The sequence below is a fragment of the Sturnira hondurensis genome, unplaced genomic scaffold, assembly GCF_014824575.4.
Source record: "Sturnira hondurensis isolate 20B ecotype Veracruz unplaced genomic scaffold, ASM1482457v3 Scaffold0008640, whole genome shotgun sequence".
NCBI lineage: Eukaryota > Metazoa > Chordata > Mammalia > Chiroptera > Phyllostomidae > Sturnira > Sturnira hondurensis.
This window is the reverse complement of record NW_028081271.1, coordinates 14,158,405-14,230,181: the sequence shown is the minus strand read 5'-3', so window position 1 is coordinate 14,230,181 and position 71,777 is coordinate 14,158,405. Positions and strand designations below refer to the sequence as shown.

Here is a 71,777-nt window from a genome sequence, read left to right as displayed (position 1 = left end):
TTGTCACCTTAGTTAGTGGCTTACGGTCTGAAGGTCACTCACTCAGCCTTAGCCATGGGGGGGATTACAGCTTCTGAAACCAGGCAGGGCCCTTCCCAATACTCCACTCCACCTGCTTTTGCTTTCATTGCCTCCTTCCCTTCTCATGCTTACAATCTTCATTACTGCCTGCAGTTTCATAGGACAAGCCAAAGTCCCTGCCCTCAGTGCAGTTCTCATTCTAGTCAAGAGAGACAGGTTATAAACATGTAAACAAATCATTTCACATCATAAGTGATATGTGAAAAACAAAGTAGTGGAATAAATTCACAACTATGAACAACTGGCTCAAAAAACAACTAAGCAGGGAGCACTGTGGGGGGGTGGACTTGGAGGGGAATAAAAGACAGAAAACTGGACTTGAACAACAATTGAATTAAACAAAAAAACTAGAACAGGAACAGAATCATAGGTATGGAGATCATTTGAAGGGTTATCAGCTGAGAGGCAGGAGAGGGCAAATGGGGGGAAAGGTGCAGGGGTTAAAAAGCATAAAAATTGGTAGGTACGAGATAGGGATGTTAAGAATAGTACAGGAAATGGAAAAGCCAAAGAACTTTGGTGCACAACCCATTGGACATGAACTGCTGGGGATGGGGGGAGATTTCGGTAAGGAAGGGGATATCAGGCAGAGAGGGGCTAAGAGGAGAAAATTGGAACAACTGTAATAACATAATAAAACTCAATTTTAAAAAATGACTAGATACATAAGCTGAGATGTTTTGCGAAGGTCCCTTTGAGGAAGTAATCAACCTAATTTTCATATTCTTATATTTCGATTATATTACTCTGCCATTAATACGCATAACATAAAAATATATCTAAAACTTGGGTTCTGAATTGGGCCAAAAATATAAGGCTATACCCTCCTTTCCCAATGATTCCCCAAAGACAAGGTTTTTAGTAAAAAATATATAAACTTTTAGAGATACACATAAAAGGTTGAAATGTTAATTGTATGTTACACTAAATTTTTTTTTAAATTTTAACAAGTTGTAGAACAGTTTCAGTGTCTTCTCATACATCTTTGACACCAACGTTTGTTATCATTACATCCTTTTTGAGCCTCTGACAGAGTTTACCAAAGCGTATCATATCCCCTTCTAAATTGTTGGAGGTACATACTTGTAAAAACTGAGTTCAAAATTATTTTTGATCTTAAGTCTCCCAAAGAGAGTAAGGCTTCATGTCCTTTTCAGTGGGGGTAACTTTAAGTGGGAAAAAATAATTTGTATTCAGGTATATTAAACCTTTTTTATAGGCTTAGTTTGATTTTAATTCGTAATACTAATATTTTCTGAGTACATGATAAACTCAGGATTATTCATGCAATTTGAAGAACAGGATTGGGGAGGGAAAATTATTTTTATAGAACAACTTTAAATTTGTTATAATAAATGCAATTCTAAGAGCAATGACAGCAGGTGCAGCTGCTAATGAAAAACTGAGAAGGTAAGGGGCTGATTAGTAATGCAGTGTGGAAATCAGATTTAAAAGAATTCAATAGAGGTATTTCCAAGGATGTAAACTCTGCTGTCCGCTTTGTTGTTTTTATTTCTGAGTCTTAAAACCATTATAGAGTCCCTCTGGTATTTGTTAGAAGTCTCCTTTGAACTGTATCCTGTGGAACAGTTGGTCTCAAATTATACTGCATTCCAATTTGTCGTCACAGGAAACTGCATTTATCTTAGGATTTGTAACTCCTTTTATTTTAAAGCGTATTTTTTTAAATTTGGTAAGAATAATTTAGGTGTATGACAAGAGTCACTTCTTTCTAAAAATGTTAGAATTTGTTTTGAGGAAGGTGGTCTAGTCAATTGGTTACTGTTTGATTAAAGATTGTATTTACATTCAGTCAGTAATTACTGAACATCTGTCTTGTGCTGAAAGTATGCTATTTTATTTATTTATATGTGCACATCAACTGTTCTTGATACCATCCCTGTAAAGGGTAGTATTTGCTTACTTTATAAATGCACTCATTCAGAAGGCCCTTTAAGATATTTTTGCTAAGTCATTTTTGTGAAGATCAGTTAGTAGTTTCCACTGTTGTTTGTTTGAAAAGAATATAAGATGTCTTAAATCTCTCTCCTTTGATGTGTTACCTGCTTTTTTAATTCCAGACAATTTGTGTACCTGATCTATAATCCCTTCTTGTAAAATTAGAATGTGCAAAGAGCAGTAAAGTAGTTTGAGATTTTTGCATGTTTGATTAAGAAACATGCGTGTTTGCCTGTTTGATTTGAATGACTCTATGAGGTGGGACCAAAAAACCACAGAATTTATTTATTAAAAATTGTGTATTTATTTTTACATGTTTCAACTTGTCACCTTCAAAGTACTCTGCATTTGATGCAATACACTTATCAAGGCATTTTTTCTGCTGCTCAAAAAGTTTTGAACAGTTGATTTTGATGCCTTTTAGTGCTTCTGACCTTTTTTTGTTTGTTTCACCTTTTCCACAAGAGCAAAACATTTCCCTTTGAGGACTTTTTTTTTCATTTTTTAAAATATATTTTATTGATTATACCATTACAATTGTTCTATTCCCCCCTTCATTTCCCTCCACCCTGCACACCCCCTCCCCCACCATTCCCCCCCTTTCGTTTATGACCACATGTCTCAAGTTCTTTAGATTCTATATTTCCCCTACTATTCTTGCCCTCCCCCCTATCTGTTTTTTACCTACCATCTATGCTACTTATTCTCTGTACCTTCTCCCCCCTTCTCCTCCTCCCACTCCCCTGTGGCTAACTCTCCATGTGATCTTCATTTCTATGGTTCCGCTCCTGATCTAGCTGTCCTCTTGGTTTGCTTTTGTTTCAGGTGTTGTTGTTAGTAACTGAGTTTGCTGTCCTTTCACTGTTCACATTTTTTATCTTCTTTTTCTTAGACAAGTCCCTTTAACATTTCATATAATGGCTTGGTGATGATGAACTCCTTGAATTTGACCTTATCTGAGAAGCACTTTATCTGTCCATCCATTCTAAATGAAAGCTTTGCTGGATAAAGCAATCTTGGGTGTAGGTCTTTGGATTTCATGACTTGGAATACTTCTTTCCAGCCCCTTCTTGCCTGTAAGGTCTCTTTTGAGAAATCCTCTGACAGTCTGATGGGCACTCCTTTGTAGGTGACTGTCCCCTTATCTCTTGCTGCTTCTAGGATTCTCTCCTTCATTTTAATCTTGGCTAATGTAATTATGATGTGCCTTGGTGTGTTCGTTCTTGGGTCCAACTTCTTTGGGACTCTCTGAGCTTCCTGGATTTCCTGGAAGTCTATTTCCTTTGCCAGACTTGGGACCTTTGAGGACTTTTTTCATCTGGAGAAACAAAAAAAGCTTCACCAGTGGGGCATGGGGGTCATGCTGCTTTTGGTCCAGAACTGTTGAGCAGTGCTCACCTCGGCAGCACATACACTAAAATTGGGAAAACACAGAGAAGATTAGCATGGACTCCGGGCAAGGATGACATGCAAATCGTGAAGCGTTCCATATTTTTGTGTGGTGATTGCTGGGGGCAGGGATAAAAGAGGACTACATGGTAATGGGAAAAATATATAAAGATTACATTTTTATAAAAAACTGCTGGACACTCAGCACAGTGTGGGTGGGTGCACTCATAAATCACCCATCGTGAAATAGGCAAATGCATTGAGTCTTCCAAAAAAATTTCACTGAAGCCGAATGCGGCCCCTCATACCACCACCAGAGATGGGTTCCTAGAATGCTCACCTGGTATGGGAAGCCTGTACTACAAATGGCCTACCCTCCTGAAGATAATTCTAGAGTTGTTTGGGTACCCCCCTCATATGTGGACACAAATTTTTCTAGTTCTTCGGCTAAGTTTGGGTTTTTTGCATTTGTTTTATTTTAATTTTTTATTATATTTTTCCCATTACCCTATGTAGTTCCCTTACACCCACCACCCCGCAGAGTCATTATACTGTTTATGTCCATGAGTCCTCCTTCGTTTTTGCTCAGTCCCTCCATCCCCCAACCTCTTTCCATCCTTTAGCTGTCATCCTCCTCTTGGCTAGGACTATTTTAGTTACATTAAGAAGTGCATGTGTTTTCCATATTGGGAGTTAGCTAAATTAAATCACTCATGACTCCTAATCCACTGATTCCCAACCAAGATGTTTTTTATACCATGCCTGAATATTAATGAGAACATCACTTTCCTCAAAATGGACCCTGTTTCTACCTTATCTCTTCAAGTACTGTCCTGAAGCTTGTTCTGTTCTGAATCACTTACGAGAGGCATGCGCGCTGTCTTCCATCCCTCCTCATGATTTTGAGAACTATCCCAAGACCATTAGCTTCCACGACAGTTTCCTAGAACTACACCCACCCTCTTAACCTTTCTTATACTCAACTATACAAAAATAAAACAGTATTTCAAAATATGCCATGTATTGAATATGAGCACCTAGAACCTGCGGAGTCAGCTATGTTACTTTTGTGTTCTAATACATTTTCAGGGCAAAATATTAGAACCTGTTTTATTTTGTTACCCTGTTTTCTGGGTTCTTGATCCAGAAAACAAGAACAAAATGCAATAACGAAAAAATTTCTCCACTGTAACCTTGACAGTACTCATTCAAAGAGCAAAGAAGAAATAATATCTATGAGTAGTGAATAATACCTCCTCAAGAGTGTTTCTTTTTGATAGAGTAAAAAAATTCAAAAATGATTAGAGATTAGGAATGATCATCATTTGCTTGCTTTTATAGAGACGGTTAAAATCCATTAATGTATTCCATTCAATGTAAATACACTACCAAGTTATGAACAACAAATGTGTATCAAGCACCTTCTGTTGCCGCACTCGGCAGTATGATGGACATTTGGGACTGAAAAAAACCCACGAGGCATTTCTGGCTGCAAAGGACTTTATATTCTGTGTGGAGTGAGAGAGGCATGCAAGAAACCAGCTATTAAAATAAAGTGAGGTAAATAGTGTGATAGATTCTGTGCTTGGTGTTATAGGTCTTAAGAAGAAAATCTTTCCCTCTTAAGTCTTGCTGGATTTAGGAATACTTAGAAGAGTAAGACAACCCTAAGTCAAGTCTTGGACAATCTGAGTCATACAAGGTGAAAAAGTGAGAGTGAGGTCTAGGCGGAAGGGACACATGGAGATAGTATACCTCAAAACATCCCCCTGACACTGTGTGTGTGGGTGCATGTATTGTGGGAAAGTGTAATTCCATCTTCCATGGAATGAATTAAGTTGATAAAGAGAAATATCTTTCATGTTCTTGACAAGATACCGATCTAGCATAGTACTTGGTATTGCATTTTCTTTTGGCTCAAACTCTGGGTTTGCCACAGAAGTGAAAAGTACAGTCATCTGTCAGCATTCACGGGGAACTGGTTCCAGAATCCCCCACGGATACCAAAATCCACAGATGCTCAAGTCCCTTATATAAAATGTTGACTTTGCATGTAACCTGTGCACATCCTCCCCACACTTTAAATCATCTCTAGGTTATTTGTAGGACCTAATAAAATGTGCCCTGGCTGGTGTGGCTCAGTGGATTGAGCGCCAGCCTGCGAACCAACAGGTCGCCACCTATTCGATTCCCGTCAGGGCGCATGCCTGGTGGGTTTTGGGCCAGGTCTCCAGTTGGGGGCATGTGAGAGGCAACTGGTCGATAGATCTCTGATACATTGATGTTTCTCTACCTCTCTCCCTCCCTTCCCCTTTCTCTAAAAATAAAGTCTTTTGAAAAAAAATAACCTAATACAGTGTAAATGCTGTCAGTAGCTGCTAATTGTTTAGTGAATAATGACAAGAAAAAAGTCTGTACGTGTTGAATACAGACACAAACGTCCTAGGCCTAAGTACATGCTAGCAAAAACATTTTTCCCCAAATCCATGTTTTAGCACTGATTTGGTAAGTGATCTCTTTTGTTTCTGAAAGTCAATTTTCCCATTACCATTTAGTCTGCTTATACCCCCTACCCCCTCTCTCTCACTGCACTGTTGTCCATGTCCATGAGTCCTTTTCCTTTGCTCCACTCCTAACCTCCCTGCCACCTTAGCTGTCATCTTGCTCTCTGTGAGTCTGTGTCTATTTTGCTTGTTAGTTCAGTTCATTGGATTCAACCAAAAAGTGAAATCACATAGTGTTTGTCTTTCTCTGACTTATTCACTTAGCAAAATGTTCTCCAGGTCCACTCATACTGTCACAAAAGTTAAAATTTTCTTCTTTATGGCGAAGTAGTAGTCCATTGTGCAAATGTCCTTTGGTGGTCTTACCCACTGCCCTACTGATGGACACTTGGGCTGCTGCCAGATCTTGGTGATTGTAAATAACGCTGTAATGAACACAGGAGTGCCTATGTTCTTTTGAATTAGTGTTTTGAATTCCTTTGGATATATCCTTAAAGTGAGATCACACCACCTGTCATGACACTATACTATGAGACCATAGTAGTCAAAACAGCATGATACTGGCATAGAAACAGAAACATAGATCAATGGGACAGAGCAGAGCCCAGAAGTAAAGTCACACCTTCATAGTAAATATTTAATAGGGGAAGCAAGCACATACACTAAAAATAGTTTATTCAATAAATAGTGGGAAAATTGAACAGGTGCAGAAAAATGAAACTATACCACCTTCTTATACCACACACAAGAATAAATTCACAATGGATAAAAGACTCAAATGTTAGATGCAAAACCATAAAAATCATAGAACAAAACACAGGCAGCAAAATCTTGGACATTGCTCATAGCAATGAGCAATATCAAATATCTTAGATATTTCTCCCCAGGCAAGGGAAACAAAAGAAATAATAAACAAATGGGGCTACATCAAACTGGAAAGTTTTTGCACAGCAAAGGAAAACAACAAAGAAAAAAGACAACCCATGGCGTGTGAGATAATATTCACTGATACATCTGCTAAGGGGTTAATATCCAAAATTTATAAAGAACTTCCAAAACTCAACAAAAACACAACCCAATTAGAAAATGGGCAAAGGACTTGGATAGTTCTCTAAAGAGGACATACAGTTGGCCAATAGACACATGAAAAGATGCTCAACATCATTAGCCATGAGTGATGCAAGTTAAAACCACAATGTAATATCTCACACCTGTCAAAATGGCTACGTCTATAAATCAAGTGCTGGCAAGGATGTGGAGAGAAGGGAACACTTCTGCAACGTTGGTGGGAATGCAGACTGGTGCAGCCACGGTGGAAAGCAGTATGGAGTTAAAAAGTTAAAAGTGGATCTGCTTTTGACCCAAATATTTTTAATTGCTGGTTGGGGTCCATGGATGTGGAGTCCACAGATACAGAGAGCCAATTCTACAGGCACATCCCACAGAACATATTCCTGATGAAACTTTTTTAAATCTTTATTTCTTTGTAGTGAAATATACATAACAAAATCTACCATCTTAACTATTTTTACGTGTACAGTTCAGGTGTGTTAAGCATAGTCACGCTATTGTGCCACCATTGCCCACAACGTCTACATTTGGCAGAAATGAAACTCTGAACCCGCTACACAACTTCCTTTTCCCACTGCCCGGAGTCCCTAGCACCCACCATTCTGTTTCCTGTCTCCATGATTTTGACTACGGTAGATGCCACATAAGTGAAGTCATACAGTATCTGTTTTTTTATGTCTGGCTTATTTCATTTAGAATAATGGCCTCAAGTTTCAGCCACGTTGTAGCATTCCTTTATAAGTCTTAATAATATCACATTGTGTGTATATACCAACCACATTTTGTTTACCCAGGCATCCATCCCTTCATGGACACTTGGCTTCCTCCCACCTCCTGACTGTTGGGAATAACACTGCTGTGAATACTGGTGCAAAAGTGTATCTTGAAGACCTTGCTTTTAATTCTTTTGGGTTTATGAGAAGTATATCCAGAAGCGATATTGCCAAATATATCATTCTATTTTTAATTTTTTTGGTGGAACTACATACTATTTTCCACAGCAGTCTCACTACTTTACATTCCCAACAACAGCGCTCAAGGGCTCCACTGTCTCCACATCCTCAACAACACTGGTTACTGCTTTTTGCAAACAGTGGCCATTCTAACACCTGTGAGATATATCATTGTGGTTTTTATTAATTTTCATTTATTAATTTTATTATTAAATAAATTTTAAAATTTATGTATTGATTTTTATTAATTTTCATTTCTCCAATGATTCTTGACTTTTAAAACCCAAAGTTCATATCATCTATATCCCTTTATATATTTTCAGTTACTTTAGTATTAGAAAAAATATTTATGTCCCCCAAACGATGTGATATTTTAACAACATGATGTACAGGAGGTCATGTTACCTTCCAAATACATAGATAGAACGTTACAATCACAGACATTTTTTGAAGTGCCCTGAGTGTCAAAAACAGGACAGGTGTTTGATATCACAGCAAATACTCATTGTGAACTCTGTCAGCTACTGTATATGCTAAAGGCTTTTTTCCACATTCAGCCTTTCATGTGTAGCCCCGGCTTCCGTGCTGTGTTATGAGTCCCATATCAGATGAGAACACACTGAAGAAAATTGTGGAGAAAGAAGCAAAACAAGTAAGACAGTGATTATGATAGGCAAGAGGATAATACTATACACGAATGTATTATTTATTAAAACCATATTGTCCAGTGGTCTGAAAGCTATGATTTAAGCATTTTATATTCAAACATGGTACCTTGTTGTTATACATGGATAACTTATGTTTTTGTTACATTTTAGGAAATTGGTTGGAAATTTGGGGTTGGCATGTGCATTGTAATTTTTCCTATTTAAAAATAATTGGGAAAGTGGGCTCCTGTTCCTGAAGAATGACTAGTTTTCAGGAAAGGATTACTGATTTTTACCTCTATTTGGAACTGAAAAACACTATTTTTGAAATAGTCACAAACTTACAGAAGATCTGGAAAAACTTTTACCCTGACCCATTTAAGAGTAAGTTGCTGAGTTGATGACATTACTCCTAAAAACTTTAGTGGTTCCTACAAAGAAGGAATTTCTACATAAGAATACAATCATCAAAATCAGGAAATTGACAGCAATAGATTACTACCATCTAATCCTGGGACCCCATATAATTTTTACCATTTGTCCCAGTAATGGTCCTTGTAACAAAGGGACCCAAGGTAGAATTACAGGTTGTATTTCATTGCAAGGCCCCTTTAGTCTGGAATATTCTCAATCTTTTCTTGACTTTTATACCTTGACATTTTTTAAAATTGTTAAGTGAATTTATACAGTGTTCCTTAGTTTGGGTTTGTGTGAAGTTTCCTAATGATTGTATCTTTGGCTGGACCCCTATATACAATGAACAAATGTATACCAAGAGCTAATAAAACTAAAATGCAGGCTCTAGGGGTAAGAAATGATTTAAGACCCTAAAAGCACAAAAAGGAAAATAAAATGGATTTGACCAAAAAAATGTCTATTCACAAACCCCCCCAGGGGTTAATATATAGGACATACTCCCTGAAATTAACAAAGAGAATATTGAGCATCCTGTGATTTTAATTGGCAAATCACAGAAAAGGAAGCCAATGGTCAACAAATGTATAATGAGATGTCCAAACTAACTACTAAAGGGGTAATGAAATTATAATGAAATACCACTTTACACTCTTCAGAACAACAAAAAATCAGGTAAAATCATTAGGAAAATGGGTAAAACATAGTGAATTCATACAGTGAAATACATTAGAGCATTATAGGAAAAAACATTACAAGCCCATGATACCAAAACTAGATTTAATACCTGGTCTAATTGCAGATTCAACTTCTCCCAGAAATGGAGTCTGAATCAACCAATAAGGTGATTTGTTGCTGTGGATTCTCTGTCACTCCTATAGAAAAAAGAGGCAATCTCCATTATTAAATAAATAAACAAACACTTCCCGCTTCCTTCCTTCGAAGAAAAGGTGTCCTGGCCCCCAAATAATCCCTTTGTTAATAGTTCCCTTGCTCTACCTTCTTATAAAAATCCTCCATTTGTACAACCCCTTGAAGTGCCCCTCTAGTTTCTATTTATATGGATGCTGCCCAATTCATGAATTGCTTTAAAAAGTCAATTAGATCTTCAAATTTACTTAGCTGAATTTTGTTTTCAACAGAGGTTAGTTGGAAACTACTTAAACTCAAATACTAGGACTTCTGGCCAAGACGGAGGCATAGGTAGACACATTTTACCTCCTCACACAACCAAAAATGGACACCAAATTTAAAAACAAAAAATAACCAGAACTGCCAGAAAATTGAACTGTATGAAAGTCTGACAACCAAGGAGTTAAAGAACATACATTCATCCAGACCAGTAGGAGGGGCAGAAACTGGCAACCGGGTGGAGTGGACTGGGGCAGGCAGACCCACATTTGCATGTGGATAGACTGGGAGGAACAACTGGAGAGCAAGACAGGCCATTCAATCCAGGGTTCCAGTGGGGGGAAATAAAGGCTCAAAACCTCTGACTGAAAACACCTGTGGGGGTTGTGGCAGTGAGAGAAACTCCCAGCCTCACAGGAGAGTTCATTGGAGAGACACACAGGGTCCTAGAATGTACACAAATCCACTCACTCAGGAATCAGCACCAGAAGGACCCAATTTGCTTGTGGGTAATGGTAAGTGACTGGAATTCAGGTCAGAGCTGAGCAAGTGGCATTGTTCCCTCTAGGACCCCACCCTTACCTACAGCACCGTGATGCAGCCATGTAGGTTGCCCTGCTCTGGCAAATACCTAAGGCTCCTCCCCTTAATACTAACAGGTCAGCTGAGACAAAGAAAATAGGGCTCAAATGAAAGAAAAGACCAAAGCTCCAAAAAGAGAACTAAGCAATGAAGAGATAGCCAACCTATGAAATGCAGAGTTCAAAACACTGGTAATCAGGGAGCTCACAGAAATGGTTGAGTATAGTTGCAAAATAGAGGAAAAAGTGAAAGCTATGAAAAGTGAAATAAAGGAAAATGTACAGGGGACCAACAATGATGGGAAGGGAACCAGGACTCAAATCAACGATCTGGACCACAGGAAGAAGTAAACATTCAACCAGAACAGAATGAAGAAACAAGAACCACCAGGACAACTTTAAACATTCCAACATTTGTAATAGGAATCTAAACAACAAAACAAACAAGCAAGCAAAATATGACCAATGACACTGAAATACGGAACAGGCTGACAGGGTCCAGAGAGGAGAGGGGAGAGAATCATAGGGGAAAAGGGGAGGGACTCACATGAATAAGTATAAAGGACACGTGGACAATAATTAAGGTGGGGGGAGGAAATGGGAGGGAGGTAGGGAGCACTGGGGGGGCAGAGCAGGGAATATGAAACAAAACTGTACTTGAATAAGAAATAAAAAAAACATTCCAACATTTGAATCACGGGGGTGTCAGAAGGAGAAGAGAAAGAACAAGATATTGAAAACTTATTTGAGAACATAATGAAGGAGAACTTCCCCAACCAGGCAAAGGAAATAGAAGCCCAGGAAGTTCAGAGAATCCCAAAGAAGTTGGACCCAAGGAAGCACATGCCAAGGCACATCATAATTATATTATCCAAGATTAAAAAGAAGGAGAGAATCCTATAAGTAGCAAGAGAAAAGGAGACAGTCACCTACAAAGGAGTTCCCATCAGACTGTCAGCAGATTTCTTAAAAGAAACCTTGCAGGCAAAAAGTGGCTAGAAAGAAGCATTTAAAGTTATGAAAGGCGAGACCCTACATCCAAGATTACTCTATCCAGCAAAGCTATCACTTGAAATAGAAGGGCAGATAAAGTTCTTACCAGATAAGTTGAAGTTAAAAATGTTCATCATGAAACCCTTATTATATGAAATGTTAAAAAAGAAGACCAAAAATATGAACAGCAAAATGACAGCAAAATCACAATTATCAACGATCAAACCTAAAAACAAGAACAAGAACAAAAGTGCACTAAGCAAACAACCAGAATAGGAACAGATTCACAGAAATGTAGATCACATGGAGAGTTATCAGTGGGGGGCATTAATAAGGTACGGGAAATAAGAAGCATAAATGGTAGGTACAAATAGACTGGGAGAAGTTAAGAATAGTACAGGAAATGTAGAAGCCAAAGAACTTATATGTACGACCCACAGACCAGAACTAAGGTGGGGGAATGCAGGTGGGAGGGTACAGGGTGGAGGGGGATAAAGGGGATAGAAAATGGGAAAACTCTAATAGCATAATCAATAAAAGATATATTAAAAATAATATTTTTTAAAGCACCATATACTCAGCCTCTGGTGTAGTAAGTAGCACAAAGTATATATTCAATAAATATTTAATAAACACATGACTATTATTACTTTTACTAGTTGAACAGTTTGAACCAATATGATGTGGGTTAGTTATCTTAAAGACTTACTTTCTAAATGTGATGAAACAAGAAATTTCCTGAAAATCCGCAAAAAAAGTACATTTGATATGTTACCTTTTATTTGAGAAATAAGAGGAAATATATATGCATATATTTGAATAAAAGAACACAGGAAAACAAGTTGATATGAAATGGATAAGGGAAACTGACATTTTTCTGAGTTCACATTTTTGGATAAATTTTACTTTTGGAAGCTTGGGCAATGTTTCACATATCAAGAAAAAATTAGGACGCCCTGGCTGGTGTAGGTCAGTGGATTGAGCGCGGGCCTTCGAACCACATGATCACGGTTCGATTGCCAGTTAGGGCACATGCCTGGGTTGCAGGCCAGTTCCTGGCAGGGGCAAGTTCCCAGCAGGGAATGCACGAGAAGCAACCATACATTGATGTTTCTCTCCCTCGCTCCTTCCCTTCCTCTCTAAAGATAAATAAATAAATAAATATTTTTTAAAAAAAGAAAGAAAAAATTAGGAAGGGTGGGAGTAATTTAAACTACATGCAGGCAGAAATAAAACTAACCATTAAATGAATACCATCATCACACTAAACTGAAGGGTTGGGAGAGACCAAAACTTTGAAGTTGCTTGAAGATAGCACTTTGGGTTATAAACTCTCATTCTAAGAGGATTTGATTGAATCTAAGGTTTCATTAATTGTAAGATGGGACTGAATTTCAGAAATGTTAAGCTGTGGCGAAAAAAAATGGTATCTCAGAATCAATGAAATATGATACAACATCGGAAAATGCAAATCAGAATGAAATCGACCTAGATTATTCAAGAGAATTAGAGTGAACATCACATGCTTCTTTAGGGCATCAGGCCAAGGGTACTTCTGAGTTTGATGACAATACATAAAGGTACAGGTATATTAAGGGGTAAAGGCAGCCATTGTTTAATTAGCAGAGTTTAATTGGATGATGAAAAAGTTCTGGAGTTCAGAGTGCTGAGGGTTCAACATTTTGAATGTTTCTAATGCCATTGAGTTGTAAGCTTAAAAGTGGTTAAAGTGGTAAATGGTATGTTTTATCAAAATAAGAAAAATAACAAAAAAATTACTGTGAGGCAATTTTAGTGAAAAAAACGACAGTAAATTATATATTTCACTTATACGTTTATATAAAATACATAATAAAATATTCATATACTCTTGGGGCGCAAGAGCCTTTTTAAAAAGCCTTAAAATTAAGGCCCTGGCTGGTGTAACTTAGTGGATTGAGCACAGGCCTGTGAACCACATGATCACAGTTCGATTCCCAGTCAAGGCACATGCCTGGGTTGCAGGCCAGTTCCCAGCAGGGGACTCACGAGAGGCAACCATACATTGATATTTCTCTCCTTCCCTTCCCCTCTAAGGATAAATAAATGAAATCTTTAAAAAAATAGAAAAATAAAAAGCTTTAAAATTATTGGCAGAATTGGTGACTGTGGAACATACAGACTAGAGAGCTACTAAGCTTCCTTTCCCAGCTCCAACTGGGTGACCTTGGGCCAGGCTCTTACCTCTCTGCCTCAGTATCCTCATTTGAGTAATGGGAGCAATATTAATAGCACCTACTTCATAAGGTTGTAATGATCAGAATAAATGAGGTACTCAGAAAATACCATTCTCACGTTCATTCTGAGCTTTCTAGGTTTAGCTGAAGTTCAGCCTCCTTGAAGCCTTTAGAGTCTAGCCTCTTCAGAGACGGCAACGTCTATCACGATCACACAGTTGCCCCTTCTCTTCAGTATTGTTTCATCGCCTTTTCATGGTTCATTCTTCAATTGGTTTGCTGCTATTTACAAGTTACTTGCGAACAGGAGTTCTGCCAGTTTTGTTTCCCACCCTGTGACCTATTTCTGTTTGATAGGAGTATTTATATAGCTTTTCCACAGACAATGGTCTTTCACACATTTGTCCTTTCCACAAAGCATAACAAGACAAACAAAAAAAAAATCCTTAGAACGTTTTTTCCTCCACTCCAGGCAGCTTCAAGTTTTTGCCCTGGCAGAATGTTCAAAATTCAGTTCAAATCCACCGTTCTAAAGCTTTCTATAGCTGTTGCCTAGGAGGAAAAAGGCAACTAACATATTTCTTCCAAACTGAACCATTGTGGGCGCTTGTAAAGTTTAATCTTCACAATCTGAAAAAGTCTGCCTTATCGAGTCCCTTCAACCGAAGAGGAATCCGAGACTTCGGGAGATTTGGGGATTGCCCAAGGATACACCTAGGAAGTTGGCAAAGCCAAGATTGGTAGGTACCCTTGCCTTCCCTTGCAGGATGTCGCCTTGCTCTTGCGTTCAGCGCCGTAGTACATGCCTCCAATAGAGGCAATCTGCTTGTTTGGCATTTACTCTTCAAGGAATCTGGCAGTTAGTGTTGCTTGATAAATATTTATTGAATGAACAACTTAGAACATTGCCTAAACTGCGGTAACGCAGTAAAGGATACTGGAGCAGGAAGGGGCACGGATTGATGTAATGCTGAGCAATCATATTATCCTGCTGATGCTGAAAGGGGAGATTTACGATGTTACGGCCCCACAGCTGGTTAGTGGCAGAGGTAAGGCAAAAGAAATTCATTTATTTACTCAAACATTGAATGCTTGCCGGATCTGGGGAGACAATGTTGTTGAGGAAGGCATGACCTTCACCGATCCCTCTCCAGAGCGCCGAAGAAGCACTGCTGGAGAGACTAAAGTGGGGACGAGGTTCCTAGAGAAAATGAAGAAAGAAGCAAGNCGGCGCCGTAGTACATGCCTCCAATAGAGGCAATCTGCTTGTTTGGCATCTACTCTTCAAGGACTCTGGCAGTTAGTGTTGCTTGATAAATATTTATTGAATGAACAACTTAGAACATTGCCTAAACTGCGGTAACGCAGTAAAGGATACTGGAGCTGGAAGGGGCACGGATTGACGTAATGCTGAGCAATCATATTATCCTGCTGATGCTGAAAGGGGAGATTTGCGATGTTACGGCCCCACAGCTGGTTAGTGGCAGAGGTAAGGCAAAAGAAATTCATTTATTTACTCAAACATTGAATGCTTGCCGGATCTGGGGAGACAATGTTGTTGAGGAAGGCATGACCTTCACCGATCCCTCTCCAGAGCGCCGAAGAAGCACTGCTGGAGAGACTAAAGTGGGGACGAGGTTCCTAGAGAAAATGAAGAAAGAAGCAAGAGACCTGGGAAAGAATTAGAGAAGGGAAGTGGGAAGAAGCCGGGCGACCACGGGTCCTCTCGGACCGTTTCTCCGCCAAGACACACGGCGGCGCTGCATCCCTTCTCGCATCCTTTACCCCCGCGGTGCCCCCGGCTCGCCTTTCCCGGCGGAAATGCCCAGGCGATGACGGAAAGCCGGAGGGAGGGCAGAGAAAGACCGAGAGAAAAGGGGGAGGAAACTGGGAGAGGCCTGCGAGCGGGAGGTGGTGGAGGTTGTGGAGTTGGGTGGCCACCGTCCGACGGAAGGTGCGCTGAGGCCTCGCGCAGCGCTCACCCCACCTCCCCACGCCCGGGGCGCGCGGCCCGGCGGCCTTGGGGTTTCCTGGAGGCCGCGCACTCGGAGCCGTCCGCTGGGCTTGGGCGGGGCGTGAGGCTCGCGGCCGCGCTCCGCGGCTCCTTCTTCTCCCGCAGGGAGCTGGCGGCGGCGGCGGGAGCGGGGAGCGGCGCCGGGGCCGAGGGTGGGTGGGGGCGGGGAGGGGGGAGGGGGATCGGGCCGCCATGGACGACAAGGCGTTCACCAAGGAGCTGGACCAGTGGGTCGAGCAGCTGAACGAGTGTAAACAGCTGAACGAGAATCAAGTGCGGACGCTGTGCGAAAAGGTGAGATAGCAAAGGGGAGAGATGCGGGAGCGCGGGCGGGGGGTGGGGTAGTGGCTCTTCCAGGGCCTGGGTCCTGGAGCTGGTCTTTCGGGTTCCTGTGCCTCTCCTTCGAACACGCCCCACAGCCCCCGCCGGACGCCCGCGTTACTGGCCTGTAGGGTCCGTGAAGATGGGAACGTGGCTCCCGGGGGTCCACGCCCTGGGATTGATTAGGGACGCTGATCCTCTTCCCGGGAGTTATTGACCCTCCTGCGTTTCGCGTGTGAACTAGCAAATCTCCTCGCTTTAGCCAGTTCGTCTAATACAGTCTCTTATAGAAAATACACTGAAAATTAACCTGGGTGTTGTTATATTGACGGACTTATTACAAAACGGAGGGTTTTTCGCCAGTGAATCGGGCCCTTCAAAAAATCACTAACTTGGAATGTGTCAAGCGTGCGTTTGTAGAGAGGTGGGTGTGATGGGAGACTGGGACTGCGATTTCTAAATAGAAGTTGAGTCTTAGTTGAAACAGATGGTGATTAGTCTTCACGTTAAGAGACCCTTGGAAGCAAAATGCTGGTCTTCAGAAAGAAGCCAGCAAGCCTTAAGTTTGGCTAGAGTGCTGGCTTAAAAGGATAAATAGGTATGCGTTTTTCGTGTGGGGTAGCACTCTTCAGAAAGTTCTTTTCCATGTGTGTTATATGTAATTTTTTGTTCCAAACTAATAAAATATGTATGTGGTTAACTGTTTATAATTCTTGATTATGTGATCTTAGACAACTTTCTGAAGTCTGGATCCATTGTTTTCTTAACCGCTGGCATTATTTTGGACTCTCTGTCTTACTTTAAATTGTACAGTTTTTTCTCATTCATCTTTTATAGTCTTGGGCTAAATAATTTGTATGTATTTTTATGTAAAAATGCCCCATGTGAAAGAGTAATGAGGTTATTTGTTCTTTAATACTCTTGGGTTGGTTCGTATTTTTAAGCCATGATCTATAAGAACTGGTCATTATGTTTGAAGTCAGGATGCGTCACACATGCACTGGAGAACGAAAGATTTCGTCAATGTTTTCAATAGGGGCACTCTTAAAATTAAGCAACTGACTTAAGGGTGGAGGAGACATGGCTAATGGTAAATTAACATAATGTTTTTAACAAGTGCCTTTTTATTATAAAAACAAGTAGTTATTAAAATTGGAGAAGTTATTTCTGTAAATAGAACTGCCAAGCAAATGGTATTTTTCTCTAAACTGTTGACTTACAGCTTCAAGTAAACATTCAATTTTCTTGTGTGATAACCTGTAATTTCATGACTTAAAATTTACCTTTTCAATCTCTCTCGAGCTCTAGTATCAAGTGAAATATCCAGTTTTGGAATTAGCTGAATCAGTTAACTTCACCATGAACATTATATATAGACTTGAAGTTACGGACAAAAGTGGAAGTTGAATCTGTTTTCCTTCTGACTCCAATTTTAAGATGAATTCCTAGAGAAGAATACTGTTCCACTACTCAGTCACACTTGAGTCTTAATCACTTAGGGAAACTTTCTGTATTTGCCAGGAGAGGTTACTTTTATTTACTTCAGCTCCTAAATAAATTGGACTACCAGTCCCTGGGACCTTATAGGTATATTTAGCTTATACTTTTTTCTTTGAATATTCGTACTTTTCCATTGAACATGACTTTGTTTTTAGAGATTTTATTAATTATTTTTAGAGGAAGGGGAAGGGAGGGAGAAAGAGGGAGAGAAACATCACCGTGTGGCTGCCTCTTGCTTGCCCCCAACTGGGGACCTGGCCCACAACCCAGGCATATATATGCCCTGCTTGGGAATTGAACCAGCGGCCCCTTGTTTCACAGGCCAGTGCTCAGTCCACTGAGCCACACCAGCCAGGCCCGAACAAGACTTTTTAAGCGGAAATCCCTTGTCCTATATCTTTCTTTGCTCTCCATCCATTTGACAGACTTGCCAATGGGGTGGAGAAGTACAGTAGGATTCCTTTCTCTCTACCCTTCTAAGCAACGCTTAATTTTGCAGCTTTCTTCTAGGAACTTCGACATCCGTCTTCCAGGCACAATCTAGTTCTATTTTGTATCTCTGCCCTATCATCCTCTTTCCTGACGAGTGTAGTGTTCATGGATTACAAACTCAGCAGTCAGCCTGGCCCCACAGCTTGATGGCTGCCAGTCTCTGTCACTTCTGACTCCTTGCCTGTAAGATAGGGGTAGTAATACCTGCCAATCTCCGTGGATAGTTGTGAGTATTAAGATATTATCCATGTAAGGTCCTGACAAGAAATAAGCACTTAATGAATATTAAATGAAAAAGAAAAAGTTATTTCATCTTGTTTTAAACTTGTCACTCCATGTTCTTTTAAAAAAAGGTGCAAAATAAATAGATGGGTTAATATGGCTTTTCTGGTGAATGTACTTCAAGAGAGTTTTCTAGAATGGACTAGAAAACCCTAAGAAATACCGTTTCAGTATTTCTTGTAGTCACTGTTATCTGAAGCATAAAGTACTGGGATTAGTAGCAATTTCGTGAAGTAACTTATTGTTTAATTTTTTGTGGCAGATTTTTAAGGGTTTTTTTCCCCTAACAAGGTTTTTTTGAAGTCTATTGGAAATACTACTCTGTAGAAAGTTACTTTATATGATACTTTTTTTCCCTAAAAATTAAATTATCCTAGCTCAAATTGTGTAAAAACTGAAGGAAGCAGCTGAAATGAAGGCCGAAGTGTACTAGTAAAAGCCCTTTTTAAGGTACTAGTAAAATAATGCCAGTTGGAGAATAACTTTTAAAAAAATGGGTACGAATGGATATGGTACTGATGTCCAGTCTTCAAGGTTAATGTCTGTCTAGAGAAAATTTGCATAAAATAGTAAAGGCGTATCTTCTGAGAAGTCTGGCTCTTAACATTAAATTAGTCCAGCTTTTGAAGCTAATTGTGAATTTGACTCCTTTCGTGTGTATAGAGAAACCACTTGTGTTGTTTATTCCTGCGACAGCGGCGTGCGCAGTACTTTTAAAAGATGGTGCGCCGAGAGAGCCAGCCTGGCGCGCTGTTCAGGACGTTCTGTGACCAGAACTATTTTTAACTCTTGGTAAGACACTCTCTGACATGATAAACTTTTATTTTGAAGAACCTTGGTGGTGCTACTCTCAGTAAGGAGGGAAACTTAGCTTGTTTGTATGTTAGCTGCTCTCTATTCAGATTATAAAGTTCCTACTTAGAAAAAATTTGAGGCTTGGATGGGAGTATACATATGTAAATTTTATATTGGACTACTCAATCTGTTTCTGGTCCTGGCCTCAGCCTTGTAATAAGCAAGAACTATCTTTAGGATAGTACTTCATTAACATGAAATACCCAAAACCATCTTAATGAAAATTAGATCCTGAGACAAATGATTTTTGCGAGTTGAGAAAAAGTCACTTGGATTACTTTTTTTTTGATAGATTGTAGCTTTTTTTAAAAAAAGTTGTTTTTAACAGCCCAAATCCCTGTTACTATTTTACCTTCTCTTGATATTTAGAGTCCACAACATAAAAACCTTTGTGTGCCCTGGCTGGTGTGGCTCAGTGATTTGAGTGCCAACCTATGAATTGAAGGGTCGCCAGTTCAATTCCCAGTTGGGGCACATGCCTGGGTGGTGGGCCAGGTCCCCTGTTGGAGGTATGTGAGAGGCAACCGCACATTGATGTTTCTCTCTCTCTCTCTCTGTGTTTCTCCCTCCCCTCCTCTCTCTCTAGAAGTAAATAAATTTAAAACAAAACGTTTGTGTGTCTAGAGTTCCCAAGGCCATCCCCAGGTTTGGTGGTGATAAAGACCCACTCACGTTTTAGCCTAGAGTCAGACTCATGGCTGTGATTTGTTACAGTAAAAGGTTACAAAGCAAAACCAGCCAAGAGAAAAGGCAGAGAAAAAGGCACGTGGGCCAAACTCCCGAGCAATTTAAATGCAAGCTTCCAAGAGTCCCCTCTCATGGAGTCACAGAATGCACCTAATGCCTGCAGCAACACACCTGAAACGCTGTCCACCAGGAAAGCTCATCAGAGAGAGACTAAGTGCCCGAGACCGGGAGCTGGTCACTTGGCACATTCTGCCTGGCCTGTACCCAGACTGCACACTGGCAGAGAGGAAGCACGGATGCAGCAGAGAGCACGTTGCTTGCATAAACGGTTTAGGCACAGTGAGCCCTTCTTAACAGGGAATGGTAGAAACGTTCCCCCAAACCAAGGTTTCAGATACCAGCCCAGGGCAACTTGAACTGAGGCCATTCTAAAGAGAGTGGTTTCAGGATTGCTGTATACAGCTTGTGATTCTGTTTGTAATTCTCATGAATGTTTTTGAATGTGATTTAGCGCCCAAAGTTTAATTCTCTCTAAGATATGGATAAGACCAAGTTTAAACATGTGAGGTGAAGAACTGTGGTGACAGTAAGTGCCACCTTTTTTTTTTCAAACCACAAGGAAATGGCAGACATACGCCAGGCAGATGGCTGTTACAGCTGCAAGCATTGCTGTATACCTTACTCATTCAGACTTCTTTCCTTTCTTCACCCATTTAAGACACATTCTTGATGCTATAAATCAAATCTATCTCAGGAAGAGAATTGAGAAAATGAAGACTTGGGAATGCTATTCACATATAGTAGGATGAGCAAAGTATTTTTACCTTCTATCCATGTTTAAAGGAATGCAGAATAGGTAAATACACTCAAGACTCCCCCGCTGCCCAACAGCCAGCAGTCTGTACCTATTTTTGTGCTGGTGCCCATTGCCTGCGTCGTATTTACAAAAAGCCACTGCATTTGGTTTTGGCAGAGTGCATACATATTCTTTTTCACCTCTATTTAGCACATGCCCATCTGTTATAAAAGATTATAGATTATCTCTTACACTCTCGCAAATTAATCGTAGGGAAGACCACAGAACAAACTGATGTACAATATGAAATGAAATGAAGTTAGAAATTCTACAAGGCCAGGTTAATTTAAGAAGGGTGCTTGACCTCCTTTAGTTAACAGGTTCTTCAACCAGTGACAGCTGACCTTTTTTTTTTTTTAAACTACAAGGAAATGAGCCTTTCTTTTTATTTCAACAAGTCAAGTGTCTGTACGCCAAGCAACATCCAGCTTGGAGTAATACATCACATACCCTGGAGATTAAGAAAGAATGAGGTATGTGTATGCACACAGGCCAAGATAGATTGCTCAGTGAATATTAGACCTATGATTCCATTCCAATAAAAAGTACCCCACAAACGCCTACCCCTTTCCCAGCACGTTTCTCTGCACACAGAACAAAGCCTGGCAGACGACATGACTATCTCCAAGGAGGAGGGTGGGATGGGGAAGTTGCGTGCAGTAGTGGTGAGTGTGTGTTCTTTTCCCTACATTTCTGACGTGTGTGGGTTTAAAAAATGTGTGTGTATTACCTTTTAAATCTGAGAAAGTAACTTTCTGGACTTCATTCAAATTACAGATGATGGAAAATTAATTATAAATACAACCACAGCTTTATATCCACATAACGTCACCGAGCCATAAAAAGGAATGAAGTACTGATATGTGCTCTGACATGAAAGAATTTTGAAAATAATTCTAGAACATGCCATTCCATAGAGACAGAAAGTAGATTATTAGTTACCAAGCAATGGGGAGAGCAACTGTTAATGGGCACGGGGCTTCTCTTCTTGGAATAATGAACATTTCTGGAATTAAATAGCAGTGATGGCTGCGAAACGTTATGAATACACTAAAGCCACTGAATAGTGCACTTTGAAAGGGTACCTTTAATAGTATGCAAATTACATCTCAATAGAAAAAATTCTGTACTGGGATAAAAAAGACTAAATGTGAAATACTGTTGTAGGCCAATGGAGTTAGAACAGGATGCCCGGGCACTAAAGAGAGAAACCAGGCACTAAATCACATTTGAAAACACTCATGAAAATTACATACAGAATCACAAGCTGTATACAGCAATCCTGAGACCACTCTCTTTAGAATGGCCTCAGTTCAAGTTGCCCTGGGCTGGTATCTGAAACCTTGGTTTGGGGAAGGTTTCTACCATTCCCTGTTAAGAAGGGCTCACTGTGCCTAAACCGTTTATGCAAGCAACGTGCTCTCTGCTGCATCCGTGCTTCCTCTCTGCCAGTGTGCAGTCTGGGTACAGGCCAGGCAGAATGTGCCAAGTGACCAGCTCCCGGTCTCGGGCACTTAGTCTCTCTCTGATGAGCTTTCCTGGTGGACAGCGTTTCAGGTGTGTTGCTGCAGGCATTAGGTGCATTCTGTGACTCCATGGGAGGGGACTCTTGGAAGCTTGCATTTAAATTGCTCGGGAGTTTGGCCCACGTGCCTTTTTCTCTGCCTTTTCTCTTGGCTGGTTTTGCTTTGTAACCTTTTACTGTAACAAATCACAGCCATGAGTCTGACTTCTAGGCTAAAATGTGAGTGGGTTTTTATTACCACCAAACCTGGGGATGGCCTTGGGAGCTCTGGACTTACGAGGTTTTTACACTGTGCATTCTATTCTAACTATCAGGTGAACTGTACTTCTCCCAGTCCAACACATTTTTTCCCTTGAAGGCAAGTGGACGTTATCTCAAAATAAGAATCACTTAGTGAGCTAGGAATTGGAATAAAGGGAGTGCGTTAATATATCAAGTGTTTAAAAACAGCAGGGGATGTGTAGAGTGGAAATAAAAATTGGGAAGTCAGAGTGCCTCACACTGACTTGATAAGTATATTCTTCATTACTATGTAGATAAAAACTCAGCCTTTTATAAAAACAGACACACACACTCACAGTATATCATACACAGTCGGCTCCCCAAGACCCCTAGTCCATGCCTGGAACCTTGGACAGTCCCAAACCATACATATGCTATGTTTTTCCTGTACAAACATATGTGTGATAAAATTTATAAATCACAGTAAGAGTAACAGCAATAAGTACTACTAAAATAGAACAATTATACTAATATATACTGTAATAAAAGTTACGCGAATGGCTCTGGGCCATTAATAAGTAGAATAGGAGCAACCATGATACTGGGATTGTTGGTCAGATCACGAAGATGGCTGGTCATGGCTAGCTAGTGTATTCAGTCTGGACACACTGGACAAAGGGGTGAGCCAGGCTCTGGGGCGCACTGCCTGTGACTTCATCTGCTACTGAGAACGACTCACAATTTGAAACTTAGGAATTGTCTATCTCTGAAAATTTCCCATTTAACATTTTCCAGCCTTGGTTGACCTTGGGTAACTGAAATCCCAGACAAGGGGGACTGCTTACTGTGTCTGGACCTTCCCAGTGGTTCTGTAAAACCTGGGCTTGGTTAGGCAGTATGTGCTCACAGGGACAACTGAATTGGGTGTTTACATTCGAGTGCTTCTTATTTTTTTATTTGAAGTAAGATAGTAAATGATAGTGGTGTATAGGAAGCAGATTTTCTTTTCAGACTTGGAACCGTCAGCTCAGTTGATTTTATCATAATAAATAGAAGATGTCAGCTGTGATTGAATTTCTGATGATTTGTGCTATTCAGTTTGATTATTTTTCGGTTTGATTATTTTTCTGAACAGAATTGAGAGGCTGTCTTACAGAATAAACTCAGTTAAAATGTTTCGTTTCTGAGCCATTTGTCAGACCTTTAGGAGATACTTGATCATCTCTAAAATTCCTCTCAGTTCTAATTGGAATTGCACCTTTAGTGACTCTGCCCTCATTCTAGTCACATTTATGATCCATTGCAACAGCAGATATGGAAATCAGCTGGCCAGTGAGATATGACAAGAGTGGCCCCGTGAGACTTCTGGGAAAGCTTTGTGAGATTGATAGACTGAGTTGGCACGTACCCTTTGGTCTTTTGCCCGTTCTGCTTTCTTGCTCACTCAGTAGGATACCAGATACAGGGCCCAGAGGTGCACCACCATCTGTGGCCATGAGGTGGTGATGCCCTTTGTTAAGGGTGTCAGAGAAGGTGGGTGGAAAGGGTCCGTTGCCCTGATGGCCCTTACTTAAGAAGCTCTGCCAGGCCAGGGCTGCCTAGCTCCGTCATCTTGTTATGTGAGACACATTAACCCGCAGTTTAAGTCTTCTCCTCCCAAAAAGGTAATTTCAGTAACATGATGATAATAAAATAGTGTATTTTGTCACACAGCAAAGACTGATTCCTTAAACAATTTGTTTATAAAATAGCTATTTCCACATTATACACGGGGAAGGTAAGACTTCATGTTTTAGACATGCAGACTCAGAAAGCTACTCTGAATGAGGACGTGAAGGGTACATAGATCTTAAGGTTACACATTAGATTCGAACTGGGAGGCAAACCCAGGCTTTATGGAAGACTTCTGTACCCAGTGTCTCCTCCTGACGAAGGCAAAGAGGAGGAAAAACATGGGCCAAGAGTCCATAGCTCTTGGAAAGCCTGTCAGGCTGATTTGAGCAGGAATGGCGTTTGTTGGAAGAATATTTGGTAGCCTGGAAACAAAAGGAAAGCTAGAGAACCAAACTCGGAAATTCTGTAGAAACCAACAGATTGGAGCCAGTCAAAGTCATACAAAGGTTTTGGGACACGGGTGGGAACATCTCTGTTGGAATAGATCTTGCTATCGTCCCTACTGCTTAGAGTCACTTCAAATTAAAAGTCTGGGTTGAGTGCACCCAGTTGGCATAGATGGATATGAAAATAGACTTTCTTTGCGAATCCTTCACTGTGTATACAAATTTTCATTGTGAGTTGGTTTTATATATTCTAACATCAGTACTCCATTATTGTAATGTAATAGTCACTGAAAACAGAGACTTCGGTCAAGATGGAGATGAAAGTAGACACGCTTTACCTCCTCCTACAACCACAGAAAGAATTACAACTAGACCCCAGAACCATCAGAAAATTGAGCTATATGGAAGTCTGACGCCAAGGATTTAAAGAAGCCACATTCATCCTGACGAGTAGGAGGGGCAGAGACGTGGAGACAGGCAGGGATGCGGCAGTGGTGGAATGGGAGGTCCCACATTCACAGGTGGTGGATAAGAATCAAGAGGGACACCCTGGGACCACACAGCCCAGGGTGCCAGCACCAGGAAGATAAATCCCCATAACTTCTTGGTGGTTAAAACCAGTGGGGGTTGGGGTAGCGGAAGAAACTGGATTTTCAGGAGTCTCTGCTTAAAGGGCCCACATGGACTTAGACTGTACACAGACCCACCCTCTCTGAGATTCAGCACCAGGGCAACAGCTGGAAAGGTGCCACCCACAGGGAGTGGGTGAAGTGACTGGAAACAGGGCGAGTGCTGGGCAGACCTCCAGAAGCCAAGCAGCAGCACTGTCCCCACTCTGAGCCCTCCCCCAACACAGAGTCACAAAGCAGTGAAGTGGGTTGCATTGCCCTGATGATTAGCTAAGGCTCCACCCCACAAAATTTATAATACCTTTTCTACAGTAGGCCACACTACTAAGATGCAGTCAAAGCAACTGTACCTAGTAGACACAGAAACAAACACAGGGAGGCTGCCAAATTGAGGAGGCAAAAATATATGGCCCAAATGAAACAACCAAAACCAGAAAAAGAACTAAACAAAATGGAGATAAGCAACTTCTCAGATGCAGAGTTCAAAACACTGGTAGTCAGGATGCTGAAAGAACTCACTGAGTAAGGCAACAACATAAAAAAGACAGGAAGAAATGAACATTACTTTAAAGGAGTAAAAAAATCTATAGGGAACCAATAGTGGAGGTAAGGAAGCTGAAATTCAAATCAATGAATTGGAACATAAGAAATAAGCATTCAACCAGAAAATCAAGAAGGGAAAAGAATTTTAAAAAACGAGGATAGCCCTGGCTGGTGTAGCTCAGGGGATTGAGCACGGGCCTGTGAACCACACGATCACGGTTCAGTTCCCAGTCACGGCACATGCCTGGGTTGCAGGCCAATTCCCAGCAAGGGACTCATGAGAGGCAACCATACATTGATATTTCTGTCTTTCTCTCCTTCCCTTCCTCTCTAAAGATAAATAAAATCTTTTTAAAAAAACCTTCTCCCCCCCTCCCCCCCAAGGATAATGTAGGAAGCCTCTGGGACATCTCCAAATGTACCAATATCCTAATCATAAGGATGTGAGAAGGAGAAGAGGAAGAGCAAGAAACTGAAGACTTATTTGAAAAAATAATGAATGAAAACTTGCCTCATTTGGCAAAGGAAATAGTCATACAAGTCCAGGAAGCACAGAGAGTCTTAAATAAGTTGGACTCAAAGAGGACCACACCAAAACACGTAATTAAGTTGCCAAAGATTAAGTGAGTAGAGAATCTTAAAAGCAGCAAGAGAAAAGCAGAGAGCTACCTACAAAGGAGTTCCCGTAATATTACCAGCTGATTTCTCAAAAGAAACTTTGCAGGCTACAGGGGACTGGGCAGAAGTATTCAAAATGGTGAAAAGCAAGGACCTGCATCCTAGATTAATGTATTTAGCAAGGCTATTTAGAGTTGAAGGGCAGATAAAGTGCTTCCCAGACAAGGTAAAGCTAAAGAAGTTAATCATCACCAAGCCATTATTACATGAAATGTTAAAGGGACTTCTGTAATGGAGGAAAAAGAAAAAAAGATCAAAACTATGAACACTAAAATGGCAACAAATTCACAGCAATCAACCTGAATCTAAAGAAACAAACTTAACAAACAACCAGAACAGGAACAGAATCATAGACATGGATGTCATTTGGAAGGTTGTCAGTGGTTGGCAGGTGAGGGAATGAGGGGAAAGGTGCAGGGGTTAAGAACAAAATTGGTAGATGCAAAATAGACACGAGGAGGTTAGGAATAGTATAGGGAATGGAGAAGCTAAAGAACTTACATGCACGACCCGTGGGCATGAACTAAAGTCGGGGACTGCTGGAGGGAACAGGGATACTGGGCAGAGGGGGCTAGGGGAAAAATTGGGACAATTGTAATAGCATTATCAATAAAATAGGTTTTTAAAAAATAGTCACTGAAAACAAGTTGAAATGAATAGGATACCTGTCTTTGTAGAAGTGTGAATCTATTTACCCTTCACATAGTTCCTGTTTCTTTATTGTTACTTGTAGCTCAACAGAACAGAGGGATTAAGAGCAATTTTTAAGCATTTTAGTCTCATGACCCTTTATACTTGTAAAAATTAAGGACTGCAAAGAGGTCATTTTATTGATGTTTACCGTATTGACAGTTAAAATTGAAATTTCAAAAAGTGTTTATTCTTGAACCAGCAATAGCAAATATATTGCATCTGAACATGCTCTTGGTCCCACTCTGAGCACTGCTACATTCATTTACCTGTACATTATGTGAATAAACAGTTTTTTCAACAAAACTTCACCGTCTTGATATTATGTCATGAAACTAGTAAAATCCGTCAATATTACAGAAAATCTCCTTACCCAGACTTCAAAGTCAACTTTTTGATGTTAAAGTACAAAAGAATAGAACTTTACATGGTATGTAAATTGGTTACATAACTATAAAAATAGTTACAAGCCCCCTTTCATTAAACAGTTTAAATGAAGATGGCTAATTTGGAGCTTTATATCCTTGAATGTTCTTTTTCAAGCATATGTATATAGTTTATTAGGACTTCTCTTAAGATTGATGGAATCAGTGATTTTTGATACATATTGTGATTTATTCTACAAATACCTTTATATGGTGGTTATCAATGTGTCCTATTACCTTCTGTGTTACAAACATTTTTCCTGACCTCTCTTTTATTTTACTGTATACAGAAGTGTTTTATTTGGTTAAGCTGGTTGAGGCCAGTGTGTTGAGGCTAGAGAGGGCAGCTCTGGTGCCTGGCCCCAGCGGACCCATGAGAGATGTGTGCTATGTGAATGCATGAGCCTTGCTCTTCAGGAGTATTTTGATATGTTGGGTGATTTCTGTGTATGGTATGTACATAGAGTGAATGCTTTGTCAACTTGATAAATGTTCCGTACAGGTAATATATTTTAAATAATCTTTCCTCTGTTTTTGGTAATGTTTCCTTTGGTGTGTTTTTCTTATAAGTAGGATTAGCTTGTTAAATCGATGTTACATGACTTGAAGAGTTTTAACTTTTTTACTATTTCTGCAAAATCTTATTTGCAAATTGAGTTTAAATCTCAAGATTTTCATAGGACTTGAGGTGTTCTAAAATTTATATGTCAGGCTTGATGAAAGGGCCAAAAATAGCCAAATAGTTTTGAATAAAAGGAGTAGGAAGGGGAGCCTCTCCTCCCAGTTATTATATTTCCTTTTTTAAAGATTTTACTTACTTATTTTCAGAGACAGGGGAAAGGAGGGAGAAAGAGAGGAGGAGAAACATCAGTGTGTGGTTGCCTTTCACGCACCCCCTACTGTATGCCCTGACTGGCAATTGAACCTGCGACCTTTTGGTTTACAGCCCGTGCTTAGTCCACTGAGCTACACCAGCCAGGGCCCAGTTCTTATATTTCTTATAGTAGTACTAGTTAAACCTGTCTGTTACTGACAGAAGGGTGGGGGGCCAATGAGAATGAAACAAGAGGCAAGGGTTAAAGACCTGACACTTTATTTGGGGAGCGCAAGCCCAAGAATGTAGGGTGAAGGGGAAAAAAGAAGGTGGGAGAAGCTGTGAAGCAGTGCAGTATGATACATTACCTTAGAGGGAAATTTCTTTCCCTGGTTCCCTCTTTTCTCCCTGTTCCCACTAGTTCAGGTTCACTCCACGGAGAGGTGACTAACACAATGTCCAGCTCTCAGCACCTGCTCGGGAAGCCAGGTCCCACGCCCGCCTGTGGCATTCCATCCCTGTTTGGAAGTGGAGCAGCAGCTCAGCATAGTTGGAACCAGGGCCAAGCGGCTGGGCAAGGGAACTGTCCAGGGAACCATCTGTGATGGCAGCGGCGGAGCAGTTGGAGAGCTAGGCAGCTCCCTCGGGGAAAAAGGCTGTGAAGGGAGTCTGAGGGGGTCTGCAAGGTTGTGTCCAGGTCTTAGAAATCAGGACACAGACATAGTTCTTTACAAAAGCTGGGCAGAGGTGACATTACAAAGGATGGCACCGTATAATAGATAATGCTGGGCCAGTTGGCTAATCATTAGGAGTAATGAACTTGAATCCCTACATTATGCCATACAACAAAAGATTGTAACCATGCGGTTACAGCTCTGGATTAAAGGCTTGTAAAATGTGAAAGGAGAAACTTCTGAGATGGAAGTACAGGAGTGCCTTTTTGACTTCTGCTTAGGATACAGCTTCTAAAACAAGACCGAAGTAGCACAGACCGTAAAGGGAGAAGAGTGGTGAATCTGGCTATTTTAGAGAGAGTTTGGAAACAACCCCAAAACTTCAGTACCACTAAGCAGAATGAAAACACCAGCCCTGGACTGTGAGAAGATACTTAAAATGCATAAAACCAGTACAAGCTAAATATTTCTAATGCTAGAAATCAACAAAACTAGTACAAATCAATAAGGGACACACAAACAACCAAGTAGGAAAATCAGGCTAATTTTGTGAGTAGGTGTTTCACACACACACAAAACTCCAGTGACCAGTAAACATGACAAGCTGCATTTTAAAAAGTGTCAGGCACAAATTAAAAGGTAACTTGTGCAGTCGCTGATTGACAGGAGTGGTGAAGTGTGTTGACAAAGATACAGAGAAATGGGAGGTTTATGTGTAGAGAAACTGAAAATGCATGTTTCTAGATGCTTTTCAGATTACCAAAGCCCCGGGGGAGCAGAGAAATGTCTGTCCCCAAAATTTCACCCTCCCACCAGTGGTAGCTGTCCTCCACTGCGTTCTGCTGTCGGCCTCATCCTGAGGGTTTGCCTTTTGTCGCCCAGTGTCATTTTCGCTGCCATCACTGCCGTGGGGAGGCTGTTTCCTACTAGTTTGTAGTCTGTGTTAGTCCCACACTTCTTGTCCATCACGGTTTCCCATTGGTGATCTCTCCCAGACCTGGGCATGCGATACACGGCTCACTGCAGTTTTGTACAGGACAAGGAAAGAAACCCAGACTGAGGCCTAATAGATTCTTCTGGGGACCGATGAAAGGTAGATATACTTTTATCATACCTGTTTTATTACAGGCCTTCAGAGGCCTTTTTAAAAAATTCTTTTTATTATTATTTTTTTATGATTCCAGGATCTTTTTCCTGTTAGGCAAAGTTGCTAAATAGATGAGGTGTAGTGAACCTGAATTTAGTCTGTACATTTAATTTGTCTTGTTTATATATAAACTCTGTATAACTCAGGGCCTTAAGGATATATTCTAACTTGTCTCATTAAATATGGAACAGTTGGAATAAAGAAGTTGGAGCTTGGCTTATGAATTGGTGAAAGAATGTGTTTCTTTATAAAAGAACATTAATAATTTGTGTTTTTCTTAACTTATGATTATCTTTTTAAAAAGCAGCTTTATTAAGCTGTAATTCCTATACCATACAATTCACCAATTTAGAGTGTACCGTTCGGTGGCTTTTAGTACATTCACAGGTATGGGTCCATTAGAACATTTTCATCACCCCCAGAAGAAACCCTGCGTGGACCCTTAGCCATTAAGCCCTCCCCCAGACTCCCTAAACCCTAGGCAGCCACCAGTCAGTCTACTTCCTGTCTCTGTAGATTTGTCTATTACGGACATTCATGGTAAATAGAGTCATACAATATATGACAATTTTTGACTGCCTCCTTTCACTTAATACAATAGTCTCCCCCCCTCCTCCGCCACATCCATGGTTTCACTTTCCACAGGTGGTTACCCAAGATCAACTGTAGGCCAAAAATATTACATAGAAAAAATCCAGAAATAAACAATTTGTAAATTTTAATTGTATGCCTTTCTGAGGAGTATGATGAAATCTCTTGTGTCCTTCCAGGATTTGACCCCTCCCTTTGTCCAGCATCTCCATGCGGCACACCCTCCTCTCACCTGAGTCGCTTAGTGGCCATCGTGGCGATCAGATCTACTGTTGAGGTGTCACAGTGCTTGCATTCAAGCGACCCTACTGTACTTAGCAGTGGCCCCCAGGTGCAAGAGTAGTGATGCTGGCAATTCAGACAGGCGTAGGAGAAGTCTTAAGGTGCTTCCTTTAAGTGAAAAGGTGAAAGTTTTCAATTTAATAAAGTGTGGGAAAAAATTATGTACTATGGTTGCAGAGGTCTGTGCTGAGAATGAATCTTCTATCCATGGAATTGTGAAAAGGGGAAAAGAAACCCAGCTGGTTTTGGCATCCCACCTCAAACTGCAAAAGTCATAGACACAGTGTGTGAAAGGTGCTTAGTTCAGAGGGATAAGACATGAAGTTTGTGCGTGAAAGACGTGAACAGAAAACATGTTCCAGTGGATGACATGTTCCAGTGGATGACATGTGCCAGAAAGCTTGGAGCCTATGAGAAGACTCCTGCAAAGAGTCCCCTGAAATGACTGACCCCGTCAACTTGGTTATCACAGTGTATTATTATAACTGTTCTATTTTAGTTGTGTATGTATAAAAAAACACATAGTGATTCTGTAGGCTTTGGTACCGTCGCAGTTTCTGGCATCCGCTGGGGTCTTGGAACCTTGTGGATAATGGGAGACTGGTGTGTCATGGTTCCAACATTGTAGAACTTATCAGTACTTTTTTTTTTATTCCCTGAATAGTAGTCCATTTTATTTATCCATCCACAAATTAATGGACATTTGAGTGTTTTCACTTTTCGCCTATTGTGAATAATGCTGTGCAAACATGTGTAAACATAACTTTTCATTTCTTTTACATATCTCAGAGTGGAATTGCTGGACCCTACGGTAGCTTTGTTTTTCAGCTGTTGAAGACCTGCCGGCCCATTCCACAGTGGCCGCACCGCTGTACGTTTCACCGGCCGTGTGCGCTACCTCCAGTTTCTCCACAGCCGCCTCCGCGCACACTTGCTATTGTCTGTCTGTTTAATTTAGTCATCCCACTGGGGTGTAAAGTGGTATCTCGTTGTGGGGTTTTATTTTTATGACTTTATAAAGCACATCTCAGGCCCCCCACACACACACACACACATTTTATTTTAATACATAAAGAATGATGCCTTTAGGTTTGTGATAGAATCTTTTTTTAATTGTTGATATTCTTTTCCTGACAGGCTAAGGAAATTTTAACAAAAGAGTCAAATGTACAAGAGGTCCGTTGTCCTGTTACCGTCTGTGGAGATGTTCACGGTCAATTCCATGATCTTATGGAACTCTTTAGGATTGGAGGGAAATCCCCGGACACAAACTACCTGTTCATGGGCGACTATGTGGACAGAGGTTACTATTCAGTGGAGACTGTGACTCTTCTTGTAGCGTTAAAGGTGCGTTAATGAACCAGCAAGAGGCAAAAGTGGCAGTATTGTATATTATCTGTTTTATTTAATAATTCATTCAGTTTATAACCCTTAAAATAATAGTTGAGTCTTACATCTTTTAAAAGAGAGATGAGAATAATAAACCTTCCTTGTTACTTCTGGTAAATCCTTCTCTTGGGGAATCCATAGCTGAAGTTCTGGGATCGTTTTTGACTTAGTCGCTTATCCTTTGTGTTTAGTCAATTAACAAGTCTTTTTTTTTTTTTTTTTAACAAGTCTTTTAAAATTCTTGGCCTTGAGAAGTCTGTTATCCCTGTGTCTTTCTGTTTTTACTATCTCCACCTAGATTGTATTTTAGCATTCCACCTTGATTATTGGCAGAGCAGTAATACTAGTAACTAATATTTCTGCTTCCTAGATGTGACCCCTCCAAATTCTCCTCGCCCTTGCATCTGCTGCCTGATTAAATCTCTCTAACACTTTCATCTCGTTACTTCCTTGCTCCCACCCAAATTCTTTAGTGATCTCACATTGCCAGTAGACTCAAGCTCAAAGTCCTCACCCAGCCCTCTGGACTGTAGCCTCAATTTGCCTGCCAGTAGTTGGTAGCAAATGTAATCAGTATTTTAGTGCTCAGTCTGTCTCCATTCAATTTCTTCATGGGATAACTGTGAATTCTTACCCCTTATGCCAAGACTGAACTCCAGTTCTTCTTCCATGAAGTCTTCAACCGTTTTAGCCTTAGTCTTTTACTTGAAATTACTCTGAAGAGTGTTGTCTCGCCCCTTGTTTATGTTATGCAGTGGTGTATTGCCTTCTATTATTTAGTTCACATACCTCTTTAGTGAGATTAGTTCCTGAAGTGCAGAACTCCTGTAGAATGTTGACGTGTGGAGACCTCACCTCATTTTAAGCACCGAGTTTAAGCCTGGACACGTATAATGGATGCTTAGTGAATGTACACGAGTGGAAGTGTGTATTTGCAAGTTTGGTTAATTTGGTTTACAGAATCCAGTGCTTTTTGTGACTTACCAGACATATTCCTAACTAAATAGTATGCTTAAAGTGTGTCTCTATATTTTGTTACGGAAAAGAGATTATTAATACATTTGAAATCTTGCTTAGATTTGGCAAGGGCCTATTTTTGTTGGCAAATACAATCTCATGGAAAATAAAAGTTGAAAAGCGGGGGAGAAGTTAGTCTTACAGGAGTTTGTCTCAGGTCTCTGACCTCCCTTCAGCAGTAAGAAGTCTCACTGTTCTGAGATTGAGATGACTAGTGATAGTTTGAGGATAAAGGTATTTGAAAGAAAGAATCACATACACATTTATTACAGTAATAACAGGTATCAGTTAATAAGGATTCCAAATAGTAATGAAGAAGTATATCTACACAAAATATTTTATCATAATTTAATCAATGGTTATGAATGAGAACATTTTTTACTCTGAAAAAGATTTAACATTTAACTTACTAGCAGACAAAAGATCGATTTAAAGAAATGGGTCATAGGTTAGTATATTTAACGTGTCACTGGTAAAAATAATGGTTTATACCATGTTTTTTTCCTCTTTGTTTTTTGTTTGTTTGGTTGGTTGGTTTTCCTTTAGGTGCGTTACCCGGAACGCATTACAATATTGAGAGGAAACCATGAAAGCCGACAAATTACCCAAGTATATGGCTTTTATGATGAATGCCTACGGAAGTATGGAAATGCCAATGTCTGGAGATACTTTACAGATCTGTTTGATTATCTTCCACTTACAGCTTTAGTAGATGGACAGGTGTGTATGTGTGTGGTTGGGGGTTGGGACGGAATAAAAGTAGGGAAAGATTTTCTCCTAGTAGTTTGGGGTCTAAATTTATATGATGTGATTTTTCATCTCCTTGGTTGTTTTGTGTGTGTGTTTTATTTCTTTCTCTTATAAAGATTTTAGAACAAGGACTTGGATAAGATTTATGCATATTGAGACCACCAAATTTTTATGTTATCAGATATGTGTTTAAATCTTTTGGCCAGATAGTATGCCAATATACTTTTTTATTATAATAAAATATGGTAAATAAATGATTAAGACCCTAACGAATAATCCTAGTAAAGCAAAGCTGTTCTTTTAAAAGTATCTTCACATATGAGGGTTTAGTGTCTACCATTAATAACTTTTTATTCCAATTTTCATGGAAATTGGAATAAGTACAGTAAGAAGTAATACTGTATATTACACTTTTTTACTAGGAAATGAGTGCTTTGTTTCTACCTATAACAAGTATTACAGACATACTGTAAAAAATTGTATAAAAATGAAAACATTCACAAGTATAAGAAAAAAATTGTTTCCTATTATCCCAGTTTATAGATGTAATCCCTGTGAGCTTGAACTGGTTTCAATATAAATATAAAACATACTGTATAACTACAGTTTTTAAACTGTAAAATCCCAGAGTAGTCGGGGTGTAGCAGATCCTCTCAGACTGCTTGTGGGAGTGTAATTTGGTTAGGACCTTTTCTTTGTGATCCTGACGGACCTCATGTTCCCGCCTGTGACTTTGGAGTGTGGTAATTAATTTAGAAGGACAACCTTTTGCCTACACTTGCTAAAATAAAACAATATGGTATTTTAAAATTTTTGTTTGTTAACCCAAAACATTAATTGCAAAGAACATAAGCACCCCTATGTTCACTGCAGCATTATTTACAATCGCCAAGATATGGAAGCAGCCCAAGTGTCCATCAGTAGATGAGTGGATAAAAAAGCAATGGAACATTTACACATGGGAATACTACTCGGCCATTAAAAAGAAGAAGAAACTTTTACCCTTTGTGACAGCATGGATGGACCTAGAGAACATTATGCTAAGTGAAATAAGCCAGTCAGAGAAAGATAAATACCATATGATTTCACTCATGCGAAATCTAATGAACAAACTGGAACTAACAAGCAGAATAGAGACAGAATTATAGATGGAGAGCAGGAGGACAGCTAAGGCGGGGGAGGTTATGGGGTGAAGGGATTGCAGGAAAAGGAAAGAGGACTCATGGACATGGACAGAGGTGTGGTGATTGCAGGGGGGAGTGGTGTATAAGGGGACTAACTGGTAATGTAAAAAATACAATAAAAATTTTTTTTAAGATTTTATTTATTTATTTTTAGGGAGTGGGGAAAGGGGAGAAAGAGAGGGAGAGAAACATCAATGTGTGGTTGCCTCTTGCACACCCCATACTGGGGGCCTGGCCTGCAACCCAGGCATGTGCCCTGACTGGGAATCGAACTAGCGACCCTTTGGTTCGCAGCCCGTACTCAATCCACTGAGCTACACCAGCTAGGGCCAATAAAATTTTTTAAAAAAACAGCCCTGGCTGGTGTGGTTCAGCGGGTTGAGTGCAGGCCTGAGAACCAAAGGGTCACTAGTTCAGTTTCCAGCAGGGGTCCCAGGAGAGGCAACCATACATTGATATTTCTCCTTCTCTCCTTTCCTTCCCCTCTAAAGATAAGTAAATAAAATGTTTAAAAAAATTTAAAGACAAAAATACTTTGTTGAAGCTTAGATAAGTAAAATTTCTTGTTTGTTTATTTTATTACAGTTTATGTCCAAGTGAAATCATACAGTATTTGTTTTTCTCTGGCTTATCTCACTTAGCATAATACTCTCCAGGTCCATCAAAGTGATATTAAAGGGTGTTAAATTTAATTAAGGATGTTTTTATTTTAAAAGTCAGCATAATCTTTATTAACATAATTAATGTTACATTTTTAATAAACATTTAGCTCAAAGAATGAAAAAATTATTTTAGAAGGACACTGTGTTGATGCTGAATCTGGTTTTTTAAACGGTACATTAGTAGAGCCTTTAGACTGTGTTTCAGTTATGTATATTTGCTCTCAACCTTTTACCTTCTTTGGGCCATAGATCTTTCCTATCACAGTTCTTTTAAACAACAAAACAGCCAATACACACACCATTGGTGACAGATTATTGTTTGTAAAATGTTATGGGAAGATGTTATATACCTCAAAAGTGAGGTGGATGGAAATTAAATATGTGTACATGGTATATGGACAATGGGAGAAGCTTGCATAACAGATACAAACAGTAGATAGCCTTTGGCTTATTGGTACCCAACAAACAGAAACCAGATAATCTTTCCACATATTCATTCACTCATTTTTTGTTTCCTACTTCATTCCTTTCCATTTATCTATCTACCCCTCTTTTTTTATATTTTATTTATTTTTAGAGAGAGGGAAAGGGAAGGAGAAAGTGGGAGAGAAACATCAGTGTGTGGTTGCCTCTTATGTGTCCCCTACTGGGGACTTGGCCTGCAACCCAGGCATGTGCCCTGACCGGGAATCGAACCGGCGACCCTTTGCTTCACAGGCCCACGCTCAATCCACTGAGCTACACCAGCCAGAGCCCCTCTATTTTTATATCATGTGTTAAGTGACTGTCTCCAATTTTAAGTAGTAGGGCAAAAGTCAGAAATTCAGTAGAAAAGACTAGAAATTCAGTAGAAAAGGATAAAAGAAAAATCTGCTTGAGGACTTAGAGTCTTCAACCTATACACAAAATAAAAAGTGACAACCCAAATAATTTCTTACTCATAATGGAGTGTGTTGCAGGTTGAAACTTTACGATGTAAACAGGGGTGAAACGCAAGGAAGTGCATATTCTTACATTTGTTTTGTACAAAAATAGAAAGGAAATAATGTTATAAACATTTAGCTCAAAGAATGGAAGAGCAAAGTAAACATACAGGATTAATTAAATATAAAAACAGATGTGTATAAAAAGAAGTAGAGTTGATCAATGTGGCCAAAAGCAGTGTTGGAAAGTCTACTAAAAAAGAAATGTAATAGTCAAAACTGATCTAAGAAAAACAAGGGCACTCAGGTCACATAGAACACTGAGAATGAGAAGGCATTACTGTAAATATGGGGGGGGGTGTAGTACAGTAACAGGCCCAGCATTATTTCAGTAAACTTGAAAACTTACGGGTGAAATTTGTTATAGCAAAATGTTAACTATTGTTTTTGAAGAAATTAGATCAGTGTCAGTAGACCACCCAACTTAGAAGAAGCTGGGAAAGCAGCGGGATCTAGATCGTTTCTAGGCTGATCTCACTGTCGTTGAAATACACACCATTTCTGTGTTCCGGGGCGCGGGGGGAAGGGCGGGTGTTTCAGGCCCCTCCATACAGCCGGTGTAGCCCGAACACCACACTAGACATGGCAAGCACAGAGAACCAAAATCAAACCGTAACTACTGGGGAGAAATCCTGTATTATTTACTTAAAACTTAGTTGTTAAAGAGTAAAATAATATAGAATAGATAAAGAAACTTACGTTGACTATACATCTTAGCAAAATATCAGAAACTGTCTCATGAAAATCAGAAAAATTCCCTGTAAATTTTATTCCAAATCCCTAGAGGTTGGGCCTGCGAATAGATGTTTTACAAAAACAAAACACACAAAAACACTAAGTTGCATTATTTAATTTTGTTTTGGAGATTCTAGCCAGTATACTGAGCAGTAAGAAGAATTAAAAGGTTTAAACACTGAAAAGAAGAGAAAAAATATATTTGCAAACATGATTTTGCACTCAGAAAAGTCAGAGCAAACTGAAAAGTCGCTGGGTCCAGGAGCGGGGCCTGTGGGGTCTTTGTGGTGGAGGGAACTTTACACAGCGGCGACCAACGGAGGGTCGGCAATGGGCCACCAGGACCCGGGTCTCATCACCAGAGACAGGGATAAACACTACATAAAACACTTGGAATGTTAAAGGAAAAAGGACCAAAAAATACATTTAAACGTTAGCATCTCTCTCTGATAAGATTTTTTGTTTCCTTTTTCATCATATCCTGTAAATTCTCCACAGTGAATACTTTTAAACTTTATTTTGAAAAGAGCTGTTAGGATTGTCATTTACACTCACTACTTACTTTGCACTAATTTTTAGTGATTAATAAATTTCTTTTGAAATTCGTGAACAGATATTCTGCCTCCACGGCGGCCTCTCTCCGTCCATAGACACACTGGATCACATAAGAGCCCTGGATCGTTTACAAGAAGTTCCACATGAGGTAAACTTAGTCTAAATTAGATGAAGAAGAAATGCAGCCACACTGTAGTAAAGCTTAATTATGACTGCTAATAATTTATAACATGACCTTAATTTTCTTGACCAGGGCCCAATGTGTGATCTGTTATGGTCAGACCCAGATGATCGTGGTGGATGGGGTATTTCACCGCGTGGTGCTGGCTACACATTTGGACAAGACATTTCTGAAACATTTAATCATGCCAACGGTCTCACACTGGTTTCTCGTGCTCACCAGCTTGTGATGGAGGTATGTCCTTTTCCTATGGGAGGGCGATCTTTAAATAAATATATGTCTGTAACGAAGCCTTCAGACCTTAGAATAGCAGAAACAGTCTGCAGCATTGTCTAAGAAGGAGAAAAAACTTGGCTGGCCTTAGCAAGCAGCAAAAGTACTAGTTTGCTGGAGCAAGATTATAACTCACTTTTGAGGTTAATTTAGAGAAAAGTTGCAAAAACGGTACCAAATAATTCCTTTATATCCTAAAGTCAGATTCTGCAAATATAAGCATTTTAATACTTGCTTTGTTGTTCTGTTTCTTTTTTCCTCCCCTTCCCTTACACACACTATTTTCTTCTCAACCGTTTGAACGTCAGTTGCAGATACGGTGTTCTTTTACACCCCGGTTTCCACGTATGTTTTGTAGAAGTGAAGACTTTCCTCTTACATAACCACACTATATTTATTAGAGTCAATAAATTTGCATTGATGTAGTACTATTATCTAACCTAAACACTGTTCAAATTTTAACTATATCACTAATGGCTTTGATAGCAAAACATAATTGGATGTGTTTGTGTAATCTAATCCAGGATCATGCTGCAGGTGGTCTCCTTTGATGTGGAAATAATTCCTCAGATTTTCTTTGTTTTACATAATCTTGACTTTTTTTTAAAGTGCAGACAGTTTATCTTGTATAAATGTTTTTTATTTGTGATTTGATTGATGTTTCCTTACGTCTTTCGTTCTGGGCATGTTTTGGTGGGTAAACCACGTAATGATACTGCGTCCTTTTCTGTGCATCACGGCTGAGGTCACGAAATGTGTTTATCCCACAGCAGGTGGTTTTAACCTGGGTCACTTAGTTTAAGTAGATGCCTGCCAGATTTTTCTACTATGATGTTACTATTTTGTAAATACTAAAGGAAAACAGGATATAGCCCTTCCAAACCAATAGGAAGTAGCTTCAAAATGTAAGGGGACACTTTACAAAGCCAATAAAGGCAAGAAAAGGAGGGAGAACATAATAAAGACCATAAATTCTTATGAAGATAATAGATCTGATTATATCAGTAAACATTAAAAAGTTAAATGGATGGAAATTTTTTTTTTCTGAAAAAGATGAGACTCAAACCATCAAAATTCAGCTGCTTTTGGGATTTATATGGAACTTAATGACACCACACACCAGAAGTGAGGAATCGAAAATGGTGTGTCGGATAAATTGTCAATGTACAGCTAATGATACGAATCAGAACGGGCTCTAAGACAGAGGTATAGTTAGAAATAAAAACGTCACTACTAGAGAAAACTGGCCTGTATTTACCTAATAATAGATTCAAAATACATAAAGCAGAAACTGACATAACTTACAAGGAATCTGCCGCCCTGGCTGGGTCGCTCAGTTGCTTAGAGCGTTGTCAGAGTTGCTGAGATTGCCACTTGGATCTCCAGTCAAGGCACATACAGGAAGCCACTGATGAGTGCTTAAAAAAGTGGAGAAACAAGTCAGTGTTTCCCTTTCTCTCTCTGTCTCTCTCACCCCTCCCCCTTTCCTTTCTCCTGCCCCCCTCCTCTCTCTCTAAAAATAAGTTTAAAAAAAAGAAAGAAAATCTGCTGTAATAGTGGGAGGAATTGAGTACAGATCCTAGCTGACATCGCAGCCGTACGTTAACCCAAAACAAGGCCTGCACTGAGCTCCACATAATAATAAAAGTCTGGGCCCAACAGTGCAGTGGTCCGTGCAGGTGCATGATACTAGTGATGGATACTGCATAAGGTAACTTCGAAGACTGCATTTCCACAGAAAGGATTTGCAGGGTGTATGTTTACATTTATCTGTGTCGAGATTACAACTATAGTGATGATACTTGTTGTTTGAATGCTGCAGGGGTATAACTGGTGCCATGATCGGAACGTGGTCACCATTTTCAGTGCACCCAACTACTGCTATCGCTGTGGGAACCAGGCTGCCATCATGGAATTGGATGACACGCTAAAATATTCCTTGTGAGTAACTGTAAATTTCAGTTGTTACATGATCACTTTTAGAAGGAAAATTAAAAATACAGATTATTAAAATGGGAGGTAGAGGGTTTCTGCTTCTGGAATAATGTAGTGAGAAATGTGGTAAACTCTCTCCCCAATGAAAACAACTATGTAACTGGAGAAACTTATTCTGAACAAGTATTTCAAATTTTTGGAAATTGTCTTAAGTATATACTGCAAATAGAGAAACACTTATTCTAGAAAATCTATTAAATCTCAGTAGTCACAGCCAGAGGTTGTGGAATTTGAGCCCCAGTGGACTCCTACCCCTAGTCTTAGATCCCTCATGTGGACACTCCACTGGGCACCCCACTGTGCGTGGGTGCGGACAGGGAGAGGGGGGCTCTGCCCTTCCCTGGCTCCCTGGCTCCCAGTCTCATCCCCAGGGGCCCTAAGCCAGCGCAGCACGCCTACCCCATCCTGGGTTACAGAAGCTGCATTCCTGGGCGTGCCCACAGGCAGGCTGGGACGCTCTTCCCCCGTCTCGCTCCTGGGGTGGAAGGTCTCCTCCCGGTGTGCGTGGCAGAGTGAGAATGCTGGGACCTCCATGCTCTCTTCCGTCTCCTGCTCAGAGAACGGAGGGTGTCACCAGGAAGTGGTGAAATGGGGGGGTGTGATGTGGAGCATGGGGCTAGTTAATACTGTGCTGTATTGTATGTTTGGAAGTTGCTAAGAGAGCAGATCTCAAAAGTTCTCACCACAAGATACAAACTTTGTAACTGTGTGTGATGATGGATGTTAACTAGACATATTGTGGTGCTCATTTCTCCGAGTGTATATATACACTTATTGAAGCATTATGTGTACAACTGAGAATGGTATGCCCATTACATCTCAATTTAAAAAAGACACAGGTAACAGGACCTATGCCCACTAGCTTCAGCAAAAAGGAAAAAATAAAATAAAATAAAGGGGGATGGAGGCAGAAACAGCGCCAAAGCAACAGTGCAGAAGCTCTGTTCAGGGTGAGAGGCAGAAGGAAACGTTCCTCAGCTCTGGCTGATGGGGACTGATCGTACCTGGAACAGAGGGCAGGGAATCTCGAGCCCAAGTATTTTGTTGAAAACAATGAGTATCATGGGAGAAACCAATTATGAGGGCTTGCATCACCCTCATGACATGATACCAGTAGCATCAAGCGAGGGAGCAGGGCAAGGAGAAGTTTAACAGGCAAAAATAATGAAGGGCAAATGAACAGAGCCTCAGAAACGTGGGACAGGTTCAGGCACATCAGTATAACTGTACAGAAGTTCCAGAAGGAGAGGGAAGAAAGAATATTTGAAGAAATACGGCTGGAAACTTCTTGAATTTGATGATAAACATTAATTTGCACATCCAAGAAGCTCAACTAACTTTAACTTAGATAAATTTAAAGAAATCCATGCCCAGCATGTCCTAGTTAAAATGCTAAAAGTCTAAAAGAAAGAATCTTAGGAAGCAGTAAGAGAAAAATGACTTACAGAAGGGAACCTGAATAGGGTAATCAGTTGACAATCTCATCAGAAAGGCACTGGGACAATATATTCATTCAAAGTGCTGAAAATAAAAAACTCAGCCAAGATCGTACATCCAGCAAAACTTCAAAATGAGTGCAAAAGAAAAATGCTCCCAGATAAGCAAAATTGAGAAAATTCAATACTAGCAGACATGCCAAAAGGTTCTACTCTAGGCTGAAAGCAAATGACACCAGAAAGTAAATCAAATGCACACAGTAGCTGCTTTAGAAGTGCAGTCCCAGTTTTCTCAACTGAGTTAAAAACCAGCCACAGTACACAGTGTGGATAGATTTGTAGTATAGTTGAATTTACGGGAAATACATGCAAATGTAGTATATTCGACAGTAACAGGACAGAGGAGATGGGTGGGAATAAAGCTTATTGCAGTAAAAAAGTTAACACTAGATGGTAACGAATCCCAAGGAAGAGCATGACAAAAATAAAAATGAGGTTAATATGACAAAATCTATAAATATGTACTTGCTCTCCTTTCTCAGTGTGTTTAATGTCGTTGGATTATGTAAAATTACAAGTATTTTGGAGGTTTGTAATGTATGTAGATACACTGTGTATGTAGTAACATCAGTGGCAAACAAGGGAGGGCAAAGGAAAGGAGTTATATATACCACGTAGGAGGCAATTTCTGTAATGCACTGGAATTAAGTCAGTATAAATCCAAAGTAGAATTTCATGTTAAGTTGTGTTGTAATTCTAGAGCAACCACTAATAATGTAAGAAAGGTAATTGTGAAGTTGTTAAAGGAATTTAAATGGTAAACTAGAAAATATTCTTTTACTTAAAAAGAAAGCAAAGCAGAAACCAGGAGCTAAAGAAGACACATTTTTTTTCTTTTTTAAATATATTTTATTGATTATACCATTACAGTTGTTCTATTCCCCCCTTCATTCCCCTCCACCCGCACACTCCCTCCCCCACCATTCTCCCCCCCTTAGTTTATAACTACATGTCTCAATTTCTTTAGATTCTATATTTCCCCCACTATTCTCGCCCTCCCCCCTATCTATCTTCTACCTACCATCTATGCTATTTTCTATGCCAAGAAGACACATTTTTAATGGAAGATATAAATTCAGTCATAGCAATAATACTAAATGTGAGCAATTTAAGCAGTGCAAAAACAAAAGGCAGAGATTATCGGGGTTTTTTTTTTTTAAGATTCAGTGTTTGGATGTGTATAGAAAACATAATTTGCATTTGAAAGTATAGATAGGTTAAAAGTAAAATGGTAGAAAAAGGTAACACCATGCAAATAGCAACCATGAGAACATTGGACCAGATGAAATATCAGACAAAACAGATTTCAAAATAAAAAATTGTTAACCAGCGCCCTCACTGGTGTGGCTCAGTGGATTGAGTGCAGGCCTGCAAACCAAAGGGTGACTAGTTCGATTCCCAGTCAGGGCACATGCCTGGATTCCAGGCCAGGTCCCCAGTATAGGGCACGAGAGGGGCAGCCACACATTGATGTTTCTCTCCCTCTCTTGTCTAAAAATAAATAAATAAAATCTTCAAAAAAATTGTTACTAGACATAAAACATATTTCATAAAGATAAAAGAGTCACACCACCAGGAAGAGAGATCACATATAAAGCATGCACTGAACAACAGAGCCCTGGAGTATATGGAGCAGAAATTAGAAGAATTGAAGAAAGAACGACCTAGACAATTCACCAGTAATTGTTGGAGACTTGATTGTACCACTTTCAGTAGTAAAACTAGGCAGAAGATCAACAAAGAAATAGACTTGAGGAACACTGTACACTGACTTACACCTAACATCCACAGAACGCTCCACCTAACACAGCAGAGCAGTCTTCTCAGATGTGTGTGGAACGTCCTCCAAGATTGGTTATGTGCTAGGCTATAAACCAAGCCTCAAGTTAAGAAGATTGGAATCAACATACAAAGTCTGTTCTCCAGACACCATGGAGTGAAATTAGAGACAACAGAAAGAAAACTGGAAAGTTTATAAACATGTGAAAGTTAGCACACTACTAAATAACCCATGGTTCAAAGAAGAAATCACAGGGGAAATTAGAAAATGCTTTGAGAAAAATGAAAGTGAAAAGAGAATGTACCAAAACTTAGGGGATAACTGTGAAAACACAGTGTTCTTAGGAAAATTTGAAGCTGTAAATGCCTATATGAAAAATTAAGAAAGATCTCACATCAGAAACCTAACTTTCTACATTAAGGAACCAGAAAAAGAAAAGCAAACTAAACCCAGTGCAAGGAAAGTTTAGTGTGAAAATAAAATGGAACAGTAGAAAAACAACAGAAAATCAACGAAACCAAAAGTTGATTATTTTTAACAAAAACATTAATTTTTTTTTTCAATGAAAAAACTGGGCTGGCAAAGAAAAGAGAGAAGACACATTATCAAAATCACTACTGACCTGAGATAAAAGGCATTATAAGGGAATGTAATGAAAACTGTATGGCAACACATTAGGTGACCTGAGTGAAATGGGAAAATTCCTAGAAAGACAAACTGCCAAAACAGACTCAGTTAGAAATAGAGTATCTGAGTATACTTGTAACAAGTAGAGAAATTGAATTCGTAATTTTAAAACTTTCTACAAAAAAAGTCCAGGCCCCATTGGCTTCTGTGGGAAACAGATCATAAAGAGAAATTAAGCCCTGACTCTGTGGCTCTGGCGGTTGGGCATCGTCCCGCAGAATGAAAGGTCGCCAGTTCGATCTTGGTCAGGGCACGTGCCTAGGTTGCAGGCCTAGTCCCTGGTTGCGGCATGTGCAAGAGGTAGCCGATCACATAAGCAGGGGATTACTTCTCATCTCATTCTTAAATGCTTGTATAGCCCTGATACCAAAATCTGTGACATTGTAAGGAAACTACAGCTAAGTACTGTCAATGTATATAGATGCAGATGTCTGCAACCAAATGTGAGCAGACTGAAGGAAGCACTGTATAAAAAGGATGGTACAGGATGGCCAAGTGGGGTTTAACCTAGGAATGCAAAGTTGGTTCAAAACATGAACATCAATCAGGGCAATAAGCTATATTCATAGTTATTTTATTTACTTATCTTTAGAGGGGAAGGGAAAGAGAGGGAGAGAAATATCAGTCTATAGTTGCCTCTTGTGTGTCCCCTGCTGGGGACTGGTCTGCAACCCAGGCATGTGCCCTGACTGGGAACTGAACCGTGATCCTTTGCCTCGCAGGCCCGCGCTCAATCCACTGAGCTACACCAGCCAGGGCTTTATATTCATAGTTTATTGGACAAAAACCACATGATCATCTCAGTAAATCCCGAATAAGTGCTGTCAAAACCCAGCACCCTTTCATAGTAAAAATAATGAATTGGTCAGCCTTTATCTACAAAACACGCACAACTAACATCCTTCTTAATAGTAAATGACTGAATACTTTGCCCTGAAGTCTTGCAGAAAACAAGCACGTCTGCTCTTACCACTTCCATTTAACTGATGATGATACTGCAAACCTTTAATTCTGGGCACTGAGTTCGACATTTTATCTCCTTAAATTTTCGCCGTAGCTCTGTGAGGTGGTTTCATGCAAAGCACCTGCAGTGGTGTGTTCATTGCAGCCATAACATTGATTTGTTTGCTTGCAATTTGAAATCCTTTAACTGTTGGGTTTTTGGTTTTGTTTTTTTGCCACTGACAGCCTTCAGTTTGACCCAGCACCTCGTCGTGGAGAGCCTCACGTTACCCGGCGCACCCCAGACTACTTCCTATAAACTCCTCGGGGGAAAATCCTGCCTTTGTATGTGGAGTATACTGGCTTAAAGATACACACACACTCACACACTCACACACTCACACACTCACACACTCACAGCCACAGCAATCTATGCGTATCTGTAACAGATTGGGAATTGGGAATTGGGCTCTGTCTTGGCATTAAACTGTATCCTGGACCAAAACGTGCCACACTCCTGACGAGCACTTAGCACAATGGTGAGTGCTGAGACTGAAATTCAGTGCAGTTATGGGTGAGTCGGTCTTAACAGTTTGCCTGCTGTATTCGTAGTGAGCATTTTTGGACTGTTAGAGCAAAAAAGACCCCTTCATCTCCTTAGGCACTTATTTGGACATTGTAGTTACGGTGTTTAACTGGCATGGATTAATAGAGTTGGGATTTTATTTTTAAGAAAAATTCACAAGCTAACTTTCACTTAATCCATTATCCTTTATTTTATTGAAATGTGTAATTACCTGAAGAAAAGATTCTTCTTGGAAGTATGTAGTCGTAACATTTAAAGAGATTTCCCTTCATTTAAACTGAATCACTGTTTTATGTTGATCTGCATATTACTGTGTATTTGTCAGACAGCGCTTGCATCCCCTCAGTGTACTGAGCAAATAAACTTTTCATCTTAAACAAAAACGTTGATTTACTGTGATATACTTGAAATGAAACTTTTATTATTTTAAAATTTGATATAAAATCTTGTAATGAACAGTGGCGTTGAGGTAATTTAAATTAATGTTCTTTGTATAAGGCTCATAATGTTCTTTATGAGAAAAAATTTAAATAGGACCTGATATCTTTTAGACCATGAAAAAGCCATTTATAGTCTAAACATTTCACTAGGTAATTTGGGTTACTGTATTCAATGTTTTTAACTATGAATTGTATCTAAAACTGTAGAATATTACATAGCTGGGAAGACTTTTAAAAAACAAAGTATATGATTAATCTCCAAAAGAGTTTAGTAGAAATAGTAGTAATCGTACTATACAAATGTAAATGTAAATTCCAAATAATAGAGGAGAAAACAGGGAGTCAGTTTGGGGGTGAAAGACACAAGAAGAAAAACTAATACGTGTTTGTATAAGAAAACAAGATGGTAGAAATTAAGTGTAAATATCTGAAAATTATAATCAATGTGAATGGACTGACTTCTCTACTTAAAAGACAGAGGGTCAAATATGATTTTTTTTTAACCAGCTATATACCCATGATCAGACACACCAACAGCAAAGTGAATTGGGTAGATTGAAAATAAAAAGATAAAATAGAGCAAGAAAGTCCTGAACAAAGGAAATTTGAAGTGGTTATAGTAATAGTAAATGCATTTGTCATAAAATTGAAGAGCAGAGGGTCAATGCAAATGAAGACTTTCTTTACCGGTGTGCACGTACCAAAATAGCCTCAATATGCTAAAAACAGTAATCCTTAGAAATGCAGAGACAAATGGAAGTTTTTGTTACAATGGCAGGTTTCAGCTTCCTTTTCTATTATTAAGTCAAAAAAGATGTTGAAGATTTGAGTAACACATTTTAATAAGCTTGATATAATGAACATACATAGACCTCTGCACCCGGAGTACACATTCTTGTCAGGTGTATAAAAGTTGGCAATTACTAAAGATCAAAAAACCTTAAAAAATTGATTATGTCACACTAAAATCTGACTGCAATGCAGTTATTTTAGAGGTCAATAACAAAAATAAAACTTTCTGAAAGCCATTTTGAAATTTAAAAAAATGACTCGATCCAAGATGAAATAAAGGAAACTTAAATTCTGTAAACTAGAATTCAGAAAAACTCTTTGTGAAAATATATAAAAATGTGTGAACAAAACATAGAATACCCAAATTTTGAAAAATTAAGAAAATTACATTAATCTCCCTATTTGAAAACTTAACTGTTATAAAGCTACAGTTTTTGAGACAGTATAGTACAGGTGTAAATGGACACACATAGATCAATGAACAGAATCAAAAGTCCAGAAATAAATGCTTAACATTTAGAGTAAATTGTTTTTCAACAAATAAGGCAGTTCATTGAGGGAAGGATTTGTCTGTTAAACAAATAGTGTTAACAGTCGTACATCTGCATGGAAAAGGATGGCTTTAGATGCTTCCCTTGGAAAAATAGTCACCCAAAATGGGTCATAGACTCAAGCATAAGGCCTAATACAAACTTGTATGAGAAAACACAGAACCCCTTTCAGACCTCAGGTTGGCAGAGATTTCCTAAATACACTGAAAGAATGGGAAATGAAAGAATTGATGGATTGAACCTCATAAAAATGCAAAATGTTTGTGCTTCAAAGGATGGAATTAAAAGACAGTACTCTGCAAGAAAGTATTTGCAAAATGTATCTGATAAAGGACTTGTGTCCATGTTTTGTAAGAACTCTGACCACTAAGACAATCCAGTCAGAACATGGGCAGAAGATGTGAATAGACACTTCATGGAAGAAGCCACACAGATGGCTAAAAAGTACATGAAAAGATTGACATCTGCCATCTTGCTATTGGTTTTCTGTTTGCCCCATGTATCTTTTTTTCTTAATTCCTTTGGATTAATGGAATATTTCTCATTTATCTCCTGAGTGGTGTATTAGCTGTACCGCTGTGTTCTGTTACTTCAGTGGTTACTTTAGGATTTTTGGTATAAATCTTACTGTCTTCCTTCAAGTAATGTTGCATAGAATTTAGCATAAGAACCTTGTAATGTAATACACTTCCATTTACCCCCTTATCTCTGTGCTATTGTCATGTACTTTGCTTTTTTACATGTATTAAAAACTCTATATAACATTACTACTTTTGTTTGAACATTAGATTTAAATTCAAAGGAATTTAAACAAAAACTTTTATGTATTTACTCATGTTAATATATACTATTTCCAGTGCTCTTCATGTCTTTGTGTAAATTCATATTTCCTCCTGGTATAATTTTCTTCAGCATTAAAGACTTACTTGACTATCTCATGTAGTACAAGTCTGCCAGTGATGGATTTCTTCAACTTTTGTGTCTTTAAAGTGTTTCATTGTTCGTTTGTTATGGGTATTTTTACAGGGTGTAGAATTTTATCATTACTCAGAGGCTTGGAGCCCAGAGACCTTGAACTCTACTAGTGATGGGCTGGCTGCTGTTACCTTGTGCCTAGGATGGGGCGGGGGTGCTAGGTTTCCCCTGGCCCCCCTTTCCCTTGTCTCCGCATCCCTGTGTCGGAGAGCGGCCTTCCTTCCTGCTCTTAAGCTTTGCCATTTGTAGACTGCTGTTGCTTCCCACTTGGTGCTAGGCTCGTGGTAGGAGCAGGTGAGATGTCCTGTTGTCCCAGCCTGTCTCAGACGGGGCCTTTGTTCCTTGGCCTCTGAGGTGGGGTTACCGTTCCTCCTGCCTGTGGCAGACAAACTGCCCTGTATCTGGGGTGGGTCCAGCGAGGTGGTTTGCTGAGTCATCTCCAGCAGTAGCAAACACCTGTTGTTACCTGCACCTGCTCCTCCCCCAAGAGTAGAGGATACTGTATTTGCTTCTGACCTTTCCCCAGCCACACTGAGTACCTGCCTGTATCCTGGGAGAGGCGAATGGATTTTGCTTTTACTGCTTTTCCAGAAACAGTTATCTGCCAGTGTCCTTGTGGCCACAGCACTTGGCTGACTAATCCCAAGAAGCTAGTGGAGCTTTGTGTCCCTCTTCAGCCCCCAGTCACCTCCCTGTTTGCACAGAGGTGGCTTTCTCTGGTCGTCTGCACACCTCTCTCTCCTCGTGAACACTGATGAAGGCCAGGGGAGAAGAGCTTTCAGGTGAGTGGGAAGTCCTTTTGTCCCTGAGTCCCCCTGCCAGGACTGGCTTCATGATGTGTGGCCTGTGCAGTCACACACAGCCCCACCCTTAGCAGGGCCTTGTGCCGGCTTCAGCGCATTCAGGATGTCACCATCCTGAGCTCTTTAATTTTGAGCAGGGAGTCCTGCCTGCATTTGCGTTTTGCACTGTGACCCACTCTTGGCCTTGAAACGTTAAAATCTTCACTGAATTTTCCTGACTGGCTTATACAGCAGCCACCTTTCTCCCTGGCCCTGCCCAAAGGAAAACTGTCCTGCGTCTTCTGGATGGCGTGTCCTCTCTAGTCCAGTTTCCCTGATTGCTTTGCAGCCTCCGCCAGCTGAGGGCTCAAAACTACTATGATTTTATATATCATCCAGCCGTTTCTCATTGGGGTTTAAGAAACATTCTTTGCCGCTTTCTACATCCCAAGTGAAAGTCCAAAACTGCTCTATGTTTCAAACTTCTTATTTTTAGGCTCTCAATTTCAGCCAGCAGTGCAAACTAATTAAGGCTCGTCCTTCCCTCGCCCCTCACCTTAAAGGGGAATGTCCTGTTTCTTTTACAGTTTTTTTTTAAGGAAAAGATGGCTTTATGCTTTTTCTTCTCTCCCCAAAATACCCTTAATCATTGTCATTAGAATAGAACAATCTAGAATGACCTGTTTTGCAAACAAACAGCTACTGTATCATTAAACTCAAAAGACTTATTGCCCACATCAGTCCATTACAGTGAGGAAGTTTACAAAGAAGCATGACCGGAGATGAAGAGTAATAAAATTAAGGAAAATTCTTTTAAGAATATGTGGCTCGTGTGCTAGAGGTATATAGGTTATCAAGTGTACTCCTGAGCATTTGGACTTTTTTAAAATACCCAGAATATTCTTCAGTATACTGAAGGTGTAGGCCTTTAACATGTTTCAGTTCTACTCTTTCACTAAAGTGGTTTATTAAAAACAATGATAAATGTGCTAAGTTGAAATAGGATTCAAGTTAGTTTTCCCTAACTTGTTTTTTTTTTTTAATCTAAAGCTATTTTAAACCACAGCCTTATTTTATCATTTGGCAATTTTACAAGTCTGCTCCTTTTTTATCATAAGCCTGTTATCTTGAAACATTTTGTCATGGAAAATGATGCAAAAATAGAAGAGTATAAAGTACCCCAACGTACCTTTTACTTGGTTTTAGTATTTGTTAATCTGTATCTCTATCTGCTGTCCCCCCTCCAATTATTTTGAAGTATATTTTGACCATAATTCGTATGTTCTAGTTGGTGTCTTCAGGGAGAAAGATATTCTTTTCCCACCTGTCTTCCCCTCTTCCCTCTCTTTCTCCTAAGCACAATACCATCATCACACCTAAAAAAAAATGATTCCTTAATTATATTTCTTATTTTCCTAACATATGCAAGAGGACTGCATTAACAGAATAGCAGTATTCCCCAAGAATCTAAAGATTTAAGGCATCTGTAGTTCCTTTCCCTAAACTCAGAGGAAGGACCAGCTTTGGCAGCCCACGGAACAATTGATCGCCTCTACTTTCAGGCTTCCAGTTGTACACTCAACTGATGGTGCTTTTTCTGCCTTTAAGGGAACTGTATTGGCACACAAGGAAATGGCCCTGATGATTGTAGGGTTGGAAATTGGGAGCGGGGAAGAACCTTTATTCCACAAATTTTAGGAACTATTTGTTAATTATTGAAATGTTGGCTTTTTAAAAGAAAATTTTTAATGGTAATTATTTTCTGTAGTCAGTAGCCTTGGAAATGGATGTGGGTGAACAGCTGGATATAGAATCTGTGAAAGTCTGATCAGAACAGGTAAATATGACAGTATTTCTCTTGTATTTGTATTTGCATTTGAGTCTGTTCCAAAGCTTCCTGAACCTTCTAAAGGAATCCTAGGGGCTGTTAACATCTAAAGGAACCAAGGGACTTGCCCAGAAAAGTCAGTCATTCCTAAGGACATCTTCACATTGTTGGGGAAAATGCCCTGAATAGTTCTACGCATTACTGCCACATAGATTTCCTCACACATTTTGGCCTAAAACATTTACTTCCTCCCATGGTTTCCAATGGGTCAGGAATCCAGGAGCAGCTTAGCTGGTGGTTCTGGCTCAAGGGCCCGCATTCAGCTGCAGGCACAGTGTCGGCCAGGCTTGTGATCCCAGGGTCTGATTGGTGCCGGAGCATAAGTCCAAGCTTGCTGTAAGCAAGAGGCTTCAGTTCCTTGACTCGTGGTCCTCTCAAGCTGCTACCAGAGGGTCTCCATCAGAGTAATGGATGGGACAGAGAGGAGCAATAGAAGTGGCAGTCCTTTATAATCTAAGAAGAGACATACCATGACTGCAGGTTCTTAAATGTTTCTTCATAACTGTTGATGAAGAAAAAAGTTGATGCCCAGCCAGCCAGGGCCACTGTTGGTGCGTTTATCTCACAGACCATCAGGGTCAAGCATCTGGGAGCATCGTGGCCGGGTGTTTCTGGCCAGGGCGCTCATGAGGTTACAACCAAGCTGTTGCCAGAGCTGCAGACTTTGGACTGAACTGGGGCCGAGGCCCAGCCCCCAGCCTCCTTGTGTTGCTGTTTAGTTCCTGGCACAGGGCTGCCTCGACCCCTGCCATGTTGGGTGAGTGAGTGACCTGAGAGAGCACCAAGATGGCAGTTACAACAGTCCCCTTCAGTCCAGTCTCAGAAGTGACATACACCCCACTTCTGTGAATTCTGTTGGTCCCCCAGACCAGCCCCAGTATCATGTGAGAGAGGACTCCACTAAGGTGTGGCCACAAGGAGGCACAGGTCACCAGAGCCACCTTAGGGCCTGCTTTCTCATATCCTAAGTAGATAATTACTTGTTAGCTTTCACAGTAATCAATTTTTCCAAAGGATCTCAAGTGTGGGGTCTGGGGCACATAAGCTTAGAACAGTCTGCCAGAACATACAGGAAACAATCATCTTAGCCATGTTTATGCCTGGATATTGAGATTATGGGTGATTTGCTTTTGTGCTTTGTGGTTTTGAAATACTTTAATGATTAGAAAAAAAATTTTTTTACATGGGATATTCCTGAAATGAAATTAAAAATTGAGACAACTTATGACTTATTTTCAAACATGTATTAAGCATCTACTATGCACTAGATACCTCTGGAGGGTAAAGAAAAGATATAGTCCTTGCTTTGAAGGAATTAAGTGTTTGGGAGAACAAAAACAGCTAGAATACAATGTCATTCTACAGAAAAGGTGTAACGGAGCCTTAAAGGACCACAAATTGAGGAGTCAGGCTGACTCTCAAGACAGAGCATGGGGAAAGAAAAGGAGTGACTAGAACAAAGTTTACAGCCTTTTAATACTGTATTATAGGGCAAAATTACATAAATCTCAGACATAAATAAAGGTTAATCCCTACCTATCAAAAGAACTTTAAAGCTGTAAAGTGCTTTGAATATTCTTTCAAAGTTTTTCACTTCTAGAAATACAGCAGAATAAACGTTCCAACTTAAAAGACCATGAAGTTTCACTGAATTGTAAAATATTTATAGTGTGATTAAGATGAATTGATGAGGCAGAAACCAAATTCATAGGCTTTGTTCTTCTGATTTTTACTTACTGACTTTTTTAGAGGGCAAAACAGGAAGAGAGAGAGAGAAATCAATCTGTTGTTCTACTTATTTATACATTCATTGGTTGATTCTTCTGTGTGCCCGGACTGGGGATCAAGCCCACAACCTTGGTGTACCAGGATGATGCTCTAACAGCTTACCTAGACAGGGTCCATGCGGTACATTATAAAATGACATTCCAAAAATAATTACGTGCAGAGAGTAGTCCTTTTCTAATCCTTTATGTCCATATATTCTCATGGACATCAACATAAGTGTTACTGGCATGATTTTAATGTGAATCCTTAAGGATTTTATGTAGGACAGGTAGTTCTCATTTCTAGTTGCTTGGCTCTTTTTCTTCCACATTGAGTATGGTATCCACACTTATTCCTATGTCCTGCAGTGTCCTGCAGTGAAGGCCTCCCTCCACTTGCAGAGGCCTTCTGGGAAAGGAAGTGGAAAGGCTGTACAGGGAGGTGTGGTACCCAATCTTCAGCATCCAGTCAAATAGAGCCTAAAAGGTAAGAAACATAGTTGTAAGGCCCAGGGACTACTGGCACCCACAGTCAGCAGAGGCGTTTAACAATCAGCAAAGTCCCAGCCGCGGGGAAAGGTTAACATTTTGGGTAAAAGTGATTTAGATCATAGCCTAAGCCACATCATAATCATGCGAGAACCAATGGGGTAATGGTACAAAGTTAATACCAGCTGCTTTGAAAGCATCTTACCCACCAACCTGTGAAAATGTAATGATAACAAACAAACAAACAAATAAATAAATAAAATGGGAAGAACAAGAAAATTTGCAGGAATCACGGTTCAAAAGACCTGGCATGCCTAACAGCCTAAATCTCTGCAACACCGAACGCACAGAAATTCCCTTTACTCTCAACATGGAGTACATGCAAGTGCTGAGAGGGCCAGACAAGGGTGTGAGAACACCTCTCACACTGTGTGGGAATAAACTTGCCAAAGTCAGTAAAAAACAGGCATGTCCTCACCTGTGAACTGCAAGACTTCAAAAACCTCCTCCTCAGGACCCTCCCATTCGGACACCGGAGAGCAACAGTAACTGCCTGGGCAATGAAAATGTTCAGGTAAGAATTCCAATGCGCCACTCTTTGCAATTCCAAAATACAACATCTGTCATAAAAGCTCACGTGAGGTTTCGTAGGAATTTAGCTTTGAGAGAGTAGACCAACATAAATTAGGTCTGGATAAAATTCACTCTAATCATAGAAATAATTCTTCTGAAACTGAAAAACGTCTTCCTACTGGTTTAGACCAGTGACAGCCTTTGGGAGAGGATGCCGGAGGCTACACAGTGCTGCCTGCGCAGGGCACATCCGGATCGCAGGTGGGCTTCACAAGCGACCCACCAAACCAAGCAGATCCAGTGCCAACTCAGTCTAGAGATGAGAAACACGAGACTGGAAGGAAACAGTTATGCAGCCGGCTCTGTGACTGCGGGCTGGGCCCCTGTCATGCAGGCAGATGGGAGGTGGCCTGCAGTCGGTCTGAGCCCACCTCGAATGGTCCCACTTTGTCTGCCGTACGTGTTGAGTTTCCCCATCATCTTTCCTTCAATAAAGCTGAAAGTCTGACAGCGAAAATGGGCTTATAGCTGCTAGTATATTGATGGACATTCTAAAAAGAAAGTATAATGAACTGGTCGTTTCTTCTGATGTTTATTATTTACGTGTCAGGAAACCCTTTCTTACGTCTTATCATCATACCCTCTGGCAGTTAATGTGAGAACAGCACATAGAAAGTCACAGCAGCACCGATCCCTGCAGGAAGGCAGCGTCAGAAGACACTTCCGTTCAAGTAGGGGAGGTATTTGACTCCCATCCAAACCACCTGAGCTGTTACTACTTCTAGTAAAGAAAAGTTTTATATAATAAAACAGATACAGAATGACTGCATCACAAATTAAAGGCCAGTTTTGCCTATTTTTAGAGTAAAATTTAACTTTTTCAGTGACTTTTTTTTCAAAGAGTGATTTTATAGGAGAATTAAAGCCAAATGCTTTATGAGAAACTAGGGTTAAAATACAGTAAATCAATGTTTTCCATTATGATGAAATGAAATTTGAGGGAAACAGACTATCATCATTTGAAATCTAGCAATTGTTCTGTTATTACAGGTATCATGAAAGTTGGTTGTGCAGTTCCTCTTCATGTTACTGACAATGGAACGGCCCGACTTCTGAATGGGTAAGGGGCCTGGGACACTATCCAGAACTGGAAAGTAAGTCACTGTCGCCAACAGACTTAAATGACATCTAAACTGAAAGGAGCAGCAATAATTAATATTGGGTTTCCAGGCACTCCTGCAAATGAAGTGCGACAGCATACAATATTGAAAATAGTTATGCCCTGGCTGGTGTGGCTCAATGGATTGAGCTCGGGCCTGCAAACCACATGATCGCGGTTCGATTCCCAGTCAGGGCACATGCCTGGGTTGCCGGCCAGTTCCCAGCAGGGGGCACAAGAGAGGCAACCATACATTGATATTTCTCTCCCTCTCTCCTTCCCTTTCCCTCTAAAGATAAATAAATAAAATCTTTAAAAAAATAGTTACTATAGTAATACGGTAACATTATTGATAATTTAAAAAATTCAAATTTTCTTTATCTTTTCAATTAAAAGTAGAACAGCAACATATGGTAAATATTCTATTGTGAATTCTAGACCACCGTGAATTACTTCCTCCTCTCATTTTTAAGTCTTACCATATTATTTGAGAACTCTAGGGACAGTTGTAAGACCAAATATGTAACAGGCACTGAAAGTCAAGGTGTTCTGCTTAAGAAAGAATCGCATCAGTTAGGTTTCACACCCCCTCCCCCCTTATCACAAACCCATGTTAGCCATGAGTTCGCTCATCTATCAGGCTGCTCCCAAATCCAAGCAAGCTTCCACTCTAACAAGAATTTTCTCACACGGCTCATTATCATAGAGTTGTATGTACAGAAATACACATGCAGTGAGAGCGTCACCTGGTTCTGATAACCTTTGGAATGAATGCTAATCCCCTTCCCTAGCAATAGAGGAGCATAAGAATGGCCCTCCGTTCTGTGGGTGACAAGAGACATTTAATGGGCCTACCTTTAATACGGAAAGAGAATTTCCTGAAAATTATAATTTCCGGTATTCTCAAAAGTGAAATTACATTTTTACATAGGTACTTACAAGACAGTTATACAACTTAGGGTTTAAAAATATACTTGTTGTTTTTAAAGTTTTCTTTTTTTAAATTGATTTTACAGAGTGAGGGGAAGAGAAACATTGATTTGTTGTTCCACTTATTTATCCATTCACTGGCTGTTTCTTGTATGCACCCTGACCAGGGATCGAACCCACAACCATGGCATATCAGGACCATGCTCTAACTACTTGAGCTACTCAGTCAAGGCTAAAATATACTTTTTTAAAACCAATTTTTTTATTCCTCACTCAAGCACATATTTCCATTGGCTGAGAGAGAGAGAGAGAAGCATCGGTGTGAGAGGAAAACACCGACTGGCTGCCTTCTGTACGTACCCCAACCAGGGAGCAAACCTGCAACCTAAGCGTGTGCCCCGACTGGGAATCAAACCGGCAGCCTTTCAGGGTGCAGAAGGATGCTCTAACCAAGCCACACGGCCAGGGCTAAAATATACTTGTTTTAGCAGGGACAGGCTTTACATATGATGACATGTCATGATTATGTAATGCGATACACAGTGATTATAATACCAGAGCCAAGCTGTTCAGTTGACAAAACAGGAAATGGTATTTTTTCAGAAAGCCAGAAACAACATGACTACGTCACTTACAAACACACTATTAGGCATCCTGAAATCTTGTGTGACTGTGGCAGCCCCCAGGAGGCCTGGGTTCTCCCAGAAGACACCTCAGAAACTCTTCCTACTCGAGGCTGCAGCTTCATTCGAGGGAAGAGACGGGATGAGTTATTTAGGTTCATTCCAGCTCTGAAAGTCCACTACTCCGACACACACTCTGATGAGTGCATCACAAAACACCACCTCACAAGTATTGGAGAGGGGTCAAGAAAACTAAATGTAACGACAATAAATACTCTGCTGGAGAGGAGAGCCCCATCAGTAGCCTCTGTGGCAGAACCAGAGGTGACAACGTTTTTAGGGCCACAGATCTGAGATTGTGAAGAAAAACACCATCCTTTCACATATAATCACAAAAAGGTATAAACTAAAAGAATTCACTGACAACCTAAGGTCTGTAATCCGTGTATCTTCGGATCACAACAGACAAACTGTTTTGTGGAATGTCGTGTTTTAAAGCCAGAGTAAATTCATAAAAGGTGTTCCCTGTCAAACCAGAGCTATGTTTAAATACTCCTGTATTATGAATTGTTGTCATAGAAACCAAATCAGAGCTTGACAAGAAGAATGTAGAAGTGTCAGGAGGGCTATATCATAGGCATAAATTTATTGCGTATAATGAGGAGGAATTAGAAGTTTTTAAAAAATGGTGTTTCTCCTGTATTACACCCTTTACTATCTCTTTCAGTAAGACTTTCAGATTCTCCTCTGATGTCTGAAGTACTAAACTTACATGTTGCAGATGTGTGGACAAAAACAAGATGCTCCCACCCTGGCTGGTGTAGCTCAGTGGATTGAGCGCGGGCCTGCGAACCACACAATCGCGGTTTGATTCCCAGTCAGGGCACATGCCTGGGTTGCAGGCCAGTTCCCAGGATACAAGAGAGGCAACTGTACATTGATATTTCTCTCCCTCTCTCCTTCCCTTCCTCTCTAAAGATAAATAATGAAATCTTAAAATAATAATAATAATAAGTAACTCATTTGCTGACCTGAACTTTTGGAAAAGCTTATGTATTTTTTTAAGGTGAATTTATTGGCATGACACTGGTTAATAAAATTATGTAGGTTTTGGGTGTGCAATTCTATCGAAAAGCCCATGTATTCCATTTCTGCCTGACTCAGTGGGAAGGCTCCAAGCTCTGAAAACACACTCAGTAGATACGAGGCTTCCAAAACAGGACTTGAACCAAGGGATTGGATATTACACCACATTCAAAACAAGACCTAATTACAGTGCAATCACATAAACGCTTATGCTGCCCTTACTCTCAGACCCAAATTTAGACAGAACATATGTGATGCTAAAGGAAACAAAATACATTTAATTTTCAAAAAAAGAAATTAAGCTTACTTCTTCAGCTGCTTCAGGAGGTTCTTCAGGTAAATCTGGAACCTAAAGAATTGTTAAGTATTAGTAATAGGAATATAAACATTTTGAAGGTGAAAAAGTAATCCTACCCTGGCTGGTGTGGCTCAGCGGACTCAGTGCCAGCCTGTGAACCTAAGGGTCGCTGGTTCAATTCCCAGTCAGGGCTCATGCCTGGGTTGTAGGCCAGGTCCCCAGTAGGGGGCGTGTGAGAAGCAATCGCCCATTGATGTTTCTCTCCTTCTCTTCCCCTCTCTCTAAAAATAAATAAATGAAATCTTTAAAAAAAAGTAATCTCAAGGAGAAGAGTTCCGTTCAATACAGATATTAGATACACCTAAGCTTGATGAAATCTTTTCATTTCATACACCCATGTAAGTTGACAATGAGAATGAGCTCATTAATAAACATTTTTGGGTAAGCAACTATGTGCTAACAAAAGGTCATAAAAATAAGATTGTAGATGACAGCTACCAATCTGTACACATTTAAGTAATTTTCTTTTTATGACATTCCAAGATACTATATAAAATGTACTGTTTAAAAAAACAGGATAAATATTAAGTTCAGTAAGACCTGAAAATTATTTAGGTTCATCCATACATACATTTTGAGAGGGCCGCATACTTTTCTTCATGGCTCTCTTACAGGACTGGTTTACAGCCATTCACTTTGATAGCTTTCATGATTTATTCATCGCTTCCCTATGTTTGTTAATCTATTTTTTTTAATGTAGGAAATAATTTTAAGATTTTATTTTTATTTATCTTTAGAGGGGAAGGAGAGAGGGAGAGAAACATCAATGTATGGTTGTCTTTCGTGCGTCCCCTGCTGGGAGTTGGCCTGCAGGGAACTGGCCTGCAACCCTGGCATGTGCCCTGACTGGGAACCGAACCGCGATCCTCTGGTTCGCAGGCCTGTGTTCAATCCACTGAGCTACACCAGCCAGGGCTCCTATGTCTGTAAATCTATTAAAAACCAGATGTTCAAAACTTTCCTCTTACTAAAATACTTGTTACCAACAATTTCACCTCTAGGGACACTTTCTATTTTTTAATACTATAGACTCCATGTTTTATAACATTGTTTTTTAAGATTTTATTTATTTATATTTTAGAGAGGGGAACAGAGGGAGAAAGGAGAGAAACATCAATGTGTGGTTGCCTCTTCTACGCCATCCACTGGGGACCTGGCCTGCAACCCAAGCGTGTGCCCTGACTGGGAATTGAACTGGCGACCCTTTGGTTCACAGGCCACACCAGCCAGGGCCATGTTTTATAACATTTTATCTAGCAAACAGTAATTGTAGTTATTTATTAAATAAATAGTCTATTTTCCTTTGGTATCAAAAGCATGTGTTAGTCCACTAAAATTTACTATCAGCATGAAATAATCTTTGCTATTAACAAACAGCAAAGACTCTTGAATTTTTAATTAGCTCATATAGTTCATCGGACCTTTTTGAAATATTAGAAATAGTTCGAATGACCAGATTCTCACCCTCAGGCCCCATGAAGGGACCAGGAAGCCTGACTGAGAAACATCATTAGAAACCTCTTGCAAGGACTGAGAAGATAACCTACCAGCTTTCCCCAAGAGTCAGTAAAAACAGCCTTCTTATTTCTAACCTTTGCTAGCTTTAAATTTAAGTTAAGGACTGAAAATTTGAAAGGGAAGAAGGAATAATAAACCTGGGCACTGTGCCAAAGTGAATGGTCACTAACGCACTCCCAAGAAGGGCCATGAGGACAGTGAGACCCGTGAATACCAGCCACTCGCTAAGGAGGGCTGACTCTTGTCTTAGCTGCTACCCACGGGAATGTTTCCTTAGTAAAGACTATAATTTTTATTTCTACATAATCAAATTACTTCCTCAAAAAGAACTAAGTATTTTCTAAATTTACTCTCACTTACCTTCATGGCCTCCTTCTGAGTTTGGTTCAGAACCTGAAGAGTGAGCAGGAAAAGTGCTCAGTGGAGGCGACCACTTACTAAGGTAGTAGGAAGGCGTGACCCGGGTTAAAGCCACGCCCCCTTTACTCTGCACCACCTCATCCCCAGAAGGGTGTTCCCGCTGCACGGCCATGCCCTGCAGCGAGCAGGCAGGAAGTAACCAACCTCCTCCGGCCCGGGCTGTTGGCCAGGTGGTGAAACTTTGGCTGAAGGCTTAGGCAAGTTCCGTCTCTTTGCTGCTTTTCTGTTTGATGTTTCAAAAGATGTCTGACTCTCATTTTCAAGCACTGACTCTTCATCGCCCTGGTCAAGAACGACATAATTTCAAGAGATGCTTTCTATCAACTTTACTCACCACAGTTACTTCTTTTATCCTGATGGAACTGCAGTAAAAATATAATGTAAAACAATGATAAGACCCTACCCACTAAAGCATTATCTCCTTAGAAAGTAAAACAGGGACCTTGACATCTTGTAGACACTACCTTACCCCGCTCTGGGGTCCTCTGATGGATACGAGGTTGAGAGAGACCTTTCCATTTTAACTGACCCCAAGTTTTCCAGAAAGATGGAAGAAAGAAGACAGCCTGGATGGTATCCTTTCCTCTTTTCAGGAAAGGAAGTAAGGCAGTGCAAGGAATTATGCCTTAAAAGCTGTGAAAATAGAACATATATGTAAAACCAGGTCTCCGTATATGACCATGCAAAACTTCCACAGCTGAATGCAGCCATAGTATCCTGTTACCCGTAAGCATATCCTCATTCTCAAATTCAAACTTGGAGCTTGCATTAGAATTAACAACTGTAGGAGGCAAAGGATTTTATTCTAGAAACCATAAAGACTTTTATTATTATTAAACCTTCTTCCTTAGCAAGATAAGTATCAAATTCTCAAATATATACTTAATGGTTCACAAATGTCTCTCTTCCCTATCTACTGACCTTCTAAAAGTTCTCTTGACCAGACTCACTAATATTTTGGTGGGGAGTTTTCCCCACTCCTTCGCCCTAACAGAAGTTGGTGGAAGGAGTATGGGGGATGGAAGTCACAAGGTTGTAATGCTGAACAGCGACGTTACCAGACTTAAACTGCTTCCCGGCAAATTGCGGGGCTGGGTCAGCTGACAGGTACACCTGACTTCAGCGCTAACACTCCAGTTCTCGTGTTCTTTGATAGTCCTAGGAGCCTGAAGTTGTAACAACCCTGAAGGTCTACCCTGTCCAACTTTTTGTTGTCTCTACTACTTAGGTTAAAAATAGTCACAGCGTGACTTAAGTCATTTTGCCCCTTGCGTTTAGGCTGTGTCTTCATGGTGCTACTAATACTGGGTTGGCCCAAAAGGCCATTATATTTTTTTCTGTATGATGTCTCTAGTAGTGCTTAGTTTGTTTATTTTGTTAGATTTTATTGTGACAGCTGTCATATCAGCATGCGTTTAAAAAGAACTTACCAAAATGGGTAAATCTTTGTTCAGCCATTTTAATATCGAAGATGGAAGAAAATATACAACATTTTCAGCGTATTACACTTTATTATTTCAGTGCGACTGAAACACAAAGAAAGCTTTGTGCAGTGTATGGAGAAGGTGCTGATGGAACATGTCAAACATGGTTTGCGAAGTTTCTTGGTACCACTGACATTATGGCCAAATAACTCTTTGCTGTGGGGCTGTCTTATGCATTGGAAGATGTTTGGCAGCACCCTGGGCCTCTGCGCTCTAGAGCCAATAGCGCAAGATAGCCAGCCTACCCAAAATACCCAAGTCAATAAAGTCATTGATGAAAATGAAAATGTATAGAGAAATGTCTTTTATTTTATGGAGAAAACATAACAGACTTTTTGGCCAAGAAATATTAGTAGTGCCATGAAGACACAGCCTGAATGCAAGGGGCAAAGTGACTAAGTCACACTGTGACCGTTTCAGAAAGAGACACGGCAGCTAAAATCAGGCTGTCACCACAAAACTGAAGACGACTTCAACTCAGAAGTGAAATCACTACCTAGAGCAGATGCATTTTTTATTGCCCGTCTTTCACATTGATTTTATTACCCCCTTGATTGTGTTGACATGTTTATTATTATGAAATGAATAAAAACATTCTGCTTCGCTGCAGGAATCCTGTTCACCTTTACTGAATCGTTTCATTACAAGCTGGTGAAAGGTGCAATATAAGCAGAAAGCAAGTGAGTCTTTGGAACAGAAATAACCTTACATCTAAAATCTACGGCCAGGTATTCTACAACTTAATTCCTTTATGAACATCCTTTTTCCTCTTTAAGAAAACAAAGCTGTAAACTTCCATTAGCAAATGACAAAATTCATACTCAAGGCCAAAGGAAAAGAGTCAAAGGTTGATTTGGCTTCATAAAAATAGCCAAAGGAAATAAATATAATGTGAGTTTATAATATCTTGGAGATCTTCCTTGGGGAAAAATCTGAATTCCCTCATATAATACACAGTGTTACAGTCCACAGTTTTCTTAAAGATTACCTCATGTTAGAACTTTTCAAGGCTCTTAAGTTTTATGCTCCTAGGCACATAACCATTGGACACACAAATACGCTGAATAAAAATTGATATACAATCATTAGTAAAGATTCCTAAAAAGCCTGAATTAACAGTTTAACATCATTTGCCATTTAAAAAATCAATATTCAGACTTCCGCCAAGATGGAGGCATAGGTGGAAACACTGTGCCTTCTCCCACAACCAAGTTTGAATAAAACAAAGGATTGGAGAAACAAAGACACAACCAAAGGACAGAAAATTGAATTATACGGAAGTCCGACTACATCTAACCGTTCAACGGGGACGGTAAGAGGGGCGGAGCCAGCAGNATCATTTGCCATTTAAAAAATCAATATTCAAAACGAAAAATGGAATATTTTCTAACCCCAAGTTTATGACCATTGCTTAACTTCCAGGTTTCCCCCATCATTCGATAAAAGCGCTCTTCCCGTTTTTTCAACTTCATTTCCTGGTGTGGTTTTAGAACATTCTCTATGTATCTGCTGGCCTGTCCAAAAAAAAATAAATTACAATTCATTAACATTCCTAAGATTTTGCATTGTCTAGAAAGTTGTCATCAAGAACCAGATAAGAAACTATCTTTTAGCCCTGGCTGGAGTAGCTCAGTGGATTGAGTGCAGGCCTGCGAACCGGAGGATCCCAGTTCGATTCCCAGTCAGGGCACATGCCTGGGTTGCAGGCCAGTTCCCGGCAGGGGACCACAAGAGGCAACCATACGTTAATATTCTCTCCCTCTCTCCTTCCCTTCCCCTCTACAGATAAATAAAATATTTTTAAAAAATTGTCTTTTCACATGTAACTCAGTTTTGCCAAAAGAGCAGTACCCTTCACTTCTGCATCAGTCACTCCTAAAAATCTGCACGTGGCTAATGCAAATAAAAACAAATACTCTACACCTACGGCTGTGTGGCCATCTGCCTCCATATCCTTTAATGTGTTCTCAGGGCCACAGACACTTCCTGAGCCCAGCCTTCAAAAGCTAGAANTCCCAGTTCGATTCCCAGTCAGGGCACATGCCTGGGTTGCAGGCCAGTTCCCAGCAGGGGATGCACGAGAGGCAACCATACGTTAATATTCTCTCCCTCTCTCCTTCCCTTCCCCTCTACAGATAAATAAAACATTTTTAAAAAATTGTCTTTTCACATGTAACTCAGTTTTGCCAAAAGAGCAGTACCCTTCACTTCTGCATCAGTCACTCCTAAAAATCTGCACGTGGCTAATGCAAATAAAAACAAATACTCTACACCTACGGCTGTGTGGCCATCTGCCTCCATATCCTTTAATGTGTTCTCAGGGCCACAGACACTTCCTGAGCCCAGCCTTCAAAAGCTAGAAACAACCTGAATGCCTATCAGCAAATGAATGGATAATCACATTTTGATACTTCCCACGCAACAGAATATTAGCCATAAAAAGGAATGAAGTACTGATACATGCAATAAGGACGAACCCCAGAAAATACTATGTTAGGTGTAAGAAGTCGGACGCCTAAGGACAGACACCAAAGGACATGTAATATGATTCCATTTATGGGAAATGTCCTGACTAAATAAACCCAAACAAACAGAAAGCAGATCGGTGGTTGCCAAAGGGTGGAAGGAGAAAGTAACTGTTTAATGGGCGCGGGGTTCTATTCTTTATGTTTTTTTACACTCAAGCCATGAACGCACGGGGAATGGGTTCCAGCAGCACAGCCTCCTTCCCAGTGGTTCTCGCAAAGTGCGCTTCCCTGGGTGGAGCAGGTTGGTGCGTCAGTGGAACCTGGGTACCTTTCTCTGTGGCTTCCTTCTTTTTCTGATCATTTTCCTTCACACGTTTCAGGAAGCCATTTCGGCTCCTGGAGTGGTTAATATGCTCAATACATGCATTAATCTCTTGGCTACAATCCTGCCCAACAGTGCCCACCGCACGCTGGGCGACACTATAGACTCTTCCAGTTTGCCTTGGAAACAAATGTGGGGCCCCTTGAAGTGCCCATTCCCTTGATGTCTACAATATCACCTTTCTCGTAGATTTGCATGTGTTCTCCCACAGGAACAAAACACACCGTGTTTTCTAAAAGGCCTTGAGAACATAGAGCAGGTGCCTGTATGTTCTGGTCAAAATGTGGGGTTTTCTTTTGAGGTGAAGAAAATGTTTTGGAACTAGATAGAAGTAGTAATTGCAGAATGTTGTGAATGCTCTAAATGCCACTGACTGCACACTTTAAAATATTAATAGTTAACTTTTTGTCATGTGAATTCAACCTCAGTAATTTTTTTAAAAATCTGAGCACAAACAGAGAACAAGAGACCTAAATTGTAAATGCTGCAGATATCTTGGTGTTCTTTCCAGATACATTCACTAGAAACTGTGCTTTACCTTTTCACCGTGTGCCTCCTGTTGTTTTTTTCTCGCAAGCTTTTGCCTTTTCTCATTCTCCTCTTCTTCTTCTAAGACATCAAAACATAAAAGTGTTTTCAATTCCCAATTCTCCAGAAGTTGAGTGCTATTTTCTCTGAAAACAAACTGTGGATCTTAACTCTTCAAAAAACAGGTATTTTTTAAATAATGAAAATGGATACATAAGACAGTTGAAACTAAAAAATCTGCAAGTAAAATCAGTAAGAAATGGTCTGTTCTGAAACAAGAACTATAACACATGAGTATTATATGTTATAACTCGGGTGAGGAGGCTTCAAGGATGCTTATGGTGGGATTGTGACAGCAGGAGAGACAGTGGTGGGCAGGCTGACTTTTGCTTATTTGAAGAAAATCTGACAGTAACTAGGCCCTATACACAACCTTAATTACTAATTCATTTCAGCCTTCAGTGATGATTATGTCTCAAAATTGTCAACAAAAAAATGTATCAAAATGACTCCCACTCCCGACAACGAAAAGGTACAAGTCAAGGTACAGAGCTGTCAGGTGCATGTTCCCCCTTATCTATAAAACAGAATACTTGATGTGATAGTTTCACATCAACAGCAAATATCCTCCTGATACCAAAGTATGTTTAGAACATTTAGTACAATATGTGTTTCTTAGAGAAGTTCTTACCAGTTATTTTAATTCTCCAATAGAGTAATTTAAAATATGAGTGATCAAAAAATTTGTAAAAAGGAGAAAGATTGATTTCCAAAATCTATGATTGGGAGATCCTAAAGCATCTACATTGTCTCCTATGGTTGAATAGTGTAAAGTTTTAGGATTCTGATTTTATTCCTAGGTAATCTGAATAAATCATTTGTAATTTTCAAATTACAAATTAAACACTAATCATTTTCCTTTTATATGTATGTACATTTAAATAAAACACAAGGCCCCAAATTCACTATTGGCAAACTTTCTAATAGGCTACAGGAATGTAGGCCTAAGTTTTAGGTTCATCTGTTCTGAGGTGAACTACAATATTGTTTTTAAAGGCTTCTAATCCTGCCCCAGAAGGGCTCTGGAACGCACAAGTGCACCCCGCGGGAAGGAGGGGCTTGCGGGGGCACGGACGTGTCCCACAGTGCCCGGGGGCCACACCTAGCTCATCTTTCACAGGCTCTGTGATGCCTTGTGCAGGTGGCTGCCTCGGCCGATTTTGTGAACACTGCTCAGTCTAAGCTACCATTCAGAGTGACGGCGGGAGAATCTTGTATTAGTATTGGCACCATGATAGAAAAGTTGAACACAAATGTAGAATTGTGTCAATGTCTGCAAAAATTCCTAGCTGATAAAAGGCTTCTAATACAATTTTCACTTGTCAGAAAAGTAAAACTAAGCTAAAAACAAGCATGGTTTCCTAAAAATAAGAGCACCTAACTCTATATATATGAGAGATAAGTGTGCAAATACAAACATGCCACAATGGAATGAAAACTAATTTAGGATGAAAAGCATTTAGAGATTAGTGGTAGATATGGTTAACATTTGTAGCACAGTTTATAAGCTGTGACTCTCAAATACCAGGTAGGCTTCACAAAAACACAATTTAAAATGAGAATTTCCAACATGCCAACTTACAAATTATATACTTTCTTTATACTTATATAAGGAAAAGGTATGATTTCTCATAAAAATGTTGGGATTTATGGCGCATTAAAAATCATGACTAAAGTTGTAATGATTACCTTGAAATTACACTGCACAAGTTAAGGGTAAAACGGTTCTTATTGTGCAAAGTGCCAGTATAAGTCAAGGAAACAGGTTTCAGTAGAAAAGTGTAAAAGGGTAGGTAAACAATAATCTTACCTTTCAGATAAACTTGGGGAGATTTAAACGAGTTAAGCCATGAGGTAGTCACAGAAATAATTAAAGTAAGAAGAGCAAGCAGTAAGAAAATCCGGCCACACAGCAAAATTATATCTTTAATTCCTTATAAAGGTAAAAAAAATAAAATTAAAAACATTCTTCTTGATACTCATAATAAATAACAACACATTAGAAGATTATTTGTATTAGAAAAGTACAGTAAGTTTAAGTTATGCAACTGTCTTAAAATTTCTCATACAGTCTCCTTCAGGTACCAAAATTCATCATGGTTGTCAATACCAGAACAAGTTTCCCGAAAACACTTCTAGAATATCTTTCGTCTCAGGAATATAGGCATAATTCAAGTGATTGCCTACATTATAAATATTATGACTATCACTAATACATAAATTTTGGTTTCCCTTCTGCCCAGAGGAGATAAAATTATCCACATATTTAGGAATTAAATGATGGTAACCATATCATCTTTTCAAATTCTAGTTCTATTTCAAAAGTCATTCCCACCCTGGCTGGTGTGGCTCAGTGGATTGAGTGCCAGCCTGTGAACCAAAGGGTCACCAGTTCAATTCCCAGTCAGGGCACATGCCTGTGCTGCAGGCCAGGCCCCCAGTAGGGGGCACACAAGAGGCAACTACACACCTGATGTTTCTCTCCCTGTCCCTCCTATCCCCCTAAAAATAAAATCTTAAAAAGTCATTCCCACCAAAACATGAATTTCTTATTTTTCTGTTAAATTATGGAACTATGTACTTTATTTCTCAGTTCAGTCTTTTGTAAGGAAAATTACACTTTTGCCTAGAAAAAAATCAGTATTTGGTTCTACATTATTTTAAGAACCAAGATAAAACTTAAATCAACAAAAATGTAACAAATGCCTACTTTTTGTAATTTGCTAAGTGGTGAAAGAAGGAAGATGAAGTTGGGCTACAAATGGTTTCTATCCCTCAGCAATTTTTAATTTTGTTTTTTAAGTCTAATATTATCAGGCAGAGGTATAGAAGAACCATTTTACCAATGGAATGGGGCCGGGAGGTAGTGAATTAACTAAAAATTAAAGAAGCAATTACATATACAAATAGCAATATGTTTATGTTTATTTACTTTTTTTTTTTTTGCATCATGGCCCTGCTGACTTTTGCCAGCATTAACCATTGATCCTGGTGTTGTTTGATTCCAGGAAACAGGTTTCAGTAGAAAAGTGTAAAAGGGTAGGTAAACAATAAGGGGAGAGGCAGAGTAGAGGTGGATGCTCTAAAGGGAAAGAAGCAAAGTGAGTTCTGTAGTATGTGAATTTGAATTTAACATTTCTGTATGTCATTTTGATAAAGGTCTTGTTAGATTCCAACACATTTGAATTGAATCAGGCTTCTAGGTCTTTGTAAAGTTTTTAAAAGCATTTTATTTTTTTATTTTAGTATGTATGTATATATGTTATATATATTGATTAGAGAGGGTAAGGAGGGACCAACTGGGGACCTGGCCCCCAACCCAGGCATGTGCCCTAACTAGGACTCTAACCCACAAGCTTTCAGTTTGTATGCCAGTGCACTCAATCCCCAGTGCCATACCAGTCAGGACTAAAGCATTTTTTTAAAACTCTAAAACAAAAAGCACTTTATTTCAAGCAACATTTCTGGGGACCTGACTTCTTAGGGGTGGCTGAGGGAGGGTGGAGAGGCAGGAAATGGTAAAACTGAGTTTCATCAGGGTCTCTAACTTTAGAACTAAGTTTAATGAGGGAGAACTGAACTGGCTCTCCACAGGTCCACCATTCTCCTTTCATTGTTCTTATTTTTGGCACTACCAACTACTCGGCATTATTCTAACCACACTCAGGAGTCATCCTTGAGTCCCTCATTTTCCTCACCCTAAATGATCCATCAAGTCCTGTGGTTGTACTTTGTAAATATCCCACGTCTGTGCACATTACCGCGGATACCATCCTTGTCCGGGCTACCATCACTACTTGCGTATTTTAAAAACCTCACTTTCCCTGGCTGATGTGGCTCAGTGGATTGAGCACGGGACTGTGAAGCAAAAGGTCGCAGGTTGGATTCCCAGTAAGGGCACATGCCTGGGGTGCAGGGCAGGTCCCCGGTAGGGGACACACGAGAGGCAACCACGCATTGATGTTTCTCTCCCACTTTTTCTCCTTCCCATCCCCTCTCTTTAAAAATAAATATTTATAAAAAATAAAAACCTCACCAGCTTCACTGCCTCCCCTGTTGCTTCCTTCCTAAACATTGATTTTCCACACTGAATCCAGTGACCTTTTTAAAACCTTAGGCCACTTAACCTCACTACATCTCAATTTCCTTAACTGTAAATGGGGATGATTGTAACAGTAACCGCTGCCTACGGATGTAATGCAGATAATGAATACAAAGCATTTAGTCGTAGGCTTATAATAGATGCTCAATGAATGTTCTCTTCAGCCACCCACCCCCTTAATCTCCCCGACCCAGCCACTCCGGTCTTCGTCCTTTTCCTCCAACACGTCACAATTCCTTTTGTCTGGACTGTTCTTGCCTCGGCCTTACTGAAATGTGTTTATAGAATCCACAGAATGCCTACATCCCGACGCCCCTGTTTATTTCCTTTTGAGCATATCAGCACAACTTGAAAGTGGGGTCTATGTTTGTCCCTGGGCTTTGTGCGTCTCTCTCCTTCCACGGGAAACTTCAGATCTGCAGGGACACTTTTTCGCCGAGCGGGATCCGCCTCCCCAAGGCAACCGGGGACTGGCTCCCGCAGGGGCCCGGCGCCGCCGGAAGACGAGCGCAGGCGCGATGCAGCCTGGGAGTCGTAGTCAATGCCGGTACTTATGCAACCCAGTCAGGGGAGTTACCGGGGTGTGAGCGCCGAGAGGAAAAAGTCAACGCTTACCTAGGTCCGGGACCCCCTGCCGGAGTTCCAGACACACGAAGGGGAGCGCAGAGAGGAGGAAAATGCCAACGACTCCTCGAGATACCATGGCGGAGGAAGGCCCTCCCCTTCCGGTCCCGCCTCCCCGGGGAAGGTGCCCTGGCACCGTTCCCGAAGGCGGGAATTTGGGAGCGCTAAAGCGTGGAGGCGGGTCGGCTCTCAGACTCGTTTTTGAACTCATTGGCAAAGGAGCCACGAGTCAGCTCCCCTTACCACACGGCGTCCGGGGAAGGCCGCTAGGGCCGCCCGCCTAGCCAGATCTTGTGAAAGCAGAGCTTGAGCTCCCGCGTGGCGGAACCCCGGAGACGAGGCCCGCAGCGCCTGCCCTTCGGCCGTAGGACGCTGGAGGCCGAGAGCGAGCTCTCGAGAGTAGAATCAGGTGGAAGAGAACGTGTACGCGCAGTTGACGCTGGGAGGAGACAGCCTGACCCCTTGTTCTTGGGTCGTTAGTGGGTGATTGTGGACTTTTGGGTCGAGCTCCTAAGCACCACTGCCTTCGGAAGCACTTGCCTTGTTTCTCTAACGGTTCTCCTCGCCATCCACAGTCTTCGGAGTCTGCAAAAAAAAAAAAAAAAGATTCAATGATTCATTGTTAATGACTTGGCCTCACAGTTATGTGATTGCGGACGAAAACGGCACCACATACTAAACCTCACAAGCTCAGGGGTGGCCTGCATGACAGCCTTACAAACTCAAGAGACAGAAAGTAACCACATAGGGGGGTCTGAAATTAAAACTTTGTAACTAAAAGCGGTTTGTGATGGGTAGTCATGTCCTAGGACAGTATTTTTCCCTAACAAAGGTTAAATTTTACCTTACCATTGAGCCTGTCATCCTTTTGCATGTAGGATGAAGTAACTGATAACAGGCCTTTGGAATAACGGAGTAATTCTTTTTTCAAGATCCCCTCAAAGTTCAACCACCGCACCAGAGGAGCGACTACAAAGTCCCTCATTATTTTTATACTGTGAATTGTTGAGCCCTAACTATCCGGTAGCCACCTGCGTAAAATAAGTATATTCATTTTATGTTTTCATCCAGTCCCAGAGGTTTCCCCGTTTTGCTTTCTCTCACCTCCCTAATCTATCACCAGTTAATTTCATGGAACGCCCTTACATCTGCCCCTCCGATTTTGATGTAGAAAATAAGTGGAAAAACTTATTCCAGAGCATTTTCTCAATCTGTTGAGATTTTGCTTCCTGGTAATTTGCAGTTTGGCTCAAATAAGCTCATAAAAATTCTTACAGGTTTGGGCATTTCTTAGGCGGACACTTCTTTGCCATCACATGACTCACGTGAGTGGTGCTG

At 40.2% G+C, this 71,777-nt stretch overlaps 2 protein-coding genes, 1 long non-coding RNA gene and 1 other non-coding gene across 6 annotated transcripts; 2 read left to right on the top strand and 2 right to left on the bottom strand.

The window, feature by feature from the left end:
* Positions 1–3,430: 3,430 nt before the first annotated feature.
* Positions 3,431–3,536, top strand: LOC118993257 (U6 spliceosomal RNA). The gene has a single exon (XR_005067813.1). It is a non-coding gene; the product is annotated as a U6 spliceosomal RNA (small nuclear RNA).
* Positions 3,537–16,110: 12,574 nt separating this feature from the next.
* PPP2CB (protein phosphatase 2 catalytic subunit beta) lies at positions 16,111–49,053 on the top strand. Its single transcript, XM_037055318.1, has 7 exons — positions 16,111–16,247; positions 32,364–32,573; positions 34,179–34,352; positions 38,560–38,649; positions 38,755–38,916; positions 40,778–40,896; positions 46,102–49,053. The coding sequence occupies exons 1-7, from the start codon at positions 16,146–16,148 to the stop codon at positions 46,172–46,174; spliced, it is 930 nt and encodes a 309-aa protein (XP_036911213.1). The 5' UTR covers positions 16,111–16,145; the 3' UTR covers positions 46,175–49,053.
* Positions 49,054–53,326: 4,273 nt separating this feature from the next.
* On the bottom strand, positions 53,327–70,626 carry UBXN8 (UBX domain protein 8). Of its 3 annotated transcripts, XM_037055314.1 has the most exons (9): positions 70,431–70,625; positions 67,524–67,646; positions 65,664–65,734; positions 63,667–63,789; positions 60,936–61,073; positions 60,732–60,764; positions 58,803–58,844; positions 54,603–54,677; positions 53,327–54,115 (listed from the first exon to the last, which is right to left on the bottom strand). In XM_037055314.1, the coding sequence occupies exons 1-9, from the start codon at positions 70,516–70,518 to the stop codon at positions 53,939–53,941; spliced, it is 870 nt and encodes a 289-aa protein (XP_036911209.1). In that variant the 5' UTR covers positions 70,519–70,625; the 3' UTR covers positions 53,327–53,938. The 3 variants fall into 3 exon arrangements, with proteins under 3 accessions (XP_036911209.1, XP_036911212.1, XP_036911210.1); XM_037055317.1 differs by lacking the exon at positions 67,524–67,646 and having other exon boundaries at positions 70,431–70,626; XM_037055315.1 differs by lacking the exon at positions 60,732–60,764 and having other exon boundaries at positions 70,431–70,622.
* Positions 69,139–70,417, bottom strand: LOC118993144 (uncharacterized). Its single transcript, XR_005067782.1, has 2 exons — positions 69,745–70,417; positions 69,139–69,527 (listed from the first exon to the last, which is right to left on the bottom strand). It is a non-coding gene; the product is annotated as an uncharacterized LOC118993144 (long non-coding RNA).
* Positions 70,627–71,777: the final 1,151 nt, after the last annotated feature.

Excerpts from the sequence above, each read along its gene's own strand:
- PPP2CB (XM_037055318.1), top strand. The coding sequence starts at position 16,146 with ATGGACGACAAGGCGTTCACCAAGGAGCTGGACCAGTGGGTCGAGCAG. Across the intron at positions 34,353-38,559 it reads CAGCTTTAGTAGATGGACAG|ATATTCTGCCTCCACGGCGG; the intron begins GTGTGTATGTGT and ends ATTCGTGAACAG. Across the intron at positions 40,897-46,101 it reads GACACGCTAAAATATTCCTT|CCTTCAGTTTGACCCAGCAC; the intron begins GTGAGTAACTGT and ends TGCCACTGACAG.
- UBXN8 (XM_037055314.1), bottom strand. The coding sequence starts at position 70,518 with ATGGTATCTCGAGGAGTCGTTGGCATTTTCCTCCTCTCTGCGCTCCCC. Across the intron at positions 60,765-60,935 it reads AACAGCCCGGGCCGGAGGAG|GTTCTGAACCAAACTCAGAA; the intron begins GTTGGTTACTTC and ends CTCACTCTTCAG. Across the intron at positions 54,116-54,602 it reads TGAAGTCTTGCAGTTCACAG|GCTCTATTTGACTGGATGCT; the intron begins GTGAGGACATGC and ends CTTACCTTTTAG.